We start from the raw sequence: 72,089 nt of genomic DNA on the forward strand, positions 1-72,089 counted from the left end.
CACATCTTAAAGATAAAGTTTGTGAAAACACTTGTAAGGGTGAGTATGTGGAAATATTTGCCCTGCTCCCACTCAAAAAGTTTTACTTGGATCGCGTTAGACCAGACAAAAGCCAGAAGGAGGATGAGGAGAAGAGGAGGTACTGACTTATTCCTCCGACGTTTGCGAAATGGTGGCAAGCATTTGCAATTCTCGTTGGTGTGATCGGGGAAAAAATCACTGGAGAACTGTTCGGCCCTGTTTTGCTACTTGGAAGCCATTAGTGAGGCTCACAGGGTATACAGGGGGCTGGCATAAATCCGCGATGACGAACAATTTCATCAACGAAAAGCAACCCCCTCCATACACTGAGATCAAAAAAGATATCAGCCTCTGGATGAAGTTGATGAATTCTTTCAGGGCTGGGGGGTCAGTTTTTTCTTGTAGGGGGGGAGGGGGGTTAGCGGTGCCTCCACCTCTGGGTCGCTGCCCCTAGAAGGAAGGGGATTTGTTGGCAGTTTAATGAAGGAACATGTCAGTTACTATTTAGGGTGGAGGGGCGGGAAAGGGGGGTTATTGTTTAAGGTCCAGAGAGGTAAGTTATTGTTTAGGGTGGAGAGGCGGGGAGGGGGGTTATTGTTTAGAGTGGAGGGGGGTTACTGTTTAGGGTGGAGAGGGGGTTATTTAGGTTTTGGGAACCCCACAGCTGCCAAATACTTCCCTGCACTACAACACCCAGCAGACCCACCCTCCAAGAAGTTCTGCAGCAGCTAAGAGAGTAGTCAGAGATCGAGGGAGGGGGAGCCTGGCCCAGGGCAGGAAACCTTGGCACAGAGAAGGACACACTACCCACCCGGCAGCCACCCGCAGGGAAGCCCAGGAAGGGGGACAGCAGGTTGCTGGGAAGTTACTCATCTGAGCTAAGGGGAGGGGCGGAGCCAGCATGGGAGGGGGCAGAGCTGGTGGGAGGGACCATTGGGGGGATGCTGCATGCGGAGACACTTAACCTGTGCTAGCCCTAGTATACAGTAAGAGTATAATCCATGGGTGCAGTGTCTATATAAATATCTCCCCTTTTCATTGTTATCTCACCATTTCAGCCATAATTTTGAATCTGATCATTTATCAATATTTTAAGCTGATGTCTACCTAAAGACTAAGTGCACCTTTTTTTTTTCTAAAATCCAGCTCCCCTATGTACCATTAATGAACCTCGGTTGCAAAAAAATAAAAGCTTTCTTTGATTTTGAGAACAAGGCCATACCTTAGTCCTTGCTATATTTTTTAGAATGCTTCAGAGACTCCCTGGTATACAGACAGAGACAGAGGAACCAGTATGACCCAGGATGGAGTTTACCAGCTGACCTTATTAGCACACCTTCACCCATCAACTAAGTTTTTACAGCATCCACGGCATCTTTCCACACATGGATTTGCCTGGCTTCCCCAGGGTTCCTTCAGAAGGGCTCAGGCTGCTTGCTAAACTCCCTGGGGTCGCATGCAACCCACAGGGCACCCTTGATGTAGTGCAAGGACCTGCCTGATTGGATACAGAGTGATTGGATAGATGGGGTGTCCTCCTATTATATAGATTTGGTAAAGCTAAAGGAGATTTACAAAGATTGTACAATCCAATTGTATGGTGTATGGTCACATTTATACACCTAAAATGACCTAGTTAAGCTTTCAGTGTTATTAGTTAACAGCACACCAAACAGCAGAGATGTATAATAACGAAGTAGAACTACTTAAGTACTGTACTTAAGTACCGAAATGCGGTATCTGTACTTTCCTAGAGTATAATTTTTTTCTCCTACTTCTACTTTTACTTCACTACATTTTTTTGATGATTTCGATACTTATACTCAAGTATTTTTTTTTTGTGCTGCATAGTTACTCGTTACTTTTAAAAAAATTACCACTGCCAGAACAATAGATGGCAGGTTTCATAAAGCTCAAAAAAATGTGTATAATGTCATTTGTAAATCAGCGCATACGAAAATAAAGGCTGTGTATAATAAAAGCTGCTATACCAAATCTTTCCAATAAAAAGAAAATATGAAACAAACAAATAAATTGTGCTACAGAGCTTAAAGTGCATCAAGAAACTACTAACAAACACAACTTGGCTGTGCGAATAAAGTGCCTGTGCAATCGATATAATATCATCATTGCCCCCAGTGCCCTGCCCACACTCCACACAGTATCAAAAATAAAGTGACATGAATGTGCTAAAGCCTAAATGCAGTGAAAATAATTATTCCCACAATGTAACAGTAAATTCAATTCATATAAAATATGACAATAAATCACAATAAAATAAGTTATGAAATAAGTTAGGTCAGGTGCGTGCAACAAGTTGAAGTGTGTAAACCTATCTATAACGAAAAGTCCATAAATGAATTCCAGTGTGCAAATCTAAAGTGTCACTTCACTTGTCAGATGCTTCCACCTCCTTCAGTGCTCGAGTGACCGACCAACACACTTAATGGTGGTGGCACTGGTGGATAGCGTCTGGGTGGCACTGTGGCACTGACTGCACTGGTTCAAAAAGCCATATATATTTAATTATTTCAATTCTCAATCCCATAGGTCCTCTCCTCATAAGATATTAATAACTTAAGATTAGGTGATGAACTTCTTGGCAGCCCTGGCAGGATGACGGGGACACCCGCCACTTCTGGAGCCGAGCCGCTGTGATTCCCCAACATGTGACAAAGTGACAGCCAGGAGATCTAGTGGCTAGTAGTGCTCAACAATACCGCCAGTGGCGTACCAATAGGGGGGGCGTGTGGGCGGTCCGCCCCGGGTGCCACACATTAGGGGGGTGTCAGTGTGTCAGGGAAGATCAGGGTGACACCCGGGGCCGGCCGCCAGACTGCTTCCGCAGCGGAGGACTAGGAACTGTTTAAAGCAGAGAGGATGTGAGAGAGACTCACTGTCACTCCCGAGCCCTGAATACACAGCGATCGGCGCTGCCGCAGTTTACTATGCTGGTTAATGAGAAGGCGATTCATTAACCAGCATAGTAACCTCTGCAGTTCCCGCCGAGGCGCCGATCGCTGTGTATTCAGGGCTCGGGAGTGACAGTGAGTCTCTCACATCCTCTCTGCTTTAAACAGTTCCTCCTCCTCTGCTCTCCTCCTAAAAAGGTGGGGGGGGGGCTTTGTATTGTAAAGGGGTTATTTTGAGGGGGGGGGCTTTGTATTGTAAAGGGGTTATTTTGAGGGGGGGGCTTTGTATTGTAAAGGGGTTATTTAGAGGGGGGGGGGCTTTGTATTGTAAAGGGGTTATTTTGAGGGGGGGGGTGACTTTGTATTGTAAAGGGGTTCTTTTTTTGGGGGGTGGCTTTGTATTGTATAGGGGTTGTATGGGGGGGGCTTTGTATTGTATAGGGGTTCTATGGGGGGGGGCTTTGTATTGTATAGGGGTTCTATGGGGGGGGGGGGCTTTGTATTGTATAGGGGTTCTATGGGGGGATTTATTGTAGAGGGGTTCTATTGGTGGGGGCTTTGTATTGTAAAGGGGTTATATTGGGGGGCTGTGTAATGTAAAGGGTTGTATGGGGGATGGGGCTGTGTAATGTAAAGGGTTCCAATGGGGGGCTGTGTAATGTAAAGGGGTCCAGGGGTACAGGGGCTGTGTAATGTAAAGGGGTCCAGGGGTAAGGGGGCTGTGTAATGTAAAAGGGTCCAGGGGTAAGGGGGCTGTGTAATGTACAGGGGCTGTGTAATGTAAAGGGGTCCAGAGGTAAGGGGGCTGTGTAATGTAAAGGGGTCCAGGGGTAAGGGGGCTGTGTAATGTAAAGGGGTCCAGGGGTACAGGGGCTGTGTAATGTAAAGGGGTCCAGTGGTAAGGGGGCTGTGTAATGTAAAGGGGTCCAGGGGTACAGGGGCTGTGTAATGTAAAGGGGTCCAGTGGTAAGGGGGCTGTGTAATGTAAAGGGGTCCAGGGGTACAGGGGCTGTGTAATGTAAAGGGGTCCAGGGGTAAGGGGGCTGTGTAATGTAAAGGGGTCCAGGGGTACAGGGGCTGTGTAATGTAAAGGGGTCCAGGGGTAAGGGGGCTGTGTAATGTAAAGGGGTCCAGGGGTACAGGGGCTGTGTAATGTAAAGGGGTCCAGGGGTACGGGGCTGTGTAATGTAAAGGGGTCCAGGGGTAAGGGTTCTGTGTAATGCAAAAGGGGGTCTCCATACATTTTACACATGACACGTCAATGTTCGTTGCCTGGGGGGGGGGGGGTGCCAGATATAGGATCCGCCCCAGGTGCCAAATGCTCTAGGTACGCCCCTGAATACCGCTTTTATATATAAAAATGAAATAAAATATACTGACTCACAATTTAGTAGTAGGTAGCGTGTAGCAGTAGGCAGCACAACTCAATTCAATCAATCCCACAGCCTCGCTCGCGCCGCGGCCCGCGGAATCACTGTCATGATCATCAAGTTAAGACCGCACTGGAGGAGCCGTGCTGCCGTCTTCCCACTCGAGGTCTCCGCCTCTAAACGTGTTGTGTGTCACTCAGACTCCACCCCTTAGGGCCCTTACTGAGAGGAGTTGTGACACGGGCGGCGGGACGCGGGAGCATTTTCTTCGTTATCTCATCTTCTTCTCTATGAGGTGAGTGAGGTGGACCGTGGAGAGGGCCTAATCCTTGCCATGGCAAATGTGCCATTTGAGAATCAAATAATCAATATAAAATATTAATATATTATATACACACGGGTCATGGGTGGCTTTTTTGAACCAAGAAGAGTGAGACTGACGGCTATGATGATTATCCGACCATCCATGGTCCATGGACCATAAGTGTTGTGTTGTGGTGGTGCCTGTGCTTCCTGCGGCCTGCCTCTGCCTCTGCGGCTGTGCCTGCACTGCAGTGGCCACTGGCAGTGGCACTTGACTTGAGCAAAGCAAATGAGCACTACTAGTGTGAAGGACAGGTGGTGGAAGCATGTTCTGACAAGTTCTTATAATGAAAATAATATAGACAGCTTTTTGAACCAGTGCAGTGCCAGTGCTACTAAGGTGAGAGGCAGAGAGAGAGAGAGAGAGAGGCTATCCAGTCCACCACTTTACTTGAGCAGATCACAGAAGAAAGGTGGAAGCATCTGACAGCAAGTGACAGCACTTCTTAGATTGCACACTGCAATTCAGTTATGGACTTTTCCTTATAAAGTTTAGTTTACACACTTAAACTTGCACCTAACTTATTCACAATCACAACTTATTTTATTGTGGTATTGTCATATATATTTTATATGAATTACATTTACATTGTAGGAATAATTTGCACTGCATTTAGCACAGACATGTCACTTTATTTTTGATACTGTGGGAGATGATTTTGAATACAAGAAGAATATATATATATATATAAAATTGCAGGCACTTTATTAGCATTTTTAGCACAGCCACTTTGTTAGTAGTTTTTGATGCATTTTTCACTTTAAGCGTTGTAGGTTTGATGAAGCTGGCCTGGCACATCATCATCAATTGAGCAAATCAAATCAAATTAAGAAGACTGCGCATGCTCCTGTTCTGCCTTTTGATCAGCTGAAAAGATGGACGAACCAAAAACACCACCTTCCACCCCTGGCCCTTCAACTTCAAGTGATCTGCCTGGCTGTGAGAGTGAGGAAGCTCAGGATGGAGACCACCCCTGGCTTTAAAAGGTGGATGCTTTAAAAGGGGAAGGGAGGGGCATACTTTATCTGTTTTTTGTTTACAAAAAGTTACAGCCTAAGGAATTGTGATTGTCTTTTAGGTTAATCATTTGAAAAAATCATTTGAAATAATAAAAACCAATATGATGTTCAAACTTTTGAATTCTTTCTTTAATAACTACATAACACAGTACTTCTACTTCTACTTTCAGTACTTGAGTAGAATTTTTTTTTCAAAACTACTGGTACTTTTTACTTTTAGTACTTAGGTAGCAAATTTTTTGAAAAAACTACTTGCAATACTTAAGTAAAAAAAATGTTGAATACTTTAGTACTTCTACTTAAGTAACTTTTTCTGCGAGCACTTCCACTTCTACTCAAGTCACTTTTTGATCGAGCACTTGTACTTTTACTCAAGTAGAAATTTTGAATACTTTATACAAGTCTGCCAAACAGAGAAGCAAACACACTTTTATGACACATGAAAAAACAGGTGACAAATGCAGTAAAAAAACATGCAACTTGCATCATGCCAAAATGTTTCATGAGCTACTTTGCCACATGTAGCGCAGCCCATTGGAATCAACAGACTGCCCTATGAACAAAAACCATGACTCTAGGTGTGAATGGGGCCTGAAAGTGAAATTGATGTATTTATACAAGAACAATGAGGCTCCATTCACTTCTTTGTGTTTCCAAATGCATTGCAAACTGCACAGAAATTGTGCACTTTGCCATGCGCTTTACATCTCAAAGGCTGCCCAAGTGCAGCCAACGCACCAAAAACTGCGGTAACACACCATTTTCTGCTCCAAAAAAAAGTTCTGGAGCTCCTCTGGGGTGATTGTTGCGTGTAGTGCAGCCTATTCAAGTGAATGGGCTGCCCTATGTGTGAGCAGTGAAAACGCTCCAAAACACCCAAAACAGTGGCGGCTGGTGCTCAAAATTTTGGGGGGGGGGGAAGGCGCGCAAACAGAAAAATGTAATAGGCATTGCTTTGGGGCAAGAAACGCTGTAAAAAATTGTGTGACTTTGAGGTCACAAAAGTGTGAAAGGGGCCTTCAGTAATTAAGGTATAGCGTGCCCCCTTTTAATGCAGAGAGACGAGCGTGCCCCCTTCAATGCATTGATCAATGTGCCCCCTTTCAATGCAGAGATGCCAGCGTGCCCCCTTTCAATGCAGAGATGCCAGCGTGCCCCCCTTTCAATGCAGAGATGCCATCGTGCCCCTTTCAATGCAGAGATGCCAGCATTCCCCTTTTCAATGCAGAGCAAACCAGCTTAAGCCCCCCCCCCCCCCCCCCCCCCCGTGCGAAACCAGTGCACTTACCTCAGCCTTGCTGACAGTGTTCGGTCTCTTCTAGAAAGTCCTCTGCTCCGGTGACTTTTGGCAGCCTCATTGGTCAGCGCTCCTCCATGGACTCGGTGCGGGAGGTGTTAGGCTCCTGGGGCCCCCCCAGTGTGGTGAAGTCCGGCATTGAGAGGGAGGTGAACCAGCTGCGGACATTCCGGGACTGGTCAGGCTCGGTGTCCAGCGGCGGCTCGCGGCTTCTCTTCAGTTCCGTGAGGATCCGTGTGACAATAGCAAATTTTCATTCGCTATTGTCACACAATGGGTGGGCTCGGGGCGCACTGCTCTGCGCCCCAGGTCCACCCTTTCCTGAAGCCTTTTAGAGCCCCTGGCTCTACTCAGGTGATTAAAAAAAAAAAAAACACATTGAACCCCAACACACCGGCCGCCACTGACCCAAAACAAACGATTTGAGCCCGCTATTGGCTAAAATCCCAGTGACAGGCGAGTGACGTAGATCTACGTCCCTCTGCCTGGCCGGGGCTGACTGCCGCAGTAAATATACTGTGCGCAGTCGGCAACCGGTTAAGCAGACCCCCGGGCAAATTCTTGAGTAGTCACGATACTGTTTTTCCAGAAGTATTCTGCCCAGAAGCTCCACTGGTCAGCACACTGGATCCTTCTGCGGCACAGCTCAACCCCTGGTCCCTAAGCCGACTGCCTGGGCCACATTCCTCACATCAGCAGGAAGAGAGACAGCCGTCCACCTCCTCCTGGGACTTTGCTCCCGCCAAAAGACACCCTGTCACATGCCCTCTCCGGATTTATTCCCAATCCCAGGATGCATTGCTGCAATGGCCAGCCACTGGGACAGTCATAAACCCTGGTGTGCTATTGGCTAGATTTCCTCCACTGTCCAACAATGTCCCTCATTGGATACAGTGGGGAGACTCAACAGGTCACACCTGGAGGCATGTGCCAGGCTAACTAACAGATCAGACCCTCCTGATAAGCAGAACAGGGTCACAATATGCTTTGCCTAGCACCTACCTAGGAGGGTGCTACATCCACCACCACCAAAAATGAGCCGCGTCCCATCGGCTGTGGGGCAGCCGCCCCCTGCAAAAATTCTACCAAAACCCAGGAGTATCCCACAAACTTGGAAAGTGGGAAAAGAGAAGAAGAACGGATATACAAATAATAAATTACGTGCAAAAATATAAGTATACATCTGCTATACAAATTTACAGATGGGGTGCATTAAAAGGATGCACCCCCCACCAAACAAACTTTGTTTGGTGAAAGAAATCAACATATATATACAGTCTAGCTGACTACCTCTAAGGTTGATGTCACCTGTAGAAGAGAAAGTAAGAAGGGTTAACCACACCATACACATTTACAATGACATAAGCTGTCTTCCTTCTGTAATTGCGATAAGAAGACCCTCTCCGCAGAGGCGGCCTTCTCATCCTGTTCCTTGACTTCTCTGCTGTAGTCTTGACATGACGTCCCACATCCTCCTGATAGGCGAGTCTGTGCCCTATCACTGACTACCTAATGCAGAGTCAATGGAAAGAGCGAGTGCAGCATTCCTTTGCAGCAGTCCAACAACACTCTTCCTAGTCTGAGACAGGATAGGTCACTGGAGCCCGAGGGACCAATAGTCCTGCCAAGTCAGGGATGTCTTCTTTGGGGGCCTCTAGCACCAGAGCACCCCCCACCAGACTTCCTGGATGTACCGCCCATTCCTGTAATGGCCACCCGCATAGTTCATCTGTAATTCTGCAATACTTGTAATCCACTTGATCCCAGCCCGATGGCCCAAAGGATCTGTAAAGTTAGAGTTCCTCTTTGTGGCCCAAGGGGTCTGTAGAACAACAAGCAGGTCAGTCCCCACCCACTTCTGTAAGTTTAGAAGGGGAATGGAGTGATGAAAAAGGGGGTACAAACCCCAACAGCAACTTTTGAATCAACATTTCACACTCTTTGTTCAGGCTAGCCAGCCATTTATTTTCGGAAGCAATTTCTTCTCAAATGTAATATTCTGGGTGGGGGATCCTTACAAGGTTTCCCTGACTGTTCCAAACATGAGATGAATTTCTCTCGAAGATCTGCTCTGGTAGAATTTCCGATAGGGCTTTGGAACAAACAGAAAGTCCCAGATGGCTTCATCACACCAAGACTCTTGTTTAGCTTCTATCTCGAGCATAATCTCCCAGGGAGCATATGGGTAAACATACCCGTATTCCATTGCCACTTTTTGCTGCAGCCACCGCTGCATCCTGGAAAACCTGGGGATTGTTTTCCTGTTTCCTCTCCCAGCTGGAGAAAATGGGGTCTCTTCACCCCTGATGAGAGAGCAATAGGCCTCATTTTGATCCCAAGCCCGGGCATAGGTCGTGGGCAGGGTTAGATCTGGGACCCTTCTGACATAGGCCTCACAGAACCCCAAACTTTGAGCTAGCTCTCTTCTCACCACAGAATCCTTGGTTTCCTCATCAGGCCCCTCTACTGTGTCAGGACATGGCGGACTGCTTCTGGCCTCAGATCCCCAGTCCCATTCAGTCTCATCCTCAGACTTCCAATTATCAATCCCCTCTTCGATGGACCCAAATCTATTTTTGAAGGTTGGAGACCCCACATTGATGGCCCCGGCCTCCTCCTCATTACTCACACTTGCCGAAGGAGCCCGACTGCCGTCGGCCATCTCTTCTCCTCAATAGGGATGAGAGCAGACCTTGTTACTGCTGCGGTGACCTTCGGTGCATCAAGTAGCCACTTCCTGGCCCTCAGTACCTGTATGCATCCTTTGTCTGGCAATCGGGTTTCTCTAGCTGTACTGTCTGAACCACTGCCAGGTTGCATGGCCTCCAGCTGCATTAGCACCCTGATGACTCCTCTCCCACCTCCGCGGAGAGGTCCAGATTCCAGAACCAACATTACATGACCCGAGTTACCCGAGAAGAACAGGGTCACAATATGCTTTGCCTAGCACCTACCTGTGAGGGTGCTACATATGAAAAGTGAAATTCTGCCCGAAAAAGGTAAACTTAAAGTGATTGTAAGGTTTGCATTCTATACATTAAGGTGAAAAACCCTCTGAGCTGCAGCTCCCCCCAAACCCCGCCTTTTTCTTTCCTGATGTGCACAAGCTCTCTCTCCTCATTGGACAGATTGATAGCAGTGGGAGCCATTGGCTCCCGCTGCTGTCAATGAAATCCAATGACATGGGAGCGGGGAGTGGGGCTGAGTCCTGCTGTCTGTGTCAATAGATGCAGCAGCAGGACTCAGGTACGTGCCCGCACAGGTTCACCCATGGGAAGCAGCTTTCCGTGGGGTGACCTTATGAACGGGAGGAGCCAGGAGCACCGGCAGGGGACCCCAGAAGAGGAGAATCGGGGATTCTGCTCTGTGCAAAACCCTTGCACAGAGCAGGTAAGTATAACATGTTTGTTATTTTTTTTTAAAAAAAAGCGAACCTTTACAAAAATTTTAACTTTTAACATTGTGTGCGATTCAGCTATTTTTTGCCTGCCTGATTGCTTTGCTGCAGCATCTGCATCCTCATTCCATGAGAAGTGGGCAGTGTGCAGGAAGCCAAAGAAAATATCCAGACCTCATAAAGTATGAAATATATCAAATATAATACTACTATCAGATTTACCATTTGCAATATTTTTTTCAGAGCCTGCATTATTGCCAATCATTTTCACTAAAAATACTGATAAGTGGGCAAATGTTTTCTTTTTAATCATTATTTTATTTTGGGGGGAAAAAAAACGGCAGCCCCAGTTTGTCCCATATTCAGATCTATCGATCCACCAGTAAAGATCCTCAATACTTCATTGCAATTTTGCCTAAGGTGATCTTGTACATATTTTATGGATAGCTAACCACTTTAAGACCGGAAGGTTTTACCCCCTTAATGACCAGGCCATGTTTTGCGATTCGGCACTGCGTTACTTTAACTGACAATTGTGTTGTCATGCGACGCTGTACCCAAATAAAATTTATGTCCTTTTTTTCCCACAAATAGAGCTTTCTTTTGGTGGAATTTGATCACCTCTGCAATTTTTTTTATAAACAAATAAAGAGAGACAATTCTGGACAAAAATTTGGCTATATAACATTCCCAATAAAAAAAAAAATAAAATAAAAGTCTATTTTTTTCATCATTTTTAGGCCAATTTGTATTCTGCTACCTATTTTTGGTAAAAAAAAATAAAAAAAAAAAAATCCCAACAAGAGTAAATTGATTGGTTTGCGCAAAAGTTATTGCATCTATAAACTAGGGGAGAGATTTATGTCATTTTTATTTATTTATTTTTTACAAGTAATAGCAGCGATCAGCGATTTTTAGCGGGACAGCGACATTGCGGCGGACAGATCGGACACCTAAATGAGATTTTTGACACTTTTGGGGGGACCAGTGACATTACTACAGTAATCACTGCTAAAAATATACACTGTTACTGTAATAATGACATAGGTGGTGCTTTCTAACTGTGGGAGGGATGGACTTACGGAATGAACACAGGGACCTGTGTTCCTAAATAAGAGGAACACAGGATATCTGTGTTCATTGCTGACAGAACAGTGGCCTGCCATGCTTACAATGGCAGACCGCCGCTCTGTCTCCGCGGGGAGCGATCGAGGGTGCCCAGCGGCAATCGTGACCGCTGAACCTGCAGATCAGCTTTCCCTGCGGCGAATGGGCACGCCCGCACCCCCACTTGATGTCCCGTGAAGCGATGCACAGTTATGTCATTTCACGGGACAGAGCCGACCTGCTGCAGTACATGTACTGCTGGCGGTCAGCAAGTGGTTAAGGTTTGAAGTCGCGCTGGACTGACTCGCTCTGTTGAGGGTCTGTGAATGGGTAATGGTGGGGGTGGGTTGGGAGAGTTCACTCACAGTAAATATGGTCACACTTGGCAGAAGGGAGGCAGGGAGCCCTTTGGGGGGGGCCTGGGCTGCTACCTCTGGGTATGGCCTCAAGGTCTTTTCCACAGGAGTGCCTGATGTCCAAAGAGAAGCAAAATAAAAGTGATTATGTGGTTGTTTTATTGAAAGTAGAAACAAATGATCAAGCCAACGCGTTTCAGGAGAACAGAGACTCCCCCTTCTTCAAGGCTGTTGCTATGTGCTAATGGTGAGTGGGGATATATCCAAAACTGGTGTGTCCAACACCGTAATCAAAAAGGTTGCTGTTTCCTCTTGCAGTGGCAGAGGATGATCTTGAAAGTTTTTATTTTTTTTAGCTGTTGAGGTCAGCTGCTGGTTATTGAAAATATCAAAGGTGGAATTATTGACCAAAATAAAGTAGAACCATGGTAAAAGTCTAATAGGCCACATTGTGTGCCTTAAAGTGATATAAAAGGTTCAAATTGTTTTACATTAAAAAAAAAAAAAAAAAAAAAAAGTTTATACTTACCTCCCATATGGAAGAAAAATATCTTTCCAATATATTTAGGGAACAATTTTTAGAAATATATCGAATATGGTCAAAATTGTAGCATTTCAAATATATTTCCAATATATTTGGGGGGAAAATTAATTTTTTTAAAAATATATTTTAAATATATTTTTCTTCCATGTGGGCTGTGCTGTGTAATGGTTCAATTCTCCCCTTTTCGGGTCCTCTCTGGCACTCCTGGCTCCTCCCCTCACGAGTGCCCCCATAGAAAGCCATTTCCCATGGGGTCACTCATGTGGGCTAGCTCCTGAGCCTGGCTGTTTGCGTCTGTTCAGACACACAGCCAAGCTTAATGCACAGAATGTATTAAGGAAAAAAAACTTTTTACCATTACAACCATTTTAAGGTCCACAATCCAACTAGAATTTCTCATTTTTGATTTGTTATGCTTCCAACAATTTATCAAGGTGTTTTTTTTGTAGGATGAGTATTATAATTAAGATGAAGATTAATCCAATAGTTTAGCATTAATTTTCATCTTCTAAATCTGAACAGCATATCTCCTAATTTAAACTGCATGGCAGATGGTGCTGAAGATTGAGGCTGGGTTCACACTTTTGCGATGTTAGACATCACATGTGATTCGCACCGCGGTGCTGTGCAGATCAAATGCGATGTCTGTGCGATGCAAATTCAGCCATACAAACTGTATGGCTGAATTTGCATCGCATTCAGACAAAAATAATGCAGTAGCCTTTCTGTGGTCCCCACTGGAATCGGATCACATGGGTGTTCACATGCGATGTGATTCATGCATCATTTGGCAGTTCGCACTGCGATCTGCAAACCGATCTGGGGGTTTCATTAAATTTATATTGACACCCACAGAAGTTCACAGAGAGCAGTTTGAACTGCCTGTGAGAGACATGCGATTCGGGAACCCGAACTGATATTGCCCTGGTTCCCGCATTGCAATCGTGTAAAAACCCGTCCTTCAACATATACTTAAAGCTTTTAGTCATTTTTTTCATCTTTCCACCTATTAAATCCTCTGCCCTTGTTGTATTAACTTTGGATAGTAAAACATTTTTTTTCTGCCAATAAGTACCCTGTACAGCCCACTTCCTCTTTCTTGTCTGGTAATTAGCCTAGGCTAATGACATCATGCCAGCAAGGGAGGAGGGGTGAGTCATAGGAGAGCCAAGGAGAGCTGCAGAGCTGGAGGGGGCTGGATGAGGGTGGAGCTAACAGGTGACTGCAGAGATCTATGAGTATTCATTAAAGAGGTAAGATTAGTGTTTTTTTTTTTTTTTGTTACCTAAAAAGTAAATACCCCTCCAAAGTACACACAAGTACAAAGTATATATAAAAATACAAACAATTTTTTAGTTATTTGACAATAAAAATGTATTAAAATATACAACATATGAAAAATGAGCTTGCATATTGATTCTACCAAATATAGCCACCATGGAGTTGTATAGTATATGATCGAGACATAGGATAGAGGTCTACACGTTTCGCAGAAGTACCGCTTCTTCGGGACCACCCAGTTCTCGGAGAACCATAGAAATTGTTTCTAAAGATTAGGAGGCGCACACGTCACACACAACTTGCGGTCCGTGCTGCAGCCGGCCGCAAGCCTTTGCAGGAATTCGTATGCCTATGTTTATGCTGAATACAAGACATCTAATTGTAAGTGCATTATCAACTGTTTTTTGAATAAATCTCAAGGGTAATACACTATTAGCCCTCTTTTTTCCTTTAATACACGGTGGTTTTGTAAACTTGTAAAGAAGGATGAGGCTGTGTTTCTTGCTGGTACTCGTTGCCATCTAGTGGAGAAAGAAAGGTAGAGCGGTTCTACATCCCACTTCAGGATTTTAAAGAGGAAGCAAGGCGGTGGTTTCACTGAACAAGTGCATACCTATTACCATCTGGTAAGAGGCTAATTCTTGGTGATTTACACGTGGTGTTTGTTCACAAGGAGATTGGATATTTTTTCAGCACAAGAAAATATAGTTGCACCTTATTTATTTCCGTTTGGTAAGGATGAATTTCACTCGGTGGTGGATACACGTATTATTCGGATAGAATACAATTCTACTCACCTGCAAAATATTTATGGACACTTATGAACTTTTATGTTTATGCACCAATGGATTTGCATTATTAATTGGCTTCACAGATTGATATATGTTATATATATTTACTTTTGTTGATTTGGTTGACACATAGATATATGTTATATATTCATTATTTATTTGTTGTTTAGCGCACCCCACACCACATATACATTTATCTATATTCTAAAGCACTGAATACCGGGAGCAGCTTCAACACACTATCAGCGCACCCATCCCCCCTTACAACAATCATATTGATTCACAAAAAATAATTTTGAAAACTTCACTGAAAAGACAGAGCGAAAGACTTTATACATCAATCCGACAATACTATCCCTCAGAGATCAAGATGAAGGAAAGAAGAGAAGGTGGGAAAAAAATTGAAATGAGGATCACATATTTTACCCCTACATTTGTTTAATTATTTATACCTTTTCAGCCGCAATATGCCGGTTATCTTGACCTGTTTGTGAAATAGCGAGGGCAAACGTACATATGTGGTCGAGTTTCACCGGCCCATGGGAGAGTAGCCAGCCCCAGAGTGGGAACCACAGGGGGTATACAACTAAAAATAAAATGCAAAAAAAATGCATAAAATTCATGTGCTCAAAAACTGGGCAATGTCGGATTGAACAAGAGTGCTTACAGCGGAGTTCCGGCCACAAAATCGACATAGTCGATTTTGGGCCATCCGCTTGCTTATGGTCACCTGAAAAACAAATGGATCCAATTGTTTGAGACATCCAGAAAAAAAGGAGAAGAAAAGATGAGCCCTACCATCAGTCCTGTGTCATACCAACAGTAAAGCATCCTGAGACCATTCATGTGTGGGGTTGCTTCACAGCCAAGGGAGTGGGCTCACTCACACAATATTGCCTAAGAACACAGCGATGAATAAGACAAGAATGAGACAAGAATGAGACAAAAACATCCTCTGAGAGCAACTTCTCCCAAGCATACAAGAACAGTTTGGTAATGAACAATGTCTTTTCCAGCACGATGGAGCACCTTGCCATAAGGCAAAAGTCATAACTAAGTGGCTTGGGGAATAAAACATGGACATTTTGGATCCATGGCCAGGAAACTTCCCAGACCCTAAGGAGCATGCTACATAAAGAATGCAGGGCTCAGGAGTGCACTACATAAAGAATGCAGGGCTCAGGAGTGCACTACATAAAGAATGCAGGGCTCAGCAGTGCGCTACATAAAGAATACAGAGCTCAGCAGTGCGCTACATAAAGAATTCAGGGCTCAGCAGTGCGCTACATAAAGAATGCAGGGCTCAGTAGTGCGCTACATAAAGAATGCAGGGCTCAGCAGTGCGCTACATAAAGAATGCAGGGCTCAGCAGTGCGCTACATAAAGAATGCAGGGCTCAGCAGTGCACTACATAAAGAATGCAGGGCTCAGCAGTGCGCTACATAAAGAATGCAGGGCTCAGCAGTGCACTACATAAAGAATGCAGGGCTCAGCAGCACGCTACATAAAGAATGCAGGGCTCAGGAGTGCGCTACATAAAGAATGCAGGGCTCAGCTTTGCTCAACTATGCAGCCTAACCAGTGCCCAGCAATGCAGCATCACCAGTGCCCAGCAATGCAACCTCACCAGTGCCCATCAATGCAACCTCACCAGTGCCCAGCAATGCAGCCTCACAAGTGCCCATCTATGCAACTTGACCAGTGCCCATCCATTGCAGCCTCACCAGTGCCCATCCAATGCAGTCAGATCAGTGCCCAGGAATTCAGCCTGACCAGTGCCCAGAAATGCAGCCTCACCAGTGCCCACCCAATGCAGCCTCACCAGTGCAGGTGATCAGAGAGAAGAGAGGGAGAGGAGAGCCAGCTGCATCATCACACAGGCTGACATCGCCCGCTGTGTCAGCTTTAATTTAAATTGCCGGGCGTCCACCATCACACAAGTCCCATGATCAGCCCCTACCTATGATAGACACATGTCCCGGAATTGGACAAGTGTGCTGTCTATCAAAGGAGCCAAACCAGGAGGCGGGACTTTGTGTGATGGCAGGCACCCAGTGATTCCAATTAAAGCTGTCACAGTGGGCGATGCCGGCCTGACACCCCCCAGTGTGTGGCACCTGGAGCAGACTGCCCCCCCCCCCCCCGTTGGTATGTCACTGGCTGCGGCGCCCCCTCTGTCTCAGCACCCGCCCCCCTCTTTCTCAGCACCCACCCAGGATTGGCCCTGCAACTAGCACTGCCCCTGCCATCCGGGGACAAAACCGGGGATAGACTGGCTCTGGGGACATTCCCCTCAGTCCGGGGAATGTCCCCAGAAACCAGGGACTTCTGGACTTCTGGTCACCCTAGCCTGGATGCTCCTCTTCTCGGGTCCCTCTTCTGTGCTCCTGGCCCCTCCCCCCTGTTAAAAGCCCCCACAGCAAGTAGCTTGCTATGGGGGCAGCCGAGCCAAACCGCAGCTCCATGTATCTATTCAGAGACAGAGCCACGTTTCAGCTCTGCCCCCCTCTCTCTCCTCATTAGGTAACTGACTTTGATTGACAGAAACAGGGGCCAATGGCGCCGCTGCTGTGTCTTAGCCAATCAGGAGGGAGAGTCCCGGATGGCCAAGACACTCGTGGACATCGCTGGATTGAGAGGGGGCTCATGTAAGAATTAAGGGGGTTGAGGGGGGGCTTCTGCATACAGAAAGCTTTTTATCTTAATGCATAAAATGCCTTCTACCGACATTCTGCCCATGTGTATGGGGCTTAAGTTGTGTATATTGTTTAGCCAGAAGATATGGCAGAATGTGGATTGTTATATTTTATTAACCTGTTCAAGTGGAGTTGAAAGCAAAGATACCCATTGCTTTATCATTGTCTCAGCTGGAGAACAGTATTTATTTTTTGATTATTAAAGTTCATTAAAGTATACTCAAGTACAAAAAAAAACAGTTGTAACATCATTTTGAAAGTACGTTAATAGATTTTACAGACAATAATCGTACATAAAACAAACAGTAACAGTAAGCATATATAAGCATATAGTAATTGTTGCTCAATATATATTATTTCCAGAAAATAGATAATTATCAAAATTAAGAGAAGGATATATCGGAATATCTGAGAACTACCGTATTTATCGGCGTATAACACGCGCCGGCGTATAACACGCACCTCAATATTTGGAGAGAAATTTCAGGGAAAAAAGCTTAAATTTAAAATAAACAGCTTTGAACTCAGAACATTTTTTTTTTAAAATCAAATGACATCTCACCAGTGCCCATGAATGCAGCCTCATCAGCAGTGTCCAGCAATGCATCTTCATCAGCAGTGTCCATATATGCAGTGTCCATACATGCAGTGTCCATATATGCAGCCCATAAGCAGTGTCCATACATGCAGTGTCCATATATGCAGCCCATAAGCAGTGTCCATACATGCAGTGTCCATATATGCAGCCCATAAGCAGTGTCCATACATGCAGTATCCATATATGTAGGCCATCAGCAGTGTCCATATATGCAGTGTCCATATATGCAGCCTCGCAAGCGCAGTGTCCAAATATGCAGCCTCGCAAGCGCCATTGGAACATTGGTCTGAATATGTTTTAAAAAAGGGCGGGAAGCAGCGCCGAGAGCAGAAGGGGCGGGGCGGGCCGAGGAGAAGGAAGGACGAGCTGTCATAAGAGCTCGCTCGTTCTCCCTTCTCCTCGGCCCGGCCCGCCCCCTTCTGCTCTAATGACAGCTAGTCCTTCCTTCTCCTCGGCCCGGCCCGCCCCCTTCTGCTCTAATGACAGCTCGTCGTTCCTTCTCCTCTGCCCGGCCCGCCCCTTCTGCTCTAATGACAGCTAGTCCTTCCTTCTCCTCGGCCCGGCCCGCCCCCTTCTGCTCTAATGACAGCTCGTCGTTCCTTCTCCTCGGCCCGGCCCGCCCCCTTCTGCTCTAATGACAGCTCGTCCTTCCTTCTCCTCGGCCTGGCCCGCCCCCTTCTGCTCTAATGACAGCTAGTCCTTCCTTCTCCTCGGCCCGGCCCGCCCCTTCTGCTCTAATGACAGCTAGTCCTTCCTTCTCCTCGGCCCGGCCCGCCCCCTTCTGCTCTAATGACAGCTCGTCGTTCCTTCTCCTCGGCCCGGCCCGCCCCCTTCTGCTCTAATGACAGCTCGTCGTTCCTTCTCCTCGGCCCGGCCCGCCCCCTTCTGCTCTAATGACAGCTCGTCGTTCCTTCTCCTCGGCCCGGCCCGCCCCCTTCTGCTCTAATGACAGCTCGTCGTTCCTTCTCCTCTGCCCGGCCCGCCCCCTTCTGCTCTCGGCGATGTTTCCTGGCACTTTTTTTTTTAATATCGGCGTATAACACGCATTGCTGCTTTTTCCTCCATTTTTAGGAGGAAAAAGTGCGTGTTATACGCCGATAAATACGGTAATTATTGTTACGGGCAGGTCCTCTGCCTCAAGAGGAGGTGTCCGTATCTAGCATCTCATCAATTTACGATGGTGACGGAGTTAGTAATTACGAGGGTGTGACCCCTTAATTATTGACCGGACAAATATTTCTGAATATTTTGTTTATGCGATCAAGGAGCATTTATATAAGTAGCAGGGGGGCCATTTTTGGTCAAATATTTTCTTTGAGTTTGTGATGGAATGATGATACTGCTCCATCAATCTGATTGATTGATTGATTGATCAATCAGATTGGTGGGGAACAGTATTTATTGAATGTGTTTGGTTAGGGTAAACTACAGTGTGGAGAAGAGTTCAAGTGCTATTTAACAGTGCAAGCCTGGTCGGCTCAGGAGCAGGTAGGAGTTAGGGGACAGGAATCACCCTCCTGGCGGTGAAAGAGAAACCCCTCATGCAACAAACACCAGGTGACCTGCAGCCCTAACCAGGACCACTACAAATCACAGGGCTTTGTATGAGAGGTGCTCTGGGCAGCAAGAGGTTAACCAGACTTTGGACCAGAAGGATGGGACAGCATGGCCTTCAGCCTGCATTTGTGCACATGGACAAGGTGTGAGTTTGGGCGTTGGAGCCAATGGGTCACCCTGTAGCACTATTTGTAGGTGAGGACTGCACGTGCTGATCATGCATTCTGGAAATGGGCAGCCTGCTTACATGTCTTCACTGTTCTCATTCCATTATTTTCTCCTCAAGCAGTTTCACCTTTGTATTATTTCACAGCAGCTCTCTGTTGACAAGTACGTTGAGCACAAAAACATACCTGTTGGAATTTTCTCTTCTCATGTTAGGCAAAAAACCTGTACCAGCCCCACGGGGATTTGTTTAAGCTGTTATCTCTTTATTTTCCAACACGTTCAGTATTTGGAACATCTCTTACCTTTTGCAACCACATTTACATACACTATATTACCAAAAGTATTGGGACGCCTGCCCAGTGGCGTACCTAGAGCATTTGGCACCCGGGGCGGATTCTATATCTGGCACCCCCCCCCCCCCCCGACTTTAAAATGTAAAAACACCCACAAAAAAATGTAATGTTTTCAAGAATATTTTTTGCACAAATTTTACAGCCCCCCATCACAGTGCCCCTTGCAGTCTGCCCTCCGTCTCTCTAATCACAGTTCCCCCTTTTGCACTCTCTGCCTCCCCTGCACAGTCCTACCTTCAGCATAGATAGATAGCTAATATTAGCAATGTGTTTAAGTTTGAGTAAGAGATTGGAGACTTGCTAAAGGAGATATTCAGAGACTACAGACATGATACAGGAGATGGTCAGAGACTACAGACATGATACAGGAGATGGTCAGAGACTGCAGACGTGATACAGGAGATGGTCAGAGACTGAAGACGTTATACAGGAGATGGCCAGAGACTGCAGACATGATACAGGAGATGGTCAGAGACTGCAGACATAATACAGGAGATGGTCAGAGACTGCAGACATGATACAGGAGATGGTCAGAGACTGCGGACATACTACAGGAGATGGTCAGAGACTGCAGACATGATACAGGAGATGGTCAGAGACTGCAGACGTGATACAGGAGATGGTCAGAGACTACAGACATGATACAGGAGATGGTCAGAGACTGCAGACATACTACAGGTGATGGTCAGAGACTGCAGACATGATACAGGTGATGGTCAGAGACTGCAGACATGATACAGGAGATGGTCAGAGACTGCAGACGTGATACAGGAGATGGTCAGAGACTACAGACGTGATACAGGAGATGGTCAGAGACTGCAGACGTGATACAGGAGATGGTCAGAGACTACAGACATGATACAGGAGATGGTCAGAGACTGCAGACGTGATACAGGAGATGGTCAGAGACTACAGACATGATACAGGAGATGGTCAGAGACTGCAGACGTGATACAGGAGATGGTCAGAGACTGCAGACGTGATACAGGAGATGGTCAGAGACTGCAGACGTGATACAGGAGATGGTCAGAGACTGCAGACGTGATACAGGAGATGCTCAGAGACTGCAGACGTGATACAGGAGATGCTCAGAGACTGCAGACGTGATACAGGAGATGGTCAGAGACTGCAGACGTGATACAGGAGATGGTCAGAGACTACAGACATGATACAGTAGATGCTCAGAGGCTGAGGACATGATAGAAGATAGAAGAGCACTAGGGGGGCCGGAGAGCACAGACGAAGCAGAGAGCACTGGAGGTGCTGTAGGGCACGGTGGGGTAGGGAACTGGAGAGAATTAAGAGAGGGTTTGGAAAGCATTGTAGGGGGGTTGGAAGGTGCAGGGGGTGGATTGCACTGGGGGGGACAGGGAGCACTTGGGGGGGCGAGCAGGGAAAACCAGGGGGGTGGAGAGCACTGGGGGGGGGACAGGGAGCACTTAGGGGGGTGGGCAAGGAAAACCAGGGGGGTGGAGAGCACTGGGGGGGACAGGGAGTACTTGGGGGGCGAGCAGGGAAAATCAGGGGGGTGGAGAGCACTGGGGGGACAGGGAGCACTTAGGGGGGTGGGCAAGGAAAATCAGGGGGGTGGAGAGCACTGGGGGGGGGACAGGGAGCACTTAGGGGGGAGGGAGAAAGCACTGTGGGGAGTTGAAGAGCATGGGGGGGGCTAAAGAACAGGGGGGGGTCTAGTGCACTGGGGGGGAGAGGGGCTAAAAGCACTGAGGGAGGGATTAGGAGCACTGGAGGAGGTTAAGAACTTTGGGGGGCCAACAAAAGAAGTTGTATAGGAGGGGGATGGGGCAGCTGCATATAGATGAATTGATCTTTCCCTATTCTTCCTGCAGGAGGGAGAGGAGGAGAATCAGTTATTCAGCAGGAAGCTGCAGGAAGAATAGAGAAAGATGAATTCCTCTATATGCAGCAGCCCCATCCCCCTATCCAGCACACACTTTTGCAATGGGCACTCACCTTCTTCCCGCCGAGGCTCCGCCCCTTATTCCCGCCGCGGCTCCGCCCCCTTATTCCCGCCGTGGCTCCGCCCCCCACTAGCAGCACGGACTGAAGGAGCTGCCAACCACTGCGGGATCTGTCTGACTCTGAACACACCGGGCAGGACACCGGCTGACACCCCCCAGTGAGTGGCACCCGGGGCGGGCCGCACCCCCGCCCCCCCCATTGGTACGCCACTGCGCCTGCCTTTACGCACACATGAACTTTAATGGCATCCCAGTCTTAGTCCGTAGGGTTTAATATTGAGTTGGCCCACCCTTTGCAGCTATAAAAGCTTCAACTCTTCTGGGAAGGCTGTCCACAAGGTTTAGGAGTGTGTCTATGGGAATGTTTGATCATTCTTCCAGAAGCACATTTGTGAGGTCAGGCAATGATGTGGACTAGAAGGCCTGGCTCGCAGTCTCTGTTTTAATTCTACCCAAAGGTGTTCTATTGGGTTGAGGGCAGGTCAGTCAAGTTCCTCCACCTCAAACTCGCTCATCCATGTCTTTATGGACCTTGCTTTGTACACTGGTCCAAATCATTTGGTGGAGGGGGGGGGGGGTTATGATGTGGGGTTGTTTTTCCAGGGTTGGGTTTGGCCCCTTATTTACAGTGAAGGGAGATCTTAAGGCGTCAGCATTCCAAGACATTTTGGACAATTTAATGCTCCCAAATTTGTGGGAACAGTTTGGAGATGGCCCCTTCCTGTTCCAACATGACTGCGCTCCAGTGTACAAAGCAAGGTCCATAAAGACATGGCTGAGCGAGTTTGGGGTGGAGGAACTTTACTGCCCTGCACCGAGTCCTGACCTCAACCCGATAGAACACCCTTGGGATGGATTTGAGTGGAGACTACGAGCCAGGCCTTTTCGTCCAACATCAGTGCCTGACCTCACAAATACGCTTCTGGAAGAATGGTCAAATATTCCCATAGACACTCCTAAACCTTGTGGATAGCCTTCCCAGAAGAGTTGAAGCTATTATAGCTGCAAAGGGTGGGCCAACTCAATATTGAACCCTACAGACTAAGACTGGGATGCCATTAAAGTTCATGTGTGTGTAAAGGCAGGCGTCCCAATACTTTTGGTAATATAGTATACATGGGCGTCCGCAGAACTTTTTTTCCAGAGGGCATGATTTTAAGGTCACCTATGCTCCGCCCCTTTTCAACATCATGAAGGGGAGGGGCTTAGTCATTATACTTATTTTGAGTATTTATTTTCAAAGGGCAAACAGCAGCATTTATTTTTAAAGCATTTGTTAACCTAAAAAAAAAAAAAAAAAAACTGATCCGGTTCCCTACCACCGGAGGATTTTCTTGCTTTACATCCAGGCCACTTTTTGCAACTTGGCACTGCGCGACTTTAACTGACAATTGCGCGGTCATGCAACGCCGTACCCAAACGAAATTTATGTCCTTTTTTCCCACAAACAGAGCTTCCTTTTGGTGGTATTTGATTACCTCTGCGCTTTTCATTTTTTGCGATATTAATAAAAAAAGAGCGAAAATTTTGCGAAAAAATTGACATTTTCTACTTTGACAGTTAAAAAATATCCAATATATTCAATTTTTGTCATATATATAGGCCAAAATGTATTTAGCTACATGTCTTTGACAAAAAAATTCTCAATGAGCGTATTTTTAACCGCTTTAAGACCGGAAGATTTTACCCCCTTCCTGACCAGGTTATATTTTGCAATTCGGCACTGCGTTACATTAATGGACAATTGCGTGGTCGTGCGACGCTGTACCCAAATTAAATGTATGTCCTTTTTTCCCCACAAATAGAGCTTTCTTTTGGTGGTATTTGATCACCTGTGCGGTTTTTTAATTTTTGAAAAAAAAAAAACAATATTTTTTACATTCTGATATATAACATTCCCAAAAAAAAATTTAAAAATCAAAATTTTTTAACATTTTAGGCCAATTTGTTTTCTGCTACATATTTTTGGTAAAAAAAATCACAATAAGCGTATTTTGATTGGCTTGCGCAAAAGTTATCGCGTTTACTAACTACGGGAAAATTTGTAATTTTTATTCTTTATTTATTTTTTACTAGTAATGGCGGCGATCTGCGATTTTTTTGCGGGACTGCGACATTGCGGCGGACAGATCGGACACCTAACTGACATTTTTGACACTTTTGGGGGTACCAGTGGGCGGATTTCCTCACTTGATCCCCAACGATCGGGGAAGAGCAGCGGTGATCACTGCCCTTCCTTCCCTGGCCCGACTCCTGCTGTGTCTGAATACGGCGGGAGCGAGCCTCCGGCGGCGCACGTGCGCCGCCGAGAGCGGGGAGAGTCTGGTGACGTAGGTCTACGTCGCCAGACGATAACGAGCCACTTTGCCACAGTACCAGCTCAGTGAGCGGTCGGCAAGTGGTTAAAGCATGTTATACAGCACAGTGCTTTACTGTGTAATTTGGCCACTTCTATCACCTAAAATACCTGGCTGATCCTACCTGGCTATGTCCTCCCCTCTGTAAACTGACCACGGTATACCATGGCTACTGAACCCTGACACTGTGGTCAGTTTACGTGCCTCCTTCATCTGCAGCTCACCAGTCCTCCTCTGTCCTCCCTCCCTCCTCCCTCCCTGCCTGTCTGCTTCTGTGTCAGTGCCCCTCCTGCTGCTGTAGTTTAATTTAAAGTTTAATATCCTGTCTACAGTCTGTTTAATAATCCTGTGTGCCCCTGTGTCTGTTTTTTATAAAAATAAGCCATTCTTTACAAGTTTTCAGAGCGCCAGTCACCGCTCACGTGTCTCCCCTCCTCTCCCTACTGATGACAGCGGGGAATCCTCGGCCCCACACACTGCAGGCAGCTGTCAGATGGGGAGAAGAGAGAGCTGACGGGTCACGTGAGCTGCACTCTAAAAACTGCTAAAGATTGCCTTATTTTCTTATTAAACACATACACAGGGGCACACAGGATTATTAAACAGACCAGACAGGATGGTATAAAGTGGCTTAACAACCACTTTAAAGGGGAAGTTGAGAATCCAGGGGGGGGGGGGGGCACTTGCCCCTACTTGCGGACGCCCATGATGGTATATGTCCTATTTATTGTATGCTTCTGCAGTATAATTATGCTTTCATACTGGCTCAAAGTTTCTATTTTGTTTACCAAACTCAGAATCCAGCCATACATGGATTGAAGTTCGCCAGAGACCTACTTGTGTACAACCAGCCTGTGTACAACCAGGCTTTAGCCTTCAGTGCTGATCAGTGTAATCTGGCGGAGAGAAAGTCTCCCCACTGTGAAAATACAATAGCTCAGCAGGAGTGATCCACACTAATGTTTCAATGTACAACAGGACAAAGGAAGAAAAGGGGAAAAAATATCAAACAAGGACATATGGTAAGGGTCCATTCAGACTAGCGCGACTTGTCAGGCGACTTGGTCGCCTGACAAGTCGCGGTCGGTCGCTCGCCATTGAATAGTACAGGACCCGTTCTAATAGGAGCGACACAAGTCGCTCCGACTTAGAAAAAGGGTCCTGTACTACTTTGGGGCGACCTGGAGGCGACTTGCATTGACTTCAATTATATGAAGTCCGTGCAAGTCACGCCAAGGTCGCCCCTGGAAGTCATGTCGCTGCAGTCTGAATGGGCTGTAAGTTTCGACAGACCAATACGCAATGACGTTAATAAACAATGATAAATAAAAATGTTGCAACTGCATCAGCATAGGATATTTTGTTCTGAAATACTGAGTGCTACAATTGTATTGTTCTCTGACTTGCATGGATCTCTGTTGATTTTTTCTTCTATGGAAACCTAAAAATTCTATTAATGTCAGTTAAACATAATGTTCCAAATACCAATTTTTAGCCATGGGCTAAGAGCTGGAGCCAGCTGTCAATCAAGCAGCTGGGTGTTCTAATCAGAAACCAAAATGTTCTTACCTCCTGAAAAAAACTAACATTTTAAACTCTGTTGCAACCCTGTCTGGCGTGGCAGTTGGTGTCAGAGACAATTCAGAAGGTCCGAATTGCTATAACAGATGCTTTGAACGGTGCATGTTTTGTAATGAGACACAAGGGGGCAACTGCTGTTTGTGTGGATGTAAAGACTAACCTGCGGAGTTAACCAACCCCAGTGACAATTGCTGTCAGTCTACTGGCACTTAAGTATATAGTTGTCACTAGTGATCGACCGATATCAGTTTTTTGTTGCCGATACCGATATTTTGGCCGATATTTTTGTACATTTTAAAAAAAAGGTTGTTTTTTTTTTGACAGGTACTGTTGTGGAGGGATCTGGAGGTCTAAAATACCCCAAACCCCTCCTCTGCACTTAAAAGCATTTAAAACGCCAAGTTTTGGTGTTTTGAATGCTGTAATTTTTTTGAACCTGGCACCAGACAGTACCTGGAAGTGATGTCACTCATGACATCACTTCCGGGTTTTTGCATGGAGACCCGATCAGAACCGAATGCGGCTTTGATCGGGTCTTCGGTGGCCGTGCAGGCTGGTTGCCCAGGTCTCCCAGTGGAACGGGAGACCCGAACGAGCTGCGGAAGGCGGGGGGGGGGAAGGACGTCCCCTTCCGCTCCTTGTAATGACAGCCGAGCGGCTTCTCAGCCGCATCAGTTGTCATTACAAGACAGCCGACCGTCGACTTTGGATACTGGTACTGGGGTGATGCCTCTAGCTGAAGGCATTACTCTGGTACAAGCATTTTATAACGGCAATACCAGTAACCTCCGGGGCCGATTCCGATATATCGGAAAAAGTGTATATCGGCCCTCGATATATCGGCTTTGCCGATAATCGGTCGATCCCTAGTTGGAGCTGAGAGTACAGCCATTACAGTCAATGGTAATATTACTAAGCCCACTGCCACTCTGCACTAACTGCTCTCACACATATCTGCCCACATTTGAGAATATTTCACAGAGGTAATTACAATACAAAGCTAAGAATTGTAACAAGTAAACAGCTTGTACAGGCAAAAAAAATATCTTCCAGGATGCTGGCAATTAATCATAGCAGCACGTACCAGAATGGCTCTTCTGCATATATGGCATATAGACAGACTACCCACACCCCAGTATGCTCAAAGTGGCCCACAGAGGAAGAACTGTTTAGGGCTCCGTGCAGCCACCATTGCTCCATCTATACCTTGGCCAGCATGGGCCAATAAACAAAACTGAGTGCATCGGCAGTGCTGTAAAAGCAGCTCACCAACTTGCTGCTGTCACTGGTAAACATAGAGCCAGCTTTGCACATCATAGCCTCCATGGGAACAACCCCATCACTATGGCAGCAGCACCCACCCTGATAGGTCTGTCCAGTTGTCATTCCCATCTGCTGACCATAGCAACCAGTTTGACGGATGGGCTTATCCCCTCCTACCCCACAGGCAGCCCATCATTTCAGCATAGGGGCCCGGGCCTAATGCAGTAACCCTTAGTGACACTGTGATCCCAGGACACATTCATCATGGAACACCTTACTGAAAAGCATGACTTTCCTGTCAAATGTGGGACAGTTGCTAAGTATAGAGGTGTCCATGGCTTTGACCTCATGATCCTGTTATAGACTAGACCGGTGGAGACATAACACTGGGAGTGGGGGGGTTCCATGCTTTCAATGGTGTATACGCCACCCCTCTCTGCTCTGTCTATTTAACAACCACAGATCCCTTTTTACCCATATACACCAACTTAGAGCTCCACTCAAAGCACTGCAAGACTTCCCCCTGTAGTTTAAAGCACAGAAGAGCATAGTCAGGAGGCGTTAAGGCTGAAGCCGTATCTTTACCTCTCTATGTAGTGGCTGGGTTACGGTGTTTTGTTTTTCCCAGTATACACCCTATTACGTCTGGAGATGCAAGCCAAGTCTAAGTTTATCTGTAAAGATAGGGTTTGCGTCTTGCGATGAACAGGTGTCTTCTCCTCCCCGTTTAACCCATTGGGCTACACCAGGTGACCAGAAGGGTCATGTGTTGTGACATTGGGTCACAGTCCCAATCTCTTGTCGCTGATCCAGAACACATGTATTTATATGTGGACTCTATTTAATAATTAGGTGACTTTTGAAGTCAATTTATTCTACTAGATTTTAGTTCGGGGTATCACAGTAAAAGGGGCTGAATACAAAATGCACGTCACACTTTTTTAAATATATATTTGTAAACAATTTTGAAAACCATTTATCATTTTCCTTCCACTTCACAATTATGTGCCACTTTGTGTTGGTCTATCAGATAAAATCCCAATAAAATACATTTACGTTTTTGGTTGTGACAGAACAAAATGTAGAAAATTTCAAGTGGTATGAATACTTTTTTAAGACACCGTAATAAGGATGCAACGTAACATACTTTTTACCTATATACAACATATTTCTAAGTCACTGGAAAATAACAGGTTCCAAAAGTTTTGCTGTTATACTTCTCACCACTAGAGGTCACTAATTGATTTTGAATTATACACTAATAGACACTACTGAGTTGATTAAAGCTATAGTATCTCTATTCTATTTATTTTGTGTAGCTACCCCTGTAGGAGCCACTGATTAGGATAAGTTCTCTATTCTTAGCCTCAAAATGCTTAAGAATTTCAGCCCCTCTGACACACTAGGTTAAGTGTACAAAGCATGTAATATCACAGAAAAACCATTGAAAATAATACTTGGTAACCAGCAGTACAATATAAAAGAAATGGGCACTGAACTAGTTTGTAAAGGCAAACCTAATATATTTTTGCCTGATATAGTTGGTAGCGAAGTAATCATAGAAGTGGATTAACAATGGTATTAACACAATTTAGCATACAGGGTGATTAGTAATAAGGATTAGGCATAAGATGACACTGGGTATCCAGTTCATCACAAACAGTAGAAAAGTCACCTAAAGTACAGCAGTAAGCAGTAATAAAGCTTGATTTACGGAACACAGGAACTATACTATTAAGGAGCATGAATGGTGACTATGCAAGGCCTAGACCAACTGGATGTGCGCTGTCCATATGTCAGGGACCATGAACCAGACAGAGACAGAAAATACAGTTAAAATCACACCTTTTAATGTAATAGTAAAATATAATACAAATCAGGAACGTAGTCAAAAACAGTAACCTGGGTTAGGAAGCCAAAATGGATAATCAAAGGAGCCATAATCAGGGATCCAGGAATCAGTGTAGTCAGGAGCCAAAGATCAGGATCAGGAACCAGAAGAAATGTCAGCCAGGCAAAGTCAAACAGGAACACAGCAGAGCGATACACTGGATATGTTGACGAAGGAATAAGCAAGGCAGTTTAAAGAGCCAAAAATGGGCTGGATGTAGACTGGACTAATGAGGCAAGTAATGAAAATGTTGTGGAAATGAATAGGGTTTGGAACACAGAAATTCTCTTAGGTGCACTGAAGTATTCACTGTGCTGAAAAGCACTCTTGTAGATATTAATACGCGCCAAGCGCCATTAATCCCTTGTACTGAAAAGTACACTGTACAGCTCTTTTGTATAAGGTTATCAGAGCGCGCTAGGCGACAAAGAAAGAAACAGACACTCGCTGTAGTCAATTCACTGCCAACTGAAGTATCTCTGCTTTACAGAGCAGAGCTCAGGTTTATTTATAGCCAGAGAACAAAAGGGGGTTACGGGGGAGTGGCTTCAAGACCACCAATTACAGACATGTATACATTCAAAAATACAATAGGAAGGGGAGTGCATGTTCATGAACGAGCAGAGCCACGTGCCTGAGTTTCCCACCATTGGGTGCATGAGTGACCACGCACTATTACTACAATGAGACCCACGTGTAGAACAAAAAGCCCGCCAAACACTATGCAATTGAACTAGCGTGTATCTCATGAACATTGCCCCAATAATAAGTGTGCATGCACGTCAACAATCCATTTTAAAGAGTTAAAAAGAAAAAAAAAGATAACGGGTGGAAAGGGAATGACACTTGGGTTCCGCTCTTAGGGAGGTGAATTTAGAGGGAGGACATGAGATGATGTGGTGCGTTGATCAGCGGTCAGGATGGGGTCCTTGGTGTCGGATGCAGTGGCAGGATCTCGGGGTGTCTTGTCTCAGCGATCAGGATGAGGTCATCTGCTCGGGCTGTGATGACTCGTCGACCAGACAACAGGATAATTTCACCACGGCATATAGGAGGAATAGAAACAAGAACAACATAAGTATATATACTCCTATTTCCTTCAACCAAGATCCAATGGATAACAAAAAATCCCCAAAACTTCCCAAAGCCTTAAAAGGATTCCAACCCTCACTAGCTTTAGCTCTGGCTCTGCCTTGCAGTGAGGTTACCTTATCCATATGAGCCTGGACCTTATCACTGGTGTCTGCTATCCAGGTACAGCAGTCTTCTCCTATGAATTCACAAAACCCCCACTTGGAAGCCAAAAGAAAATCTAGTGCCATCTTCTCCTGCAGTACTAAAATTGTCATGAGTAGTTTCCCTTACAGCTTCAACGGTTTCAGTAAACATTTTATCCACAATGGATGAGAAATTATTCAACCGTTTCATCAGCTCGATCCCCCACCCAGTCCAAGCCGGGAACCATGCCCATGCCTGATCGTGAGACATACCTAATTGTCCGGATACCCAAATTGGATTGACCAGCAAAGAACAGGAGCCAGAGCTAACATTAGAACTATATTGATGTTACCCTCTAGGAATGTGTCATTAAATTCTATGGACAAGTGTCTCCTGGTTGTCTTCATTCCCATACGAATGTCTGTCATTGCTGGGGTGTAATAGCTAGGTGGGGGTTTGGAGCACACCCAGCAATTAGACCTGTTTGCCACCTTGGCCAGCTGAAGATGCATTTTAAACAAGAAGTTGGGATGATGTTCATCATTACCCTTGCTAAAATACACTAAGCTAAGTATGTAAATAAAAACAATACTCCAGTCCTCATTATCATTCTTGGATGGAGTTGAGCAGCTTTTTGCAGTGGCTGGCATAGAGCCAGAGATTCAAGGAAGTTGGCGTTGTCAGCTGAACCTGGTATGGCTCGGAAATACCTCCGCTCCAATCCCATCCTTTGATGTTTCCTCACAACGACTCAGTCAACTGGTTGAATAGAATGTACACCGGTTATCGTGTCAGGGTCCGGGAGAGACTCCCCAGGCTAAAACTACAGTGCAGAATTTCTTCCTGTCATTGATTCATACTATAACTAGGTATCTGAGATTGTGGGAACTGCTGGCAAAGTTTGTTGACTGAGGTACTGGGTCTTCTATAATTGCTGTTGTATTAGCATGTTAGGCCCTGACTGTTCACATGTAGCAATTAGGGATTGTGGGCAGAATATCCCTGTGATTCCGCCCGCCGCCACACCCAGATTCCAATCCAAATCGAAACGGCAATGCTGTCAAAGCGCAGCATGTGTGTTTGTGTTCTATTCATTTTTAGTGACACCAAAATGTGGTGTGGGTTTGCTGTGATTGTTGAGCGATTTATCAGACAAGGATCCAAAACCACACCATGTTTTGATGTGCCACTAAAAATGGAAGGAACACAAACACATATGCTGCGTTTTGCCAGCATTGCAGTGTGATTTGGAATTGCAGGCAGAATCACGGGGATACTGCCAGCCCGTGAATCCCAAATCACTACATGTGAACAGGGCCTTAATGACATCGACTAAGGCTGGGATAAGTCTTCCATTGCAGTTGTGATACTGTTGTGTTTCCCGGGTGCACTGCATTCTAAGTATCTTCTCTTTTTCTGTATGCATGGACTCTGCGGTGTCTGCAAAGTATCACTTCTCTTGTCCTGTATGCCTGTTTAACAAAAAATCAGTGTGTGCTTTGCTGCTTCCTTCCATGAGATGCTGCCCTTTGCATCTGCCCAGCAAAGATCCCAAATTGCTACATGTGAAAAGTCAGGGTCTAACAGGTTAACACAACAGCAATTATTTGATAAAAGACAGTGGACCAACATCAGCAGATGACTTGGCTCCCTGAATCATCACTGACTGTGGAAACTTCACACGGGACCTCATGCAACTTGGATTCTGTGCCTCTCTACTATTCGTCCAGACTCCGGGACCTTGATTTCCAAATTAAATGCTAACTTTTACTCAGTCAGTGATGATTTGGGGAGCCAGGTCATCTGCTGATTTTGGTCCACTGTGTTTTATCAAGTCCAAAGTCAGCGCAGCCCTCTAGCAGGAAATTCTAGAGCACTTCATGTTTCCCTCTGCTGACCAGCTTTATGGAGATGTTGATTTCATTTCCAGCAGGACTTGGCACCGCCCACACTGCCAAAACTACCAATACCTGGTTTAATGATCATGGCATCACTGTGCTTGATTGGCCATCAAACTCGCCTGACTCAAACCCCATAGAGAATTTGTGAGATATATTTTCAAGAGGAAGATGAGAGACACCAGACCTAACAATGCAGACGAGCTGAAAGTCACTATCAAGCCAACCTAAGCTTCCATAACACCTCAGCAGTGCCACAGGCTGATCGCCTCCGTGACACACGGCATTGATGCAGTAATTCACGCAAAAGGAGCCCCGACCAAGTACTGAGTGCATACTATACTGTACATGGACATACTTTTCAGTAAGCCAACATTTCTGTATTAAAAATCCTTTCTTTTATTAGTGTAGCACCCTCCTAGGTAGATGCTAGGCAAAAGCATTTATTGCTCCTTCAGGGGAGCCTGATCTGTTAGGTTGCATGTCTCCAGGTGTGATTCACTAGGTCTGAGTGAGTGTCCCTACTGCATCCAATAAGGGAGCTTGTTGGACAGTGGAGTAAACCCAGCCAGTGACACATCAGGTTTTATGGCAGTCCCAGTGGGAAAGCACCACCACAGTGCATCCTGGGATTGACCATAAATACTGAGGGGACATGTGACAGGGCGTCTTTGGCGGGAAGCAGAGTCCCAGGAGGAGGTGGATGGCTGTCTCTCCTCCTGCTGTGTGTGAGGAAGGTGGTCTTAGGCAGTCAGCCTAGTGAACCAGGTGTGGAGCTGAGCCTGCAGAAGATCCAGTGGAGCTGACAATGGAGTTGCTGGCAGAGTCTCTCAGGAAAAACAGTGTCCGTGAGTACCAGGAGATTTGCCTATAGGTTTGCCCAGGAAGGGGGACCACTCCAGTGAAGTCAGGGGATCAAGGATCTAGCTCACACAGGAAGTGTTACAGTAAAGGGGGTGCCGTATAGAAAACCCTGAAGAACAGGAACAAAGGGGGTGCCAGGAAGGGCCCTGAAGTATGTCCTGCAGTACAGTTCAGCTTATCTAAAGCAGCTCACTAATTACTTCTTCACCGCTAGTGACAAGATGAAGCCTTGCCGCACACAGCAATACTTCGTCTCAGCAAATTGTGCATAGTTTATTCAAGTTGGAGTATCCCACTTATTCCCTTCTCCTATCTAAGTTCTCAATAAAACTAAAAAAACAAAGCTCCTAGACCAGGGGTGTCAAGCTTAATTTCATTGCGGGCCGCATCAGCATTGTGGTTGCCCTCAAAGGGCCAGACTATATAAATTTATTCTGGCCTTTGCTTCTCAAAATAGGTGCTCAACCACGCCCACGTCCCCTACCCCTCCAAAATGCATTGAATGGTGAATGCGGCCAAGTTTTATCAACAGTGGGAGAATCTTAATGGGACAATAAATACCAGGAGTGTGTTGTGTGCAGAGTTCAGGGATGTGCTATGTACAGAGTGCAGAGTTCAGAGAATTCAGGGGTGCACTAGGTGCAGAGTTCAGGGGCGCAAAGTGTGCAAGGTTATGGGTTAAGAAAAAAAAAAAGCCCTGGGTGCGAGGGCCACATGAAATGGCCTTGTGGGCCGGATACAGCCCGCGGGCCTTGGGTTTGACACACGTGTCCACGGGGCACTTTGAAAAATGCTAATCTGCTATGTTGTTGCTAATGGCAGTGTTGCCAACCGTCCGTAGATTTACGGACAGTCAGTAAAAACAGGGCACTTTTCACCTGCCCGTAAATGCCCGTAGCAGGAGAAAAGTGCCAGTAAAAACAATGGCTGCGGTGGCATTATCAGAACTGCGCATGCACGGCGATCCTTGAGTCTGTCGGACAGTCTCAGATAAACACTTGTGTCTTGCGCCTACCTTCAATTTTCCCGCCAGTGCCGCCGCACACTGCCCCCCGGCCCCAGCATATAAATAGCCAAGGAGCCGAGTGGATGGATGCTGGACGGGGGCGGGGCAGACCGCGAGAACAGGAGACGCTGGCTGCAGTGGTGTATTTTGGTTTTGTGCTGCCCTAGGCAAGACTAAAATTGGGTGCCCCCCCTTCTCCTATGTAAATTTGCTCCACTCCTCTTTTAACGGATGTGACTCCCTCCAAATTTGAAAGACTACAATTCCCAGCATAAACCCCTGAGATCTCACAAGAGGGGGCTGAGAGGGGATGAGAGAGAGAGAGAGAGAGAGGGGGGGTGAGGGAGGGAGGGAGGGAGGGAGAGAGGGGGAAGAGAGAAAGGGGGATCAAAGCGAGAGAGAGAGAGAGAGATGGGGGGGTGAGAGAGAGGGGGGGGATGAGAGAGAGGGGGATGTGTGAGAGAGAGAGAGAAAGAATTAGAGAGAGAGAGAGGGGTGAGAGAGAGAGAGAGGGGGGATGTGTGAGAGAGAGAGAAAGAATGAGAGAGAGAGAGGGGGGTGAGAGAGAGAGAGGGGGATGTGAGAGAGAGAGAATGAGAGAGAGAGAGAGAGAGGGGTGAGAGAGAGAGAGGAAGGGGATGAGAGAGAGAGAGGGGGGGATGAGAGAGAGGGGGGGGGGGTGAGAGAGAGAGGGGAGGATGAGAGAGGGGGGGGAATGAGAGAGAGGGGGGATGAGAGAGAGAGCAAGAGAGAGGGGGTGAGAGAGGGGAATGAGAGAGAGCGAGAGAGAGAGAGAAAGGGGGGTGAGAGAGGGGGATGGGAGAGAGAGAGGGGGGGAGAGTGAGAGAGCGAGAGAGAGAGAGGGGGTGAGAGAGAGGGGGTAAGAGAGAGGCGGCTCTAGTAACCAGTGGCCAATAGAGTCTCAGGTGGAGGGGAGGGGCGGCTTTTTTGCTGCCCCCCTGAAAAGTGCCGCCCTAGGCCTGGGCCTTGTTGGCCTAGGCTAAAATACAGCACTGGCTGGCTGCATGGAGGAGTCAGCTCGGCTGGCACAAGATGACTGAACGGCAGGAGGGGGCTCAGGGGGCCAGGTCCATCACCAGGTCAGTCGGTGGCTGTGGCTGGCTGGACGGAGTGAGTCTGAGTGACAGAGAGAGACTGTCACTGACTGGACTGGACTCGAGAGACTCATGGTGGTGGAGGTCAGGCAGAGTCAGACGTCGTGGGACTAGTGTTAGTGCAGGAGGAGGACAGTAGACTGGGGGAGCCGGAGAGGGGGGAGACTGGAGGAGACAGGAGAGAGAGACTGTCATGTCGTCAGGTGTGGCTGTGGAGTGGACTGTGACTGCAGAGTGGAGGAGAGAGTTCTAGGACAGAGGAGAGGACTGGAGACTTAGCCAGAGAGGGCCCCCGGTGAACAGTCACTTTTTTTTACTTTACTTTAACAGCTACCTTCCTCACCACCAGTCACCAGTCCTGGAGAGTCCCTTTTTAGGACCAACAAAAGCACATACAAGTTTTTTTCATAGTGCACAGCAGCCACAGACAAAAATGCAAAGTCAGACTCACTCAGTAATATATAACAGGGAGGCAAAACTTAAATCCTAAAGTAAGTATTATTTAAATGTAATTACTACTACTCTGTCTCTGCTACTAGTAGTATTACCTACATTTAAATAATACTTACTTTAGGATAACAGTTTGGCATGTTATATAGACTAAGCCCCGGTTCACACTTATGCGATGTGGGAAAGCTGCGAATCCGCAGCCTGTTCCCACATTGCAAACGCACCCCCAGCAGTTCACACTGCCATATGCGATACGCTGGGGGTGTCAATGTAATCTTAACGACACCCCCAGTTTGATCGCATATCGCAGTGTGAACCGCTGTGTGATCCGATCCTGATGCGGCTGCAAAAAAAGGGTCATGTGCGTGTTTGCTGTGGGTGCGGTGCGAATTTAGCCATACAAAGTGTATGGCTAAACTCGCACCGCACAGCCGATCCCATGTAGTGAAGGAGCAGTGCGCTCCGACATTACATGCGAACGCTGCAGCCGCATAAGTGTGAACCGGCTCTGAATCACTCACTTTGCATTTGTGCACCGTGAAAAAAAACTCGTATGTGCTTTTTTGGTCCTAAAAATCTAGTTGTCTTGGTTTAGTCAGCAATAGAAGAGAAAGGTCTTGTTGGCAAGGGCAACTTGGTTGGCAGGCAGCACTTAAATATGGTTTATGAATTTTGTTTTACTTAAACACATTGCTAATAACACTATCTACATGTTTATAGTTTAATTATTCATATTTGCACGGTTTAGCACTGAAAATGGCTATTTTATGTACATTTTTGCAGTGCCAGTAAAAAATTGGTGCCGTCCGTAAATTTTGGCGTTCTGCCAGTAAATTTCACTCCGGGGGGTTGGCAACACTGGCTAATGGTAACCCAGGGGAACCCGTAACCAGCAGCTCCCAAGGGAGTAGTGCTACATTAGTATTATGTAACATGCTAATTTTCTGAGTTACTGAATTTTGGGTTTTCACGAGCTGTAAGCCATAATCATCAAAATAAATAACTAAATCAGGAAATGTATCACTCTGTGTGTAACACATCTATATAAAGTATGGGTTTCACTTTTCGTATTGAATGACTAAAATAAAATCATTTTTTGATGATATTCTAATTTTTTGAGATGCACCTGTACGTTATCAACATGTTCCTATGAAAACAGCAAGTTGAGCTCCATAAGCAGAAAGCAACAGTCATCGTTCTCCGTCCAAGCAGAGACAGAAATAGAAGGGTTGGGCTGAGCTCAGGCAACTCCCAGTGAGAGCTTTGAACTAAGATGGAGAAACGAAACTGCTGTTAAAATGAAACTGACCATCCCCGTAAGTCAGGGCTGTTCCTGGTGATACGTGTATACTGTATACTGTAGTCACTGCTGTCAGCAGAAGCATTCTAGGAGATGTAATAGAAGGAGAATGTGCTGAAGAAGACATTTGATCATTAATAATTGGATCAGCTTTTTGGACTATGCGGGTTACATAATTACACACGGGTATGTTTGGCTTATGCATTCCTCTTTTTCTTCTTCTTTTTATTATTATTATAATACAGAATTTATATCGCGCCAACAGATTGTGCAGTGCTGTACAAAATGAAGGGAGACCATACAGTTACTGTACAATACAATTCAAATGGAAGGGTTCTGAGGGTACTGCTCAAGAGAGGTTACAATCCTATGTATTTACTCATTATTCCCCCCCCCCCCCACCAAAAAAAAAAAAAAAAGAAGGTGGTACCCATGGGTATTCTAGACACTGCTAACCACTTCCATACCGGGCGAATTCAGCATTCCTCTCCTACATGCAGGGCTGCTGTTAGAAATCACGGGGCCCCGTACAGACTACCTGGCAGGGCCCCCCCAAGAAAATATTAAAAATATATTTAGCTAAAATTACAACAAAAACACTATTAGCAGACATAAATATAACATAACTCACATAATTCCTGCTAAATCAAAAAAAAAACTATGTTAAATAAAAAAGAAGCTGAGATGAGAAAAATATAGAGGCTGGGCAGTTGGAGCTCAGTGATCAGAGAGACAGAGAGAGAGAAACAAAGTTACAATTTACAAATAAACTCCTGAGCAGAGATAAGTGCTGGGAGGGGGGCCCACACAAGGGAGGGGGATTAGTGAGGGACAACTGTCTCTTTCTCAACAGATAAAAGCTGATAGCAGTGAGAAGGACAGTTCAGATTCAGGTGCTGGAGAAAGATTTCTGTATTTGTTGTTCACCACTAATCTCCCTCTCTGTGTGGGCCCCCCTGTGTGCTCGGGCCCCCTACAAGAGGGCTGGTGGTCCCCCCCTATCAGTGGCCCTGCCTACATGTAAAAATGATAATTTTTTTGCTAGAAAATTACTCAGAACCCCCAAACATCATACATATTTTGTAGCAGAGACCCTAGGAAATAAAATGGCGGTCATTGCAATTTTTTATGTCACACGGTATTTGCCCACCAATTTTTCAAATGTGATTTTATTGGAAAGCAAAACACTTTTATGAATTAAAAAAAAAAAAAAAAAAAAAAGGAAACTGTAAAGTTAGCCCAATTTTTTCGGATAATGGGAAAGATGATGTTACGCCGAGGAAATAGATACCTAACATGTCACGTTTTAAAATTGCGCACATTCGTGGAATGGTGCCAAACTTCGGTACTTAGAAATCTCCATAGGGTACGCTTTAAAATTTTTAGAGTTACAGAGGAGGTCTTGGGCTAGAATTATTGCTCTCTCTAACATTCGCAGCGATATCTCACATGTATGGTTTGAATGTTATTTACATATGTGGACGTGACCTATGTATGCGTTCGCTTCTGCATGCGAGCACGAGGGGACAGGTTCACTTGAAGTTTCTTTTTTATTGTTTATTTTAATTTTTACACTTTCCCTTAAACATTTTTTTATCACTTTTATTCATGTTACAAGGAATGTAATTATCCCTTGTAATAGGAATATGGCATGACAGGTCCTTTTTATGGAGAGATCTGGGGTCTTTAAGACCCCAGATCTCTCCTCTAGCCTGGAAAGCTTGAGATAAAAAAAAAAAAAAGATCTTAGGCTTTCCAGCTGAACACACAACAGTGTTTACAACTGCCGGGGCTGGCCTCCTAGCATCATAGAGATGACCGGGACCATCTGGTCCTCGGTCAGCTCTATGGTAAACTTCCACTGCCAGCTGGCTGGATTCCTTCTCTGGCTCCGATTTCACTGGCGAGCCAGTAGAAGCCGCTATGAATGTTTTTACTGTGAAGGGAATCACCAGCAGAAAAAAAAGATATGTGAATGATGCCTGCAGCTGTACCCATTAACCAGATATCTCTACTGAAAGCCCAGGACGTCATATGATGTTCAGCAGTATGGAAGTGGTTAAAGAGTAAAATCGCCTAAATAGGTGTCACTACCCAAATCCCACCCCCTATATCCATAAAAAGAAGAACAACATTGTACCTTACAAATAAAAAAAATACCCTCCCCCTACCTAATACAGCCTAATACCCTAGGTTAACATGTGTACAGTTGGACATAGCACGCGCTTGTCATGTGTAGGGCAGCCCAGTCATTTCAGCTGGTTGTGGATTTTTTGAGACCCCCACAGCATAAGCTCTAAAGTAAGCACAAAAAGGGAGTAGGTGATGTTTTAGCTCCACAGCAATGTTGCAGTAAGAAGACTAAGCTATGAAAAGTGTGAAATAATAAAACTTAGCTCCTTTTGCTGTTATTTATTAATTGTCAGCAAAGTGACTGCATACAACAGTGCCTCCATCTGAAAACCAACTTCCTCGACGCGTTTCACCACTTTAGCCACGTTCTCTCTATACTTGTTAGCAGGCCAGGAGTGGTGAAACGCGTTAAAAAGGGTTGTATTCAGGTGCTTTACAGAAAGAGGCGCTAAGTTCAGAGTGCGGCTGATATTTTTTAATTTCTTGGATGGAAAGTGGAGACTGACTATGGTAGCCAGCACCCGGATTGTCCACGTTTAATAAGAAGAGTGAGTCTTGAGCTATGGCTTTAAAGCGTAACTCCACTTTTGTTGAGAAGAAAACATTCCCCTCTGGGTGATCTCTGTACATTACAAGGATTTAAAACATCTTTGTTGCAGATTCCTACCTTTTGTTATTCTGAAGAAATCACTGTTTGTTCTTCTGTGCTGAGTGGGTCTAATGGGAGTGGTTTCAGAATTATCTATCAGCTGTGGCAGCTGCAGGGCTCTAATGAGGAAAGCTGCTGGGCTGTTATACCTGAAGGGTTTCACATGTACTGTCACTTTAAGGCTGGCTCCACCCAGGAGTGATGACAAGGGTCAATGGGCAGAGTGGCCATCTTAGACACATGTAAGAGATGCATTGATATATACCGAGCTGTCCTGTAATGCACGTTGGAGTGTACAGTGAGTCCTGAATAAACATCCGTTGTTCCAGATCAGAGTCCTGTGTCTCTCACAACACGGAGAATATAACATGGGCCTGTATCCCTTTAGATGATTTCCTACTGGGAGTATCTCATCAAAAATGACATTTTTGTTGCAGGGGATGCCAGAAATCTGACTCATATCTTAGGCAGACTTCTGGGAAAATCGGTGAGCCAATCACACAAGCAGGAAATTATGTTTCTGGGGTGTGGTCAGTATACATTCTATGTACAGAACAGCTCCAGGTAGCCATATTGCATTGCATTTTCAGAAAATTACATCAGCTGCAGATTGAAAAGGAAAGGTCATTTTTAATAACATTCAATTACAATATGATTGGGTCGCAATTGTATACGCTATATGGTTTTTTCAATATTTGCGATTTTTTTTTTTCCCCCCCACAAAAGTGGAGTTACCCTTTAAGAAAACGAGGCAGTTAGTTCTGTGTGAGACATATCAACAAACTTCCAAATACGACAAAAACACACAGATATCTGTCTCACTGGGCTTATATAATCACCCTCGTTACTCAGCAGATTGTGTAACAGTATCTGCTCCAAGGTTTGCTTATTCAGCAAAAGATATATTTTATACTATATTGTCAAAAGTATTGGGACGTCTGCCTTTACACGCACATGAACTTTAATGGCATCCCAGTCTTATGCTGGCCATACACTATACGAAAAATCGGTCATTTGGACAGTTCGTTTGTTTTTTGGCCAGTTAATGGGCACAAATAGAAAATCCATTTTAACTTTTCAGAGCCGAAAAATCAAATGAACAGTTTGGAAAATTCTGCCGAACGAACGATAAATTGAAAGGTTAATGTGTTTCTCGCCCGAACTGTTTGCAACCGGCATATGTGACAAAACAAACGAAAAATTGATTCATTTATGTCCATTGAACAATTTATCGGTCATTACATGATGGAACGATCATCTGCTCTCACGGCAGATTTTTCGTTTTTCGAAAATGAGTTTGAACGATTTTTCGGCTAGTGTATGGCCAGCTTTAGTGCGCAGGGTTCAATATTGAGTTGGCCCGCCCTTTGCAGCTATAACAGCTTCAACTCTTCTGGGAAGGCTGTCCACAAGGTTTAGGAGTGTGTCTATGGGAATGTTTGACCATTCTTCCAGAAGAGCATTTGTGAGGTCAGACACTGATGTTTGACCAGAAAACTTGGTTCGCAGTATCTGCTCTAATTCATCCCAAAGGTGTTCTGTCAGATTGAAGTCAGGACTCTGTGCAGGCCAGTTAAGTTCCTCCACCCCAAACTCACTCATCCATGTCTTTTTTGGACCTTCATCCATATCCTCCAAATCATTTGGTGGAGGGGGGGGGATTAGGGTGTGGGGTTGTTTTTTAGGGGTTGGGCTTGGCCCCTTAGTTCCAGTTAAGGGAACTCTTAAGGCATCAGCATACCAATACATTTTGGACAATTTGGACAACTTTGTGGAAACAATTTGGGGATGGCCCCTTCCTGTTCCAACATGACTGCACACCAGTGCACAAAGCAAGGTCCATAAAGACATGGATGAGCGAATTCGGGGTGGAGGAACTTAACTGGCCTGACCTCAACCCAATAGAACACCTTTGGGATGAATTAGAGCAGAGACTGCGAGCCAGGCCTTCTCTCCAACTTCAGTGCCTGACCTCAGAAATTTGCTTCTGGAAGAATAGTCAAACATTCCCATAGACACTCCTAAACCTTGTGGACAGCCTTCCCAGAGGAGTTGAAGCTGTTATAGCTGCAAAGGGTGGGCCAACTCAATATTGAACTCTACGGACTAAGGCCCCTTTCACACATACGGTCCATTTGTCCGTTTTTCATCCATCCGTTGATGGATGAAAAACAGACATCAATGCATCTCTATGTAAAAACGGATGACAACGGATGATCATCTGTTAACATCCGGTTTTCATCCGCTTCCGTTAATGTACGTTTTTTGGAGTGGATGAATGCCCTATTTTTCATCCGTCAATAAAAAAGGATCGGACGAAAAACAGATGTAAACAGACAAATGGTCCGTTTTTCATCTGTTTTTGCATTGGTAGTCGATGGAAAAAAAAAATGGATAAAAAATGGATGAAAAACGGATGAAAATTGGATATGAAAACGGACGAAAAACGGATGAAAAAACGGATGAAAAAACGGATGAAAATTGGATATGAAAACGGACGAAAAACGGATGAAAAATGGATGAAAAATTGATACATTTGACGTGACTGAACTGATGAACTGAACGGACTGTATGTGTGAAAGGGGCCTAAAGGGCCATACACACTATAAGATTTTCTGAAGACTTTTTCCTTTAGACTTACCAAAACCATATAATATGAGGTCAAACCTAAACACTTTCAATTTGTATGCAATCTGGCAGGCCCTTGCACTACATAGAAAAGGTAAATCTGAAGGAAATCTAACCACAAAAGTTGGATAGTGTGTATCCAGCTTAAGGCCCCTTTCACACTATCTGTCCGTCGGACGGACTTCGTTTATCTCAGCGGGGGATCGATCCGCTGATCCCCCGCTGAGCAGGAGGATGACAGCTGTTCTCGGCGCTGTGTGGAGACACAGCTGTCAGTTCCCCATACATCTCTATGGGGGAATCGGATAGGAACAGACTGTCGGTCCGTTCTCATCTGATCCGATCTGCTGGACGGATGGAAAATAGGGTTTCCATCCATCCAGATTTGATGGATCGGATGTCAGCGGACATGTCTCCACTGACATCCGATGCCCCATAGAGATGTATGGGGTGACCGTTCAGATCCGCTAAAAAAACATACAGGCGGATCTGAATGGTCCGCCCGTGTGAAAGAGCCCTAAGACTTGGATGCCAATAAAGTTCATGTGTGTGTAAAGGCAGGCGTCCCAATACTTTTGAGAATATAGTGTATATAAGGATGTCTATTTATTTCTCAGGAGTGTGAATTTTAAATGAATGTATTGTCAGGACGGACAGAAGAAATTCCAATGTAGAAGGGTGGATACTGTGAATCTTCAGGATGTGGATGTAGAAAATTATTCAGGGCAGAGGCGTAACTAGAGCCTTCAGGGCCCCGATGCAAGAAAACATGAAGGGCCCCCCCAGATCCCTGGCTGGGGCCCTTCCCTTCAAGCCCAGGGCTCTTCCCACTAATCCTGGGGCTCTTTACTCTCGTTGCATGGCCTTTTACTACGGTCCCGCAGCAGGATCCTTTCACAAGTTCTGCAGTGGGCTCCCTTCCTGCAATCTTGGGGCCTCCCCACAGTGGTGCAATGCCAGGGCCCGGTCGCAAGTGTGACTTTTGCAATCCTGGAAGTTCACCCACTGGTTTGCTACTGGGCCCCCTGGAGCATGGGGCCCGGTAGCAATCGCAACCCCTGCAACCCCTGTAGTTACGCCCCTGATTCAGGGCCATACAAGGCTTTTTACAGCTATTAGAAATGTAACACTGCTGTGCTGCCATATGTGTATAACACACAATTCAAACATGTATAAATTTTGTATAAGCCAATAATTATAACATTAAGGCTCCATGTACACGGGACGTTGTTAAAAGTCCCTTTGAATGCTGGAATTTTTAGGACGTTTGAAACGTCCGTTTGGTCGTGTTTGTACCCGCGTTTAGCGGGCGTTTGCGTTTAGAATCGTTCCTAGAGGTCACAAAAATTATTCCCCTTTAAAATGGAAAAACGCGAACGCTAAACGCGGGTCATCGCGTTCGGTCGCGTTCAGAACACGTTCGGACGCATTTGGTCGCGTTTTTGCGTTTGAAAGGCCAGGAAACACACGTTTGAACGCAAATAATTGCGTTCTAAAAAAAGTCCCTGAACGCAACTGCCTGTAAATGACTGTAAACGACCCTGTGTACATGGACAGATAAGATAAAATGGAGCTGCGTTCAGGGGCTTCTGAAAAAAACGCCCAACTGCTCCTAAACGGCCATTTCCAGCGTCCCGTGTACATGGAGCCTAATTCAAACGCCATAAAACAAAAATAATCATGCAGTGTGAGTGCAAGAATATAGTGCACAAGAAAGTGTTAATAACCAAAAAAGGTCCATTGGGTAGTGATCCAAACAGTGCCAGGTGGCACTTATTCCAACTTCAGTGAATTACCACCCAGTGTTCCCCCTCCAGTTCAAACACACACACAGCCTCTTACCAGAATCTCAGACCTATCAAGGTCATTACCATACTCAGTGAGCTTCACCTCTCACTTTAGGTTTGACCTAAAGGCCATTTTTTGCGATTCAGCACTGCGTTATTTTAACGGAAAATTGCGCGGTTGTGTGACACTGTACTGAAATAAAATTGAAGTCTTTTTTTCCCCACAAACAGAGCTTTCTTTTGGTGGTATTTGATCACCTCTGTGATTTTTATTTTTTGCTCTATAAACAAAAAATGAGCGACAATTCTGAAAAAAAAATATATATATATGTATATATATATATATATATATATATTTCACTTTCTGCTATATAACATTCACAAAAAAAAATTTAAAAATCAAATTTTTTCATCCTTTTAGGCCAATATGTTTTCTGCTACATATTTTTGGTAAAAAAAAATCGCAATAAGCGTATTTTGATTGGTTTGCACAAAAGTTATCGCGTCTACTAACTACGGGAAAGATTTATGTAATTTTTATTTATTTATTTATTTTTACTAATGATGGCGGCGATCTGTAATTTTTTAGCGGTACTGCGACATTGCGGCAGACAGATCGGACCCCTAACTGACATTTTTGACACTTTTGGGGGGACCAGTGACATTACTACAGTAATCAGTGCTAAAAATATGCACTGTTACTGTTATAATGACACTGGCAGGGAAGGGGTTAACAGAGTGGGGATCAAGGGGTTAAATGCGAGCCTAGGGGAGTGTTTACTAACTGTGGGGGGGGGGATGGGCTTTTGAAATGACCATAGAGACCTGTGATCTTATATAGAAGGATCACAGGAGCTCTGTGATCATTTCAGAAAGAAGAACGGTCAGCTGTGTTTACAACAGTCGATCGTTCTCTCTCAGCGGGTAACGATCATGGGTGGCCGTCAGCAGTCGCGGCCTGCCGGCCCCGTGCATCGGTATCCCCGCTGCCTAGTGGGGGCGGGAGCACGCTGGTGCGCGCTCACCCCCTCAGCAAAGCGCACGTGACCGACATAGTACTACTTTGCACAGCCGAGCCAGCCTGCCACAGTAAGGGCTCTTTCACACGGGCGGTCCGATCGGATGCCCCATTCAGCCCTATGGAGCAGGGGATGTCAGCGGTGACATGTCCGCTGACACCCGCTGCCATCCGCATCCGATGCTGTCCGTGAAATCCGGATGGATGGAAACCCTATTTTCCATCCGTCCTGGGGATCGGATCGGATGGGATCGGATGAGAGCGGACAGGCGGTCCGCTCTCATCCGATTTCCCATAGAGAGCAGCGGGGGCTGTGGCACCTCCCTCTCCGCACTGCAAGCGGAGACGGAGCTGTCATCCGCCGGCTCAGCGGGGATCGCGGATCGATCCCCGCTGAGCAGCACGGATCCGCCTACGGAGGCGGACCGCGTGAAAGAGCCCTAAAACTGCCGCGGGCAATTGGCAAATGGTTAATAAAGCAATGCTGGGAAGCACCTGACAGTCTCATCCAGGACAGTCTCAGACCAGATGATTCCACATAACAATGAGAGAAGAAGCTCAATGCGCAACATCCAGTAAAAGGAAAAAGGGTTTATTTAAAATCTAGTTACAGCAGTGAGGATAAAAACAAGCATTGACACAATCCGTCCTCCACCCTCCACAGGTGTGCTGACCTCACCGCTATTTCCTGTGCCTGTCTCTCTCTCCCTCTCCCCACAACTGTGGTTATCGGGGTCTGCGGGTGCGGGGCTTATCCGAATCTGGAATCCCCCTTTAACAAGGGGGCCCCCAGATCCCAGCCCCCCCATGTGAATGAGTATGGGGTACATTGTACCCCTACCCATTCACCAAAAAAAGTGTCAAAAATAAATAAAAACAGTAGACAGGTTTTTGACAATTCCTTTATTAAAAAAAATGAAGAGAAATAAATAATAATGTTCCCCCGATTTAGATCCACTGTCCACCACCAACACCGGACCCCAAAAAAAAAGAAATGAAAAAAAAAATGGCCATCAATGAAGGCTAACCACCTACTGCAGACAGTAGTTGACAGTTCTTATATAGTAAGGGGTAGAGCCAGCTGGCGACGTCACCTGGTGGGACCGCCCCCTGTGACGTCACTGACCTAGCATGCATCATGATGACATCATCAGTGTGTTGTTGCTTCTTTACTCTCAGTTCAACATACTGGAGAAGAGGAGGCGACACCACTATTCCCCAACTGATACAGAAAGTGGAATCTTGATGACTCAGCAGTATGAAGCGGTATGACGGGGTGTGTAAATTACAATAGTAGCTGGAGAATGAATGGTATGCCACAGTACTGACAGTAAAATTAGGCGTAGTCCACTGCCATTATGTACATGTCACATATCTTCATCTTCATTGTGTATTTTGTGGGTTGTTTGCAGATTCTAAAGGAAGCAAAGCCAACACAAGAATCAGAAGATTATCATGGAGTCTCAGCCTAATGTTCCACCACAGCTTAATGAGGTAACACCTGCAAGGATCCCCTACTATTCCTTCTGTATTTATTTTATTACAGGTACCTAATATAGCGCTGTCAATGTACACAGTGCTTCACATATGTATTGCCCTCAAGGAGCTTACAATCTAAGACCCTAACTCACATTCATACATACAGTAAGAGAAAAAAGTATTTGATCCCTGCTGATTTTGTATGTTTGCCCACTGACAAAGAAATGATCAGACTATAATTTTATTGGAAGGTTTATTTTAACAGTGAGAGACAGAATAACAACAAAAATATCCATAAAAAGGCATTTCTAAAAAAGTTATAAAGTGATTTGCATTTTAATGAGTGAAATAAGTATTTGACCCCTTTACAAAACATAGCTTAGTACTTGGTGGCTAAACCCTTGTTGGCAATCACAGAGGTCAGACGTTTCTTGTAGTTGGCCACCAGGTTTGCGCACATCTCAGGAGGGATTTTGTCCCACTCCTCTTTGCAGATCATCTCCAAGTCATTAAGGTTTCGAAGCTGACATTTAGTAACTCGAACCTTCAGCTTCCTCCACATATTTTCTATGGAATTAAGGTTTGGAGACTGGCTAGGCCACTCCAGAACCTTAATGTGTTTCTTCCTTGAGCCACTTCTTTGCTGCCTTGGCTGTGTGTTTTGGGTCATTGTCATGCTGGAATACCCATCCACGACCCATTTCCAATGCCCTGGCTGAGGGAAGAAGGTTCTCACCCAAGATTTGACGGTACATGGCCCCTTCCATCGTCCCTTGGATGCAGTGAAGTTGTCCTGTCACCTTAGCAGAACCCCCCCCCCCCCCCAAAGCATAATGTTTCTACCTCTTTGTTTGACAGTGGGGATGGTGTTCTTGGGGGTCATAGGCAGCGTTCCTCCTCCTCCAAACACAGCGAGTTGATGCCAAAGAACTCTATGTTGGTCTCATCTGACCACAACACCTCACCCAGTGACAGTGGCGTAGCGTGGGGGGTGCAGGGGGGGCCGGCCTCACCGGGCGCAACATCTGGGGGGGCGCATCCGCAGTGTCACTCTGTCTGTCTGACTCTGACATACACAGTTCACACACTGTCTGCAGCTGCCTCCATCTTTAGGCTGGGAGATGTCCAGCGTGTCCGCCCTATGGCTGACAATGGCGGGTCGGGGCGGGGCTGGACTGTGCCTCACCTGTCCATTGGTATAGGGTGGGGTGGCGTTGCAAGCCAAGCCCCACCTATGCCGCCTCTCCTCACTGCTCAGTCAGTTTAGCAGCGAGTGAGTCGGCAGCCTGGCGCTGTCTCAGAGTGGGTTTTTTTTTTTAATTACCTAATTAGAGACAGCGGCTCTAATAGGCTTCAAAAAAGGGTGTACCCGGGGCGCAGAGGACCCATTGTGTGACAATAGCAAATGAAAATTCCCTATTGTCACACGGATCCTTCTCCTGGCCAATTAGGAAGCGGGTCCGCTGGTCTGTCTGCATTGAAAGGGGACACGCTGGTCACTCTGCATTGAAAGAGGGTACGCTGGTCTCTCTGCATTGAATGGGGGCACGCTGGTCTCTCTGCATTGAAAGGGGGCATGCTGGTCATTCTGCATTGAAAGGGGGCATGCTGGTCATTCTGCATTGAAATGGGGCACGCTGGTATCTCTGCATTGAAAGGGGGCACGCTGGTCATTCAAACTTGTATTTAGATGCATTTTACTTTAATTACATCAGTATTTTCATAACAAAAAAATAAATGTGCTTAGGGGGTAAGGGTTTCTTTAACTAATCTAGTGGAAGAGACTCGAGTGCTAAAATCCCGCGGGTTAGGGGGCGCAAATTACTTGCCTTACCCCGGGTGCTGACAACCCACGCTACGCCACTGCCCAGTGATCCTCTGAATCATTCAGATGTTCATTAGCAAACTTCAGATAAGCCTGTGCATGTGCTTTCTTGAGCAGGAGGACCTTGCGGGCGCTGCAGGATTTCAGTCCTTCTCAGGGTAGTGTGTTGCCAATTGTTTTCATGGTTACTTTGGTCCCAGCTGCCTTGAGATCATTGACAAGGTTCTCCCATGTAGTTCTAGACTGATTCCTCACTGCTCTCATAATCATTGAAACTCCACGAGGTGAGATCTTGTAGGGAGCCCCAGATCGAGGAAGATTGACAATTAATTTTGTGTTTCTTCTATTTGCGAATAATAGCACCAACTATTGTCACCATCTCACCAAGCTGCTTGGCGATGGTCTTGTAGCCCATTCTAGCCTTGTGTAGGTCTACAATCTTGTCCCTGACATCCTTGGACAGCTCTTTGGTCTTGGCCATGGTGGAGAGATTGGAATCTGATTGACTGATTGCTTCTGTAGACAGGTGTCTTTTATACAGGTAACAAGCTGAGATTAGGGGCACTCCCTTTAAGAAGGTGTTCCTAATCTCAGCTTGTTACCTGTATAGAAGACAACTGGGAGCCAGAAATCTTGTTGATTGATAGAGGGATCAAATACTTCTTTCACTCATTAAAATGCAAATCAATTTATAACTTTTTTGAAATGTGTTTTTTTCTGGATTTTTTTTTTTTTTTGTTATTCTGTCTCTCACTGTTAAAAATAAACCTACCATTAAAATAATAGACTGATCATTTCTTTGTCAGTGGGCAAACATACAAAATCAGCAGGGAATCAAATACTTTTTTCCCCTCACTGTATCTAAGGCACCTAGTGTTAAAAAGCCCATAAAGTGCCTCTGTACTTAAACTGAGGCAATACAGAAAGTCAACCACAGACGGTAAGACTCTTCATCTGGAATAAGGTCCATATAGCAGAAACTGGAATGCAAATTTAGACAACCGAGTGCTGCAACCTGTATTTATGACAATGTTAGAATACCGTCTTCGTAGAAGTGACCACAGGCATTTTGCCTGTCTAATTCCGTGATTAATAAGAACTAATTGTTCATGATACCTAGTGGCTAATGAATTGTATAGGTGCATATTAAAGTACAATTCCAGTTCTCTTGGGCAAAAAAAAACAAAAAAAACAACTCAATCATAGACATTTTCAGTTTTAAATTTTTTTATTGCAGAACCATAATTGCATCTGTACTGTAAGCATTTACGTTTGCCAAAACCAGTAAGTGTGTGAGGTCCTGCCTTCACTATACAGTGAGGGAAAAATCACAGAGGTCAGACGTTTCTTGTAGTTGTGTAGTTCTTGTAGCCCCAAAGCATAATGTTTCCACCTCCATGTTTGAAAGTGGGGATGGTGTTCTTGGGGTTCTTCATAGGCAGCATTACTTCTCCACCAAACACGGGAGTTAAGTCAATGCCAAAGAGCTTGATTTTGGTCTCATCTGACCACAACACTTTCACCCAGTTGTCCTCAGATTCATTCAGATGTTCATTCGCAAACTTCAGAGGGGCCTGTACATGTGCTTCCTTGAGCAGTAGGACCTTGCGGGCACTGAAGGATTTTAGTCCTTCACGGCATAGTGTGTTACCAATTGTTTTCTTGGTGTCTGTGATCCCAGCTGCCTTGAGATCATTGACAAGATTCTCCTGTGTAGTTCTGGGCTGATCCCTCACCGTTCTCATGATCATTAAAACTCCACGAGGTGAGATCTTGCACGGAGCCCCAGACCAAGGGAGATCGACAGTTATTTTGTGTTTCTTCCATTTGCGAATAATCGCACCAACTGTTGTCACCCTCTCACCAAGCTGCTTGGTGACGGTCTTGTAGCCCATTCCAGCCTTGTGTAGGTCTACAATCTTGTCCCTGACACCCTTAGACAGCTCTTTGATCTTGGCCATGGTGGAGAGATTGGAATCTGATTGATTCCTTTTGTGAATAGGTGTCTTCTATACAGGTAACAAGCTGAGATTAGGAGAACTCCCTTTAAGAGAGTGCTCCTAATCACAGCTCGTTACCTGTATAGAAGACACCTGGGAGACAGAAATCTTGCTGATTGATTGGATCAACTACTTATTTCTCTCATTAAAATGAAAATCAATTTATAACTTTTTTAAAATGTGTTTTTTTGGATTTATTTTGTTGTCATTCTGTCTCTCGCTGTTAAGATAAACCTACCATTAAAATTATAGACTGATCATTTATTTGTCAGAAGGCAAACGTACAAAATCAGCAGGGGATCAAATACTTTTTTCCCTCACTGTATCTCCTGTGTTGGAGAACTTGTTAGAGGTTATCATGCTGATGACAGAGGAACGGAGCAGCAGAAAGACACAGGACTTAGGGCTTTGGAGAGAGATAGGTAAACACTACAAATTTATGTGCCCAGGTCAGATTTCATAAAAGCGGTTACATCCACTTTAAGTTTGCCAAATTAGTACTAAGTGTGAGGTCCTGCCATCACTATAATTACAGGATCAAGTCAAGTGTTTTAATATGAAACACTGTGACCTTAGTAGGTTTGTGACCACAGATGTAACTCCAGGTTCAGTAAACATAAGATCATTCACAAAGATGCCTGTTATTTTAAGGATCACAAAAATGTTGTATTCTGATTACTATATGGGGTTCATGCATGTAATGCCAAAATTTTTTTTTTAACCACTTCCATACCACTAAACGTCATATGACGTCCTGGGCTTTCAGTGGAGAAATGATGGGTGCAGATGCAGGTATCATTCAGATATCTTTGTTTTCTGCCAGCGATTCCCTGCACAGTAAAAACAGTCATAGCGGCAGACCCCAGGTCTCTCCATAAAGAGGACCTGTCATGCCCTATTCCTATTACAAGGGATATTTACATTCCTTGTAATAGAAATAAAAGTGATCAAAAAAAAAATAATTTTAAATAAAATAAACCATTAAAAAAAATTAAACTGCCCCTGTACCTTCGAGCTCGCACGCAGAAGCGAACGCATACGTAGGTTGCGTCCGCATATGTAAACCATGTTCAACCCACACATTTGAGGTATCACTGGGAACGTTGGAGCGAGAGCAAAAATTCTAGTGCTAGACCTCCTCTGTACCCTAAACTGGTAACCTGTAAAAAACTTTAAAAGCCTCGCCTATGGAGATTTTTAGGTACCATAGTTTGTCGCCATTCCACAAGCGTACGCAATTTTAAAGCGTGACATGTTAGGTATCTATTTAGTCAGCGTAACATCATCTTTCACATTATACAAAAAAACTGGGCTAAGTTTACTTTTTTTTTTATTATTCGTTTGAAAAATTGCTGCACAAATACTGTGTGACATAACAAATTGTAATGACCACCATTTTATTCCCTAGGGTCTCTGCTAAAAAAAAAATATATATATATATATATATATATATATATATATATATATATATATATATATATATATATAAAATGTTTGGGGGTTCTGAGTAATTTTCCAGCAAAAAAAAATTATGATTCTTACATGTAGGGGAGGAATGCCGGGATTGGCCAGGTATGGAAGCGGTTAAATCCACATTTGCATGACTATCACGGTGTCTAGAAAAAGTGACAGTAAGGAGGTGATTAGAATGTTCAAGGGTCAAAACAGAACAAAACTGTTGCCCATAATATCTAAAAGTGTTTGTTGGATTTGGGTTTTAATGTTTGTTGCCTGCCTGAAGTCTATTTAACCACTTAAAGCGGAGTTCCAGCCATTTACTCACCTGTCCAACGGTCCAGCGATGCGGCCGCCGGAAGCCTCGATCCTCTCCCTCGGCGCCGGCATCACTGCTGTGGGCACCCGGCTGTTACAGTTTGCGGCTTCACAACCGGGTACCCACTGCGCATGCGCGAGTCGCGCTGCGCGCCGTGATTGGCCGGCAATCTTCTGGGACCTCTGACGTGTCCCAGAAGATTGCAGGGAGGGAGGGGGAGAGGAGAACTTCCGCTCAGGGCGCCGCGGCGCTCCGAGCGGAAGTGGGAGCGGGTACCTGTCAAAACTAGGTACCCGCTCCCCCCCCCCCCCAAAAAAAATGACATGCCAAATGTGGCATGTCGGGGGGTCAGGACTCCCTAAAGCGGAAGTTCCACTTTTGGGTGGAACTCCGCTTTAAGGACCAGGCCTATTCCTGACATTTGTTGTTTGCAAGATAAAATCAGTATTTTATGCTAGAAAATTACTTAGAACCCCCAAACATTGTATATATATATATTTTTTTTTAACAGAGACCCTGTGGAGATTGTTTCAATATTTTATGTCACACCGTATTTGTGCAGCAGTCTTACAAATGCAATTTTTGTGGCAAAAATACAATTTTTCTTAATTAAACTCATTTTTTTGAGGATTTTTTTTATTGCCGGCAATGTTTTTTTTTAACATTCAGCTGTCAGCGGGGAACCCCACTGACAACTGATGAGTCATCCGGTGTTAAGGAGGTGGCTTATCAACCAGCTATACACAGTTTATTGAAGATATTTAAAAAAAAGGCAAAATGCATGAAGAACGTATAAAAAACGCATTTTAACCACTTAAGGACCAGGCCTTTTTCTGACACTTGTTGTTTACAAGTTAAAATCAGTATTATAATAATAATAGTATAATAAACATTATATATATATTTTTCAGCAGGGACCCTGGAGAATAAAATGGAGATCGTTGCAATACTATATGTCACACCGTATTGGGGCAGCGGTCTAACAAACACTTTTTTTTATGGAAAAAATTCACTTTTTTAATAAAAAAATAAGAAAACCGTAAAGTTAGCCCAATTTTTTTGTAGAATGTGAAAGATGATGTTACACCGCCTAAATTGATACCGAACTTGTCATGCTTTAAAATTACGCACTCGTGGAATGGCGACAAACTACGATAATTAAAAATCTCCATGGGAGACACTTTAAAAAATGTTACAGGTTACCAGTTTAGAGTTACAGAGGAGGTCTTGTACTAGAATTGTTGCTCTTGCTCTAGTGATTGGGGCGATACCTCACATGTGCGGTTTGAACACCGTTTACATATTTGGGTGCTACTTGCGTATGTGTTCGCATCTGTGCATGAGCTCAGAGGGACAAGGCGCTTCAAATTTTTTTTTTTTTACACTGCCCCTTAAAAAAATTTTTTTTGATCACATTTATTCCTATTACAAGGATTGCAAACATCCCTTGTAATAGAAATAAACAGGACAGGGCCTCTTTATGGAGAGATCTGGGGTCAAAAAGACAATCATACTTAAAAACAAAAAGAAAAAAAAAAGTATTTTCATTTGCCTAAAAAAGAAAAAAAAATGGGCTCTTTATAAAGCCCTTAGGTGGAAGTGGCGTTTGACATTGCTCTGGTCCTCCAAGGGCATAGAGTTGAGTGGGGGCCATCCTGCCCTCACTCGACTTCCTGCCCATCACTCCACAGGATTAGATCATTTCCATGGGAAAATGACTAGGTCGGGGGGGCACCTCTCCTGCTGCCCATAAAAGTGATCACATGGCAAATCCGCCACTGGGACCACTTTTATGTGAAAGAGGATCGCCCACTGTATAAAAAAATACCGGGGTTATATTTGCAGTTACATTGGTCTAGCTTGGATCAGTGAAAGTTCATCTGTCTAATCCTTGTGGAAGTGGACAATCCCTGTGCTAGGCACTACTGTTTTCTGGGTCTTGTGACAAACGGCTGCCCTGCTGCATAGTGAACACAGGAGGTCATTCACTCAACACCGGTTCAATTCATAATACACCTTGCATTTTTCTCAGTGAATGCAAGGCGTTCTCTGATTGGATGAGGCAGAAGGGCAGGGTGGTGATGCCATGATCTCCACCTTCTCCAATTACAAACACCTTGTATTGAGAAAAATGTTTTACCACTTCAGTACTGGGCACTTTCACCCCCTTCCTGCCCAGGCCAATTTTTAGCGCTGTCACACTTTGAATGACAATTGCGCGGTCATGTAACACTGTACCCACATGGCGTTTTTAGCATTGTTTTCACACAACTAGAGCTTTCTTTTAGTGGCATTTATTCACTGCTGGGTTTTTTATTTTTTGCTAAACAAAAACATTGCAAAAATCTTTTTCTTCGTTTCTGTTATAACATTTTACAAATAAGTAATTTTTCTTCTTCACTGATGTGCACCGATGAGGCTGCATTGATGGGCACTGATGAGGCTGCACTAATGGGCAGCACTGATAGGCGGCACTGATGGGTACTGATAGGCAGCACTGATAGACTGCATTGATGGGCACTCATGTGGCTGCACTGATGATCAGTGCCTTGATTATCGGTGTGAACAATGTCCCGACAGCCTTGCCAGTTAACGGCTCTCCTTTCCTTTAACAGACACAGCATGGGAGGAAAGGCACGCCAATAACCGGCAAGTCTGTATACCTGTGATCAGCTGTGATTGGACACAGCTGATCATAAGGTAAAGGGCCGCTGTGATTGATCAGCTTTGATCAGCTGTGTATTAACCTCCCTGGCGGTATGATTCTTTCGGATTTTAGGTGCTGAAAGCGGTACCATTATTTTGCATGTAATTCTTAAGAACGAGCCGCCCAAACCAACTATTTACATATGATTTTTTTTAATGTGCGTTCTTCTTTATAACATCTCGGGTATGATAAAGTTTGAAACACAAAATCATAAATTATAATATAATAAAAAACTATAAAAAAGTATTTATGTATGTATATATATATATATATACTGTGTGTGTATATATATATATATATATATATACATATATGTATATATATATATATATATATATATATATATGTATGTATACATGTGTGTATGTATATGTATGTATGTATGTATGTATATATATATATATATATATATATATATATATATACACATAAAAAGTACAGTAAAACTGCAGGAAAGGGCACTGGGGGGCAAACTAATGTGATTTTTTTTTTATTTTGCATTGTATCAGTGTGTTTGGTGTGTTTTACATTTGAATTTGCCGCCGGTTCCACCCCCCTGCGAACGTCACGTCGCAGGAGACGGAAGCCGGGGCACGGAGAAGATCGGGAGGAAGTTCTGCCGCTAGACACCGCCTGGATCTCGGTGACAAGGTAAGTAACCCCGCTTTCAGGATCCAGCGATGCTTCTGGCGGTACCCCGAGTGTGGCTCGGGGTTACCGCTTTTGGCTCTGAAATGTAACCCCGAGCCACACTCGGGAATACCGCTAAGAAGGTTAAACACACATCAGTCACAGAGCATGCCCGATGTGTGTCTTAGGGGGCGAGGTCCAGGGAGGACATCTATTGACGCCCTCCCAGAACTGGATGACCACGCTGTAGCCATTATTCGGCTATAGCATGGTTGGCAGGCGGTTAAATGAAACTAGGCCCCAAGTATCCTAGATGATTCTTAAACTGGTTCTCCCATCCACACAAGTGAGGTTATTGGAGCAATCCTCCCCGCTGTGCCATTGTATTCTGACAGTAGGACTCCTCCCAACCATTTATTGAATCAGAATTTCTTTTTTGACACATATTGGCAACTATCCTATATGTCTAGCCTCACACGCATAGTACCAGGTATGGTCTGGTATTTTTATTGGCACTGTGATATGGAATGTCCAAATGAAACCTTGACAAAAACTCTGATTTCATCCACTCCTTCTCTAATGTCTGTGTCTAATGTCAATTGGATCTCCAAGATGAGATACAAATATGCATGTCTATGTGCAATGCTGGTAAGAAAAGACCACAAACCATTGTTAAATACTTTGACTGCAATCGAAGTTCTGTGAATACTTTTATTTTGAGTTTAATAAAGAGAATAGAAAAATAAAACTTTGCCATGCTAAAAAAAAAAAAAAATATATCTTTGTCAAGATTCTGTACTCTAGTTGGATCCTAACAGGGTAATGTATATCCTTCTCTATACAGACCAGCGAATTCAAAGACCAAATCAGCAAATCTGTGCCAACCAATAAAAATCACAATACGTCTTCACCAGCGGAGTCACCAGTAGTTTCACTACAAGAAGTCAAACAGTCTCTTTCACATCTGCAAGTTCTCTCCTGCGAGCTGCTCAGTGATATTCAGAGTAAAATGAGCACCATAAGAGAGAATTCCACGCTACACATGCTGAATCTCAACACATTTTACCAGAATTGTCACCAGTTGCTGGAAGACGAGGAAGAGATGAAATTGGCCCACAGTAGGAGAGTAGAAAATGAAGCACAACATGAGCTAGAGGAGAATCTTCTGAACTTGGTGGAGTGTATGGAGTCACTAAAAAAGAAAACAACAAAGGAACAAGTCAGCAACCATGGTGCTTGGTTAAAGAAATTGTCACTGTCATTTACGGAGGGACTAGATGGCTGTGAGCCTCCTGTGTATCTTCGACTATCCAAGGAAATGACTCATATAGTGAAACCCATACCAGAAGAGATAGAATTTGATCCAGAAAGTGCTCATCCAAGCCTCAGTGTATCTCCAGATCTTAAACAAGTGAGATTTGAGCCTGTTCTTGAGATAAAGGAACTAAAGAAGGACTGTTTTGAGCCAGGTTTATATATCTTGGGAAAGCCTGGATTTAAATCAGGCCGCCACTATTGGGAAGTAGACGTGGGCAGCAAGAGCAGTTGGATCATTGGTGTTGTGCAGGAGTCAGTAGAGCGCAAAGGAACATGGGATATAAATTCAGCAAATGGCTATTGGGTTTTGCGTAAGCAAGACAATGCATTTTATGGGATTGGGGAATTTTTTGTGATCCTGAAACTGGAAACATTTCCCATGAGGATTGGCGTTTGCTTGGACTTATTTAAAAATCACCTGACTTTTTATGATGCGGACACCACAGGACTTATTTTTCAGGTCTCTGTCCGTTCTGGACAGAGAATGTTTCCTTTTTTTTGCCCTGGAATGCCCATGAGTGAAGAAGACTGGTGCCCATTAACTTTGTTCCCTTAAAGAAAAACAGTCACCTAAGCACACGTAAAGGTGCTCAATGAATTGTGCAAAAGCGGTGAAGGGCTATCACTTTAAAGCACTTTAAAATCTGAAAACAATCAGTTGCTGGATAACATAATTAATATTTACACTATTTATAGTAAATTTATTTCAAGAAAGGTTTTAACCCTTTTACTGATTTTTTCTGTAGAGCAAATGACCTCACATTGTATAAATATATTTACCAGTCAGTCAATCTAGAATTCAAAAAGTATTTATTGAGCTCATCTCCGGATGAGTGCAAAGGGATAAACCCTTTTGATTGTGTTAAAAATTGTTTTTTTTTTAATGTTAGCTTAGTTTAATGCTATCTTGTAATTAATGCTAAACTCTTGGGGAAAAAAATACTAAATTATATATTAAAATACAATTATGCAAAATATATATATACAGTATATATATATATATATATATATATATATATATATCTATACTGTATATATATATATATATATATATATATATATATATATATATATATATATATATATATTAGTGATCGACCGATATCGGTTTTTCGTTGCCGATACCGATATTTTGGTCAATGCATATCCGTATCGGCCGATATTGGCCGATATTTTTGTACATTTAAAAAAAAAAATGTCTTTTTTTTTTTTACTTTACAGGTACTCTTGTGGAGGGATCTGTGCACTTAAAAGCATTCAAAACACCAAGTTTGACTGTTTTGAATGCTGTCATTTTTTTTTATCTGGCGTTGAGTACCCGGAAGTGATGTCATGACATCACTTCTGGGTTTTTGCATGGAGACCCGATCAGAGCCGCATGTGGCTTTGATCGGGCCTTCGGCGGCCGTGCAGGCTGGTTGCCCGGGTCTCCCGGTGAGACCGGAGACCCAGGTGAGCTGCAGAAGGCGGCGGGGAGGGGGGGGACATCTCCTCACGCTCCTTGTAATGACAGCCGAGCGGCTTCTCAGTTGTTGTCATTACAAGACAGCCGACCGTTAGCTATGGACGCCAGAACAAGATAGCTGCAGGCATCACTCCGGTACAGCACTTTCCCGAAATATCGGCAATATCAGTCACCTTGGTGGCCGATTCCGATATATCGGGGAAAGTGCATATCGGCCCTTGATATATCGGCTTTGTCGATAATCGGTCGTTCCCAACACTTTTGTTTTGCCCCTGTTTTTCTTGAGCTGAACTCAAAGATCTAAGACTTTTTCTATGTACACAAAAGGCCTATTTCTCTCAAATATTGTTCACAAATCTGTCTAAATCTGTGTTAGGGTACTTTCACGTGGGGTTTCTGCCCGTCGGACTCTGTTTTGCTCAGCAAGGATCGACCTGCGGATCCCCGCTGAGCAGGTGGATGACAGCTCCGTTTTCGCTTACTTTGCAGAGACAGAGCTGTCAGATCACCGCTCCCCGCTATGGGAGATCGGATAATAATGAACCGCCTGTCCATTTTCATCCAATCCTATCTGATCCAATCCTCCAGACAGATGGAAAATAGGGTTTCCATCCTTCTGGATTTCATGGACCACATTGGATTACATAGCAGTGGGTGCCAGCGGACATGTCACCGCTGACATCCTCTGACCCATAGGGATGCATGGAGGATCCGATCAGGTCTGCCTGAAAAAAGTGACAGGCAGACCAGATCGGAAAGCCTGTGTGAAAGGGGCTTTAGTGAGCACTTCTCCTTTGCCGAGATAATCCATCCACCTCACAGGTGTGGCATATCAAGATGCTGATTAGACAGCATGATTATTGCACAGGTGTGCCTTAGGCTGCCCACAATAAAAGGCCACTCTAAAATGTGCAGTTTTATCACACAGCACAATGCTGCAGATGTCGCAAGTTTTGAGGGAGCGTGCAATTGGCATGCTGACTGCAGGAATGTCCACCAGAGCTGTTACCCGTAATGTGAATGTTTATTTCTCTACCATAAGCAGTCTTCAAAGGTGCTTCAGTGAATTTGGCAGTACATCCAACCAGCCTCACAACCGCAGACCACGTGTAACCACACCAGCCCAGGACCTCCACATCCAGCATCTTCACCTCCAAGATCGTCTGAGACCAGCCGCCCAGACAGCTGCTGCAACAATTGGTTTGCAGAACCAAATAATTTCTGCACAAACTGTCAGAAACTGTCTCAGGGAAGCTCATCTGCATGCTCGTCGTCCCCATCTGGGTCTCCACCTGACTGCAGTTCGTCATGGTACCCGACTTGAGTGGGCAAATGCTCACATTTGATGCCATCTGACACTTTGGAGAGGTGTTCTCTTCACAGGTGAATCCCATTTTTCACTGTACGGGGCAGATGGCAGACAGCGTGTATGGCGTTGTGTGGGTGAGCGGTTTGCTGATGTCAATGTTGCGTATCGAGTGGCCCATGGTGGCGGTGTTGGTATGGTATGGGCAGGCGTATGTTATGGACAACGAACACAGGTGCATTTTATTGATGGCATATTAAATGCACAGAGATACTGTGGCAAGATCCTGAGGCCCATTGTTGTGCCATTCATCCAAGACCATCACCTCATGTTGCAACATGATAATGCATGGCCCCATGTTGCAAGGATCTGTACACAATTCCTGGAAGGTGAAAACATCCCAGTTCTTGCATTGCCAGCATACTCGCCAGACATGACACTAACACAGATTTGTGAACAATATTGGAGAGAAATCGGCCTTTTGTGTACATAGAAAAAATCTTAGATCTTTGAGTTCAGCTCATGAAAAATGAGGGCAAAAACAAAAGTATTGTGTTTATAATTTTGATCAGTGTATATATATATATATATATATATATATATATATTCAGCATTGATTACAAGGTAGCATTAAACTAAGCTTACATTGACAAATCCCCAATTTTTAACACAATCAAAAAGGTTTATCCCATTGCACTCATCCGGAGATGAGCTCAATAGTTTTAGGATTCTAGATTGACTGACTGGTAAATATATTTATACAATGTGAGGTAGTTTGCTTGACAGCCTGCAAGCAGAGCTAGTGGTTTGATTTTTTTTGTATTTCTTTTTATTAACCCTTTGGATTACCTGACCTTCTCTCCTGGCGACAGTGACGGCACGTGGAAGTAGCACAGCGCCCCGTTAGAAGGGAGACAAATTTTTACACTATGCGGAGTTCCTTTTTTTCTTTGAGTTTCTATGGAGATGGCCCAGGGAGGATTCTGCTTCTTCCCATCGAATGTCCATTTATCTTGACTCCATCTGCACGTATACATACTGAAAGAGTAGAGACGGTCACCACTGGTTGTCTGCACCTTAATTGAAAAAGTTGAGGCGGTCACCCTTGGCTATTTATGCTTTATTGGCCCATTAGGCATATGCCTATTTGAGTCCACTACATCTGGTAAGCCCCCCTCTATCACTGGTGGTGGTTTATACATGATTGGGTGATCTCCATAGAGTAAAGTGAAGACTTTGGAATCTATTGAGCACTTTCTCTGCAGAGTTTTATCATGAGTGACTTTGGACAATTCTTTATATAAACCAACATTTTGCACATGTTTTTTTGGTTTATTTGCCCCTTTTGGGACTAGTGTACTAATTTTTATCTGTTAACACACTATATATGTTTATCTTCAGTCTTATTTTTATCTTAACAAGATATATGTATATTTCCCATTTATGCACATATTTTTCACTTGTTGGCATAAGCTGGAGTGAGTATTATATTCTCAATTTTATTTTCAGCTCGTTTTCACATATGAGGCATTGCACCCACACAAGGCTGAGATTGTTTCAGGATTCCCCTTACCTGTTGTATTCCCAGTCCTTCATATACCAACTATAGCGCTGCACATTTTTTCTTCAATATATGAGAGAAATAGGTCTTTTGTGTGACAAAAGTCTTAGATCTTTCAGTTCAGCTCATGAAAAATGGGGGCAAAAGCAAGTGTTGCGTTTATAATTTTGTTCAGTGTATATATATAAATATATATATATATATATATACATATATATATATATATATATATATATATATATATATAGATACAATGGGGGGGGGAGGCTTTAGATCCCCTGTTGAGTTTGTATGTTTGCCCACTGACAAAGAAATGATATACAGAAGAATAACAACAAGAATATCCAGAAAAACACATTTCAAAAAAGTTATAAACTGATTTGCATTTTAATGAGTGAAATAAGTATTTTACCCCTTTGCAAAACATGACTTAGCACTTGGTGGCAAAACCCTTGTTGGCAATCACTGAGGTCGGACGTTTCTGGTAGTTGGCCACCAGCTTTGCACACATCTCAGAAGGGATTTTGTCCCACTCCTCTTTGCAGATCCTCTCCAAGTCATTATTATTTTGAGGCTGACGTTTGGTAACTCGAACCTTCAGCTCCCTCCACATATTTCCTGTATGATCAACGTCTGGAGATTGGCTAGGCCACTCCAGGACCCTAATGCCACGTTTTTGTTGCCTTGGTTGTGTGTTTTGTGTCATTATCATGCTAGAATACTCCTCCACGACCCATTCTCAATGCCCAGGTTGAGGGATGGAGGTTCTCATCCATGTTTTGATGGTACATTGCCCCGTCCATCGTCCCTTTGATGCGGTGAAGTCGTCCCTTTAGCAGAAAAACACCCGCAAATCATAATGTTTCCTATTCCATGTTTGACAGTGGGGATGGTGTTCTTGGGGTCACATTTCTCTGAACACGGCGAGTTGAGGTAATGCCAAAGAGCTCGATTTTGGTCTCATCTGACCAATACAATTTCACCCAGTTCAACTCTGAATCATTCAGATATTTATTAGCAAACTTCAGACGGGCCTGTACATATGCTTTCTTGAGCAGGTGGACCTTGCGAGCGCTGCAGGATTTCAGTACTTCACAGTGTACTGTGTTACCAATTGTTTTCTTGGTGACAATGGTACCAGCTGCCTTGAGATCATTGACAAGATTCTCCCATGTAGTTCTAGGCGGATTCCTCACTGTTCTCATAATCATTGAAACTCTACGAGGTGAGATCTTGCATGGAGCCCCAGACCGAGGGAGATTAACAGTTATTTTTCGTTTCTTCCATTTGCGAATAATAGCACCAACTGTTGTCACCCTCTCACCAAGCTGCTTGGTGATGGTTTTGTAGCTCATTCCAGCCTTGTGTAGGTCTACAATCTTGTCCCTGACATCCTTGGGCAGCTCTTTGGTCTTGGCCATGGTGGAGAATCTGATTGATTGATTTCTTCAGTGGACAGGTGTCTTTTATACAGGTAACAAGCTGAGATATGGACTCGGAGCACTCCCTTTAAGGGAGTGCTCCTAATCTCAGCTCGTTACCTGTAAAGAAGAAACCTGGGAGCCAGAAATCTTGCTGATTGATAGGGGATCAAATATTTATTTCACTCATTAAAATGCAAATCAATTTATAACTTTTTTGAAATGTGTTTTTTTGGATATTTTTGTTGTTATTCTGTCTCTTAGAGCCCATTCACATTAGCGCGACTTGTCAGGTGACTTGTCAGCCTGACAAGTCGCGCTCGGTCGCGGTCCATTGATTAGTACAGGACCCGTTCTAAAAGGAGCGACACAAGTCGCTCCAACTTAGAAAAAGGGTCCTGTACTACTTTGGGGCGACATGGAGGTGACTTGCAGAGACTTCCATTATGTGAAGTCTCTGCAAGTCGCACCGAAGTCGCGGTGCACAGCGGCGCACGCGACTTCACAGGTCATCCCCAAAAGTCGTGTCGTGCCAGTCTGAATGGGCTCTCACTGTTAAAATAAACCTACTATTAAAATTATAGATTGATCATTTCTTTATCAGTGGGCAAACTTACGAAATCAGCAGGGGATCAAATACTTTTTCCCCTCACTGTGTGTATATGTATATATATATATATATGTATATATATATATATATATATATATATAAGCTGTATATATAATTAGCCTTTTGTGCACAGACAGCTGACCCAACTTATTTTCTCTTACCCAGAAAGTCAAGGTGCTGGGCTACAGGTACAACTGCCCATAAACTGCCCATAAACCTGAATGGCTCTGTGCAGCTGTACTGGGATATACACTGGTGCTCATGTAGACAGGATTATAATGTATGGGTGTATGCACAACGTAGAAAATCATTTTTTGCATACGCCCCTACTCTACACTCACGCGCAGCCATTAATGTCTATGGGAAACTGTAATCTGGAATTTATGTTGCACGGGCTCAGATGTTCATGTCCAAGAGGTCTTACCTGCAAAAGGATTTATATTACCAGTTGTCATGATATACCAGACCATACAGCCAGGCCAGTGGCTTACCTTTTCTCTGCTGCAGTTAAAAAAAAATACAGCTAGTTAACTGCTAGCAGTGCACAAAAATAATAAGTGATTAATGAATCAACAAGTGTTATCAACAAAATATAGTGTCCATCATATGTGCTCTGATGAAACATAAATGTTCATATAAAGTGCTCCAAAGTAATGATTAGTATATCCAGGTGATGACAGGACAGCCTCAATCCCTTGTGAATCAAGCAGGAACCACCAGTGTGTGAACTCCCTCCACCAGTAAGATTGGCCTCTCACCTTGATACCAGACCCAAACGGGCCAGCATGAGCATATCAGGGGATAAACAGACTATCACAGGTAACCTCTCCAGCCTTCACCTCCGGGGGTCGCCAGGACATAAAATAAAGATGAAGCAAAGATCTAGTGCTCTCTGAATGTAAATAATGAGCTTTTATTGAGCATAAAGGGGTAACTCACATTTGTTGGGCACTCAGCCGTGCCTGCTGTTATGGCATTCAGTGTTAGAGAGTAGCACCCGAGCGATCGGCGTCAGGCACGCAGGCTCCGCCTCCCTATACGCGTTACGCCTGGAGCGTGGGCTCCGTTTGGCTTCTTCGGTAGGGGTCTAGCACTCACAGTCTGTGATTGGACAATTCAGGATCAGCACCAACACAGTGATGGCTTATTCCTATGTTTACTCTTAGGATGGCCATAGATGTTTTTTTTTTTTTTTTTTTTTTCGATTAGGCAGTGAGCTGATAAAAAAAAAAAAAAAGCACAGATCTCACCATCTACACATGCAAAGTGAATGCAAGGATCTCCCTGCTATGCCATTGTATTCTGACAGTAGGACTCCACCGCTGTTAGAATACACTAATCAGCAACTGCAGCAGATTGACTGTAAGTCGCTGATGGAGAAAAGTTTTCCAACAGTCCCATTCGACAGAAGTTGACCATTAGATTAACTCCTGTTGAGCAGCAACAACAATAGATGGATCAAAATTCAATCCATTTTTACGGAAAGCTTGAGTGCTGCAGCATAGCTTATTAAAAGAGGCTAATATCAAGACAAAATTAGATACTTAGATATTTTCATTAGTTTGATATAAGCAAATCAACAGGCGCAGAATTTAAATATTAAACCTAAGGCCCCTTTTACACGGGGAGGATGAATTTGGATGGACTCGGCTTGCTCAGCGGGGATCGCTCAATTGATCCCCGCTAAGCTGGCGGAAGACAGGTCCGTCTCCAATCACTGTGCAGAGACGGACCTGTCAAAGTCCCGCTCTCTTCTATAGGGAGATCGGATGAAAATGGACAGCCTGCCCCTTTTTATCTGATCCCATCCAAAACAACCCGCTGGATGGATGGCGAACGTATTGCAATCCATCTGATTTCAGCGTATCTTGTAGGATCGGATGCCAGGCGGGTGTCAGTGGACACATGTCCATCCACCTCCCCATAGAAGTCAATAAGGGGCCCGGTCGGGTCTGCTTGAAACACAGTTTTTTGGTCCGATCGTGTGAAAAGGACTAAAATGGTATGTTGGATACTTTATTTACATAAATAAAGAATTTGCAAAAAAATAAAATAAAATATTAAAGTGTACTGGATATTATAATCAAGTAAAGAGTCCGTTTAGAAACGTCCAAATTGTGTAAACGCAGTGAGCCGAAAAGAGACCATCCACTGTGCAAAAGATAAAAAAGTCCTCTTCCACCCTGTATGCCAGGGGTCTCAAACTGTCAGCACTCCAGCTGTTGTGTAACTACAAGTCCCATCATGCCTCTGCCTATGGGAGTCATGCTTGTAACTGTCAGCCTTGCAAGAAATGCAGAAAGTGTTGCTTATCCCACACCTTTCATGCACTCACCAGGTAGGTAATAAATATCAGCATATAATATCATGGAAGGACACTTCAATCCAAGAGAAAACTGTGAAAAACAAAGCTTACTCAAATGAGCCACATAAAATAATAAAGTAAGGATTCAATTAAAACATCAGCAGCATGGAGCAGCATAAAAACATATAGAGACACGACCAGACTTACTAAGATGGCCGCTGTCCTGGAAACTGGAAGCAGTGGTGTGAGGTTAGCACGTAGGACCCGCCCAACGCGTTTCGTATGCATGCACATCTTTAGGGGACACACCTATTGCCAACTTCACACACCTCCCCACTAAAATAGCCAGCTGCATGGTAACAGCTGGTGCTACAACAGGAACTAGAACAGGCTGTGCCATTTTCTTGTAGACAAGATGGCAGTTGTATTCCTTTAGCCAAACGGCCCAATACAGAAAAGCAGATAGCATACATTTAACAGGAAGCGGAACATGATAATACTCAGAAACAGAACACATCATATACATGTAAATACATAGGTGGCTATCTTCCTGTAGCCAAATGGTAGATTTAAATCATACCAAATTTACCATATGGTAAATTTAAAAAATAATATATAGAAATTAAATAAACTACTTAATAAATATTTAGTAAAAATGCCAAAATGTATGAGCTACTAAAAAACTTCAAAATAGTTATAATTAAATGGGTTACTAAAATGTAAGCCCCATATGTACTAAACATATCAATACACATCAGCACAACCGACATCCATTCTTTACCATTTTTTTACATCAGGATAATTTCATTGATCAAAATTTTGAATTGTTTTTTTTTTTTTTCATTTAATTATTTTATTTGTTTACATATTTATAATATGTTTTATCTATTTTTAATGGTATTAGAAAATATGTATCTCATAATGCCAAATACCTTACATTTTAGGTGTCCATACTTTTCTAATACACAATGTCCTCCTTGTTTTTCATATGTTTAGTTTGTTTAACAGAAATAAAGTTTAAAAATGTAATATATTTTATGTAAAGGACGACTTCTTCAGATTCTCAACAAGAAACAATGGTGCCTTTTTATATGTGCTGCTTATGTATCCAATGTCATTTACAAGAAAATTAAATAATATAAATATAATAATATCAACAAAATTAGTAGACAAATTATGAATGTATTTGTTTTGTAAACATACATAAAAGCAATAAAATATTTTTCTGTATAGTAATGATTACACATTGTAGAAGCTCAGTTTGTAAGGCCCATCTCGGAAATCCTCTAGTGCAGGGGTCTACAAACTTTTCAGTATGAGGGTCGCAATGTTCTTTTAAAAAATTATTGCTGGCCAAAACAAATCTCCATCTGGGTCCCTATCAAAGTCTCCCCTTACATCAGGGTCCCTATTAGAGTCTTCCCTTACATCAGGGTCCCTATCAAAGTCTCCCCTTACATCAGGGTCCCTATTAGAGTCTTCCCTTACATCAGGGTCCCTATCAAAGTCACCCCTTACATCAAGGTCCCTATTAGAGTCTTCCCTTACATCAGGGTCCCTATCAAAGTCTCCCCTTACATCAGGGTCCCTATTAGAGTCTTCCCTTACATCAGGGTCCCTATCAAAGTCACCCCTTACATCAAGGTCCCTATTAGAGTCTTCCCTTACATCAGGGTCCCTATCAAAGTCTCCCCTTACATCAAGGTCCCTATTAGAGTCTTCCCTTATATCAGGGTCCCTATCAAAGTCTCCCCTTACATCGGGGTCCCTATCAAAGTCTCCCCTTACATCAGGGTCCCTATTAGAGTCTTCCCTTACATCAGGGTCCCTATCAAAGTCTGCCCTTACATCAGGGTCCCTATTAGAGTCTTCCCTTACATCAGGGTCCCTATCAAAGTCACCCCTTACATCAAGGTCCCTATTAGAGTCTTCCCTTACATCAGGGTCCCTATCAAAGTCTCCCCTTACATCAAGGTCCCTATTAGAGTCTCCCCTTACATCAGGGTCCCTATTAGAGTCTTCCCTTACATCAGGGTCCCTATCAAAGTCTCCCCTTACATCGGGGTCCCTATCAAAGTCTCCCCTTACATCAGGGTCCCTATTAGAGTCTTCCCTTACATCAGGGTCCCTATCAAAGTCTCCCCTTACATCAGGGTCCCTATTAGAGTCTTCCCTTACATCAGGGTCCCTATCAAAGTCACCCCTTACATCAAGGTCCCTATTAGAGTCTTCCCTTACATCAGGGTCCCTATCAAAGTCTCCCCTTACATCAAGGTCCCTATTAGAGTCTTCCCTTATATCAGGGTCCCTATCAAAGTCTCCCCTTACATTAGGGTCCCTATTCGAGTCTTCCCTTATATCAGGGTCCCTATCAAAGTCTCCCCTTACATCAGGGTCCCTATTAGAGTCTTCCCTTACATCAGGGTCCCTATCAAAGTCTCCCCTTACATCAGGGTCCCTATTAGAGTCTTCCCTTACATCAGGGTCCCTATCAAAGTCACCCCTTACATCAAGGTCCCTATTAGAGTCTTCCCTTACATCAGGGTCCCTATCAAAGTCTCCCCTTACATCAGGGTCCCTATTAGAGTCTTCCCTTACATCAGGGTCCCTATCAAAGTCACCCCTTACATCAAGGTCCCTATTAGAGTCTTCCCTTACATCAGGGTCCCTATCAAAGTCTCCCCTTACATCAAGGTCCCTATTAGAGTCTTCCCTTATATCAGGGTCCCTATCAAAGTCTCCCCTTACATCGGGGTCCCTATCAAAGTCTCCCCTTACATCAGGGTCCCTATTAGAGTCTTCCCTTACATCAGGGTCCCTATCAAAGTCTGCCCTTACATCAGGGTCCCTATTAGAGTCTTCCCTTACATCAGGGTCCCTATCAAAGTCACCCCTTACATCAAGGTCCCTATTAGAGTCTTCCCTTACATCAGGGTCCCTATCAAAGTCTCCCCTTACATCAAGGTCCCTATTAGAGTCTCCCCTTACATCAGGGTCCCTATTAGAGTCTTCCCTTACATCAGGGTCCCTATCAAAGTCTCCCCTTACATCGGGGTCCCTATCAAAGTCTCCCCTTACATCAGGGTCCCTATTAGAGTCTTCCCTTACATCAGGGTCCCTATCAAAGTCTCCCCTTACATCAGGGTCCCTATTAGAGTCTTCCCTTACATCAGGGTCCCTATCAAAGTCACCCCTTACATCAAGGTCCCTATTAGAGTCTTCCCTTACATCAGGGTCCCTATCAAAGTCTCCCCTTACATCAAGGTCCCTATTAGAGTCTTCCCTTATATCAGGGTCCCTATCAAAGTCTCCCCTTACATTAGGGTCCCTATTCGAGTCTTCCCTTATATCAGGGTCCCTATCAAAGTCTCCCCTTACATCAGGGTCCCTATTAGAGTCTTCCCTTACATCAGGGTCCCTATCAAAGTCTCCCCTTACATCAGGGTCCCTATCAAAGTCTCCCCTTACATCAGGGTCCCTATTAGAGTTTTCCCTTACATCAGGGTCCCTATCAAAGTCTCCCCTTACATCAGGGTCCCTATTAGAGTCTTCCCTTACATCAGGGTCCCTATCAAAGTCTCCCCTTACATCAGGGTCCCTATTAGAGTCTTCCCTTACATCAGGGTCCCTATCAAAGTCTCCCCTTACATCAGGGTCCCTATTAGAGTTTTCCCTTACATCAGGGTCCCTATCAAAGTCTCCCCTTACATCAGGGTCCCTATTAGAGTCTTCCTTACATCAGGGTCCCTATCACAGTCCTGCTTTAATTTAGTGTCCCCATTACATCATGGTCCCCATCCAAATCTCCCCTTCCATCAGGGCCCCCATCTGAGTCTCTTCTTCCATGCGTATCTCCATCAGAGTCCCCATTTCCATCAGGGTCCTCATCAGAGCCCCCCGTTAGATCAGAAGCAGAAAGTATAGACAGCCTCTGCTCACTTTAATCCTTAATCAGTGCACATTATTAATATTATTATTATTATTATTCGCACTGACCCTAGCTGCAGGGCAAATAAAACCTTGTAGTGGGCTGGATGTGGCCCACAGGCCTTAGCCTAGTGGCAGATTTAAAGAGAAACCATGACCAATGTGTGTAAGTGCAATACATACCCACATATACAGTGTATGCATATCTATACTATAGATAGATAAACTTTTAAAAGCACGCTTTTTTCTACTTTGACCCAAAAAAAAAATTGTTTGTGTTTTTTTTCTTTTCTATAATTTTGTCCCATTTACAGTATAATGACTTTAAAAGGATGTTTCCGGTATAAAGCATTGCAGAGCTAGTTACAAATAAAATAAAGTTGTGTTTTTTTTTTCAGTTTTGCTCATTTTTTAACCACTTGACCTCCGGAAGGTTTACCTCCGTTCCTGACAAGGCCACTTTTTGTGATACGGCACTGCGTTACATTAACTGACAATTGCGCAGTCGTGCAACGCAGTAGCCAAATAAAATGTATATACTTTTGTTCCCACAAATAGAGATTTATTTTGGTGGTATTTGATCAAAACTGTGTTTTTATTTTTTGTACTAGAAACAAGAAATGACTGATAAATTTTAAAAAAATATATATATATTTTTTTACTTTCTATGTAAAAAATCTAATTTCTTCATCAATTTAGGCCAATATGTATTCTGCTACAAATTTTTGGTTAAAAGAAATCCTAATAAGTGTATATTGTTCGGTTTGTGCAAAAGTTATAGCTTTTACAAACTATGGGATGTTTCTATTTATTTATTTTTTTACTAGGGATCAGCGACTTATCGTGGGACTTCGATATTGCGGCGGACAAATCGGACATCTGACTGACACTATTGACACTTTTTTGGGGACCAGTGACACTAATAAAATGATCAGTGCTAAATAATATGTACTGTCACTGTACTAATGACACTGGCTGGGAAGGGGTTAACATCAGGGGCGATCAAAGGGTTACATTTTTTAGTGTAGTGGGGGAGGTGATTTTACTAGGGAAGGCATGGATCTGCTGGACCCGCTGACCAACTCCCCTGATCCTCCCGTCTGACCCTTTGCAGATTCTCAGTTTGCTACCCACCCTGGCTCTCTGCAGATTCTCAGTTTGCTACCCACCTTGGCTCTCTGCAGATTCTCAGTTTGCTGCCCACCCTGACTCTCTGCAGATTCTCAGTTTGCTGCCCACCCTGGCTCTCTGCAGATTCTCAGTTTGTCCCCCACCCTGGCTCTCTGCAGATTCTCGGTTTGCTACCCACCCTGGCTCTCTGCAGATTCTCAGTTTGCTACTCACCCTGGCTCTCTGCAAATTCTTCTTTTGCTACCCACCCTGCTTTTCTGCAAATTCTCAGTTTGTCACCCACCCTGGCTCTCTGCAGATTCTCAGTTTGATATCCACCCTGGCTCTCTGCAGATTCTCAGTTTGCTGCCCACCCTGACTCTCTGCAGATTCTCAGTTTGCTGCCCACCCTGGCTCTCTGCAGATTCTCAGTTTGTTACCCACCCTGGCTCTCTGCAGATTCTCGGTTTGCTACCCACCCTGGCTCTCTGCAGATTCTCAGTTTGCTACCCACCCTGGCTCTCTGCAAATTCTTCTTTTGCTACCCACCCTGCTTTTCTGCAAATTCTCAGTTTGTCACCCACCCTGGCTCTCTGCAGATTCTCAGTTTGATATCCACCCTGGCTCTCTGCAGATTCTCAGTTTGCTACCCACCTTGGCTCTCTGCAGATTCTCAGTTTGCTGCCCACCCTGACTCTCTGCAGATTCTCAGTTTGCTACTCACCCTGGCTCTCTGCAAATTCTTCTTTTGCTACCCACCCTGGCTCTCTGCAAATTCTTCTTTTGCTACCCACCCTGCTTTTCTGCAAATTCTCAGTTTGTCACCCACCCTGGCTCTCTGCAGATTCTCAGTTTGATATCCACCCTGGCTCTCTGCAGATTCTCAGTTTGCTGCCCACCCTGACTCTCTGCAGATTCTCAGTTTGCTACTCACCCTGGCTCTCTGCAAATTCTTCTTTTGCTACCCACCCTGGCTCTCTGCAAATTCTTCTTTTGCTACCCACCCTGCTTTTCTGCAAATTCTCAGTTTGTCACCCACCCTGGCTCTCTGCAGATTCTCAGTTTGATATCCACCCTGGCTCTCTGCAGATTCTCAGTTTGCTGCCCACCCTGGCTCTCTGCAGATTCTCAGTTTGCTACTCACCCTGACTCTCTGCAGATTCTCAGTTTGTCCCCCACCCTAGCTCTCTGCAGATTCTCAGTTTGTCCCCCACCCTGGCTCTCTGCAGATTCTCAGTTTGCTACCCACCCTGGCTCTCTGCAGATTCTCAGTTTGTCCCCTACCCTGGCTCTCTGCAGATTCTCAGTTTGCTACCCACCCTGGCTCTCTGCAGATTCTCAGTTTGTCCCCTACCCTGGCTCTCTGCAGATTCTCAGTTTGCTGCCCACCCTGGCTCTCTGCAGATTCTCAGTCTGCTACCCACCCTGACTCTCTGCAGATTCTCAGTTTGTCCCCCACCCTGGCTCTCTGCAGATTCTCAGTTTGTCCCCCACCCTGGCTCTCTGCAGATTCTCAGTTTGCTACCCACCCTGGCTCTCTGCAGATTCTCAGTTTGCTACCCACCCTGGCTCTCTGCAGATTCTCAGTTTGCTACCTACCCTGGCTCTCTGCAGATTCTCAGTCTGCTAACCACCCTGGCTCTCTGCAGATTCTCAGTCTGCTACCCACCCTGGCTCTCTGCAG

The 72,089-nt window shown here is 44.5% G+C and overlaps 1 protein-coding gene and 1 pseudogene across 3 annotated transcripts in view; one reads left to right on the plus strand and one right to left on the minus strand.

Moving 5' to 3' along the window:
• Positions 1–29,879: 29,879 nt before the first annotated feature.
• LOC309567445 lies at positions 29,880–30,847 on the minus strand (annotated as a pseudogene). Its single transcript has 3 exons — positions 30,831–30,847; positions 30,570–30,687; positions 29,880–30,375 (listed from the first exon to the last, which is right to left on the minus strand). The product of its transcript is annotated as an uncharacterized misc_RNA (transcript).
• Positions 30,848–46,422: 15,575 nt separating this feature from the next.
• Positions 46,423–72,089, plus strand: part of LOC309566633 (E3 ubiquitin-protein ligase TRIM21-like) — a 44,624-nt gene continuing 18,957 nt past the window's right edge. The window contains exons 1-2 of one of the 2 annotated variants that reach the window (XM_082271862.1): positions 46,423–46,462; positions 56,228–57,566. In XM_082271862.1, coding sequence (XP_082127988.1) covers positions 46,424–46,462; positions 56,228–57,256 — 1,068 coding nt within the window. In that variant the 5' untranslated portion in view covers position 46,423 and the 3' untranslated portion in view covers positions 57,257–57,566. Of the gene's footprint in view, positions 46,463–56,227; positions 57,567–72,089 lie in introns of those variants that run through there. The other variant, XM_082271863.1, reaches the window with a different exon arrangement.

The sequence above is a fragment of the Pelophylax lessonae genome (genome assembly GCF_965119305.1).
Source record: "Pelophylax lessonae genome assembly, chromosome: 11".
NCBI classification, from domain to species: domain Eukaryota; kingdom Metazoa; phylum Chordata; class Amphibia; order Anura; family Ranidae; genus Pelophylax; species Pelophylax lessonae.